Source organism: Amia ocellicauda, unplaced genomic scaffold, assembly GCF_036373705.1.
Source record: "Amia ocellicauda isolate fAmiCal2 unplaced genomic scaffold, fAmiCal2.hap1 HAP1_SCAFFOLD_78, whole genome shotgun sequence".
NCBI classification, from domain to species: domain Eukaryota; kingdom Metazoa; phylum Chordata; class Actinopteri; order Amiiformes; family Amiidae; genus Amia; species Amia ocellicauda.
Window position 1 is genome coordinate 234,552 of NW_027103005.1, and position 72,089 is coordinate 306,640.

The following is a 72,089-nucleotide window of genomic DNA, read 5'->3' on the forward strand; positions in this document are numbered from 1 at the left end:
AGTCCGAGGTGCTGAGTGCCGTGGCGCCGTGAGCCGATCACCGTGGTACAGCAGTCTGAAGTCAGTGTCGTCCGTCTCTCTCTCCGCAGAGCCGCACAGCAGCTGCTGCACCAGGGGCAGGTCACTGAGTGCTGAGAGACAGAGAGAGAGAGAGAGAGAGAGAGAGAGAGAGAGAGAGAGGACTCGCTGACACACTTGGAAATTGGAAATAACATGGCACAACTGTACAATGGCCATAAACTTTAAAACTAATAGCAGCCGAATACAGAAGGTTTTATTGGCCCTTCCAGTCTGTGCCAGTGCAGGACTCTAATTTAACAACAATTGAGTTGATTGTCTTACTTTATTCTATTATACTTAGAGTTACTTATTCCTGGTAGGGAAGCTCACATTAATAATGAAGGCTGAGTTGAAACAAATCTCTAAGTGCCAAAGGTTGTTGTAACAATCTCCTGGTACTTAGGGAGTATTGCCAGAGTTATAGAAAATAAGGCCACATGAAGCAGATAAGGTGATATCCCATAGTATATTGCCCCCCCAAGTACCTTACCACAAATGTATTTATATACATATGTACAAGCTACAGACCTTTAGATACATTAAGCATACACTAAGCACTGTAGAGAATATACAAAGAACATAAATTATATTTAAAAAACATAACAAGAGAGGTAAACGGTGGCTTAGGACAAAGTCTCTTCAAAAACAAAAACAGAGATTCACAAAGTGAATAAAATCCTTCAGTATTGGACTGGTCTCACCCCTGCACCAGGAACAGTCTCTTGTAAATGGTCCTCTGGAATCCGGATGGAAATCCGAACAAGAATAGTCCAATAGATGGAAGAGAAAAATCCTTCCAACAAAAAACCATAAAACAAAGTCCTTGCAAAAAAATGAAAGAGCACCAAACAGGACAAATCCAAGAATAAAAAACAAAGTTCAAGTTAAAGAATCACAGGCAGAAATAAAGACCTATGCATCAAAGAAGGAGTCTATTGTCAAAGTAGGGATATAGTGTAGTCAAAAACAGGCCATAACAAAAACCCACTTCACTCTCGCTCCGCGTCTCTCGAAAAACACAAAAAGGAGCCTGCCTAAAACAGTGTGCTACCTAGAGATCCTGAAGTCACCCCCGCAGGCTATAGAGCAACACTCAAAAGCACCTGTGTTGCTCCCAGAAAAAAAAGAGGAAAAACTGGAAAAACCAGTATACCAGTCAAGCAACTTAAGCTCAAGAAGGGAGGCAGCTTGACCAAGCCAGTTTAAGCTGACAAGTTACTGTGACTGCCTATATTGTTTTTCATTTGTTTGTTTTTTATGACATTGGAGTTACAAGGTTCTGCACTGAACACAAATCTACTAAGAAGTGTCTCCTTAAAACTCAACCATAAAAATAAAATAATAATAAAATAAAAAACTTCAGAAGGAATTATTTTCAACTGAGAGTTTGCTTGTACACTGTTACTTAACAAAAATATATTACACTGCACACAAATTATTTCTGACCAATCCAACATGGCCAAACGATATAAACAATGCACTTTTCTTGAACAAACCTGAACACAACTTTATACAGCAGGTCACACATCCTATGCATCATTATTTTCAGAGAAGATGCGTTTTGGAGGAATAGAAAATAAAACCTAAACAATAACAAAAGGCTTCCAGCAAATGTGTTGCTTGGCCCCATAATAAGTATTTGAACTGTTTCAAAGTGAAAGCTTCAGACCATTTTGTTGCGGTTTGCAAGTTAACAAGTTCTGCTGTCCAAACATGACACTATCCGTAAGTTAGCCACTGAAAGTGACTTAATCATACCCTGCAGAACATCCTTCGAAATTAAGCTTTTTCTATGATAGCCTGCAGTGGTTTTCAACCCTGATCCCGAAGGGCCTCCTCTGACTCCAGCAAGTCTGCAACAGCAGCCACACATTCCTCAGCCCAGTTAAAATGAGGCTCATTTTCACAAGTTAAACATGCATGTCTGTAGATTCTTGTATAGCAGCACTTTACACGCTTGTCCTGCTGCGTGGGGACATTTCTACACTTGTCAGGTTGACTGCAAAAGTATTGTATTTCATACTAATACAGTCATTCACATACCTTTTCTCTCCGGGACCAATTCATCTATCCGTAGCTAAAAGTGATTTCTTCATCAGGGAAAATGTCTCTTATCGCAAAGAGGCACAAATGTGGCTTCGGATCCACAAGAATTGGTTTCATTTTGCAGGTTGGATTTTTGTGCTCATCAGGAACTAGTCTACCCACAGAGCTGCCTTCCTTTGCAGCGTCAATGCTTTGTGCTAAAGAGAAGGACATATTCATCTTAGCCTGCATAGAGTCTACTTACTAACCTATTACCTAATTGTAACAGCCTTCTAGTCCAATATACATCAGTCAGTCAGCAGCTCTTAAGTCACAGAACTAGGGCATTTAGAGTCTACTGCCTAACTGGAACAGCCCTCTAGTCCATCACGTTTTGGATACAAGTAGCGAGCAGTTCTTAGGGTACAGAACAAAGGCAAAAAGAGACTACTCACCAAATGTATCCCGGACGAGCCCCCAAATTGTTAAGGTACAACCACTTCACCAGAAGTAAACCCTTCAGGTTCGCTGGGCTAGGAAAACCCCTGGACTAGGATAACCCAGCGCCGTCAGTGCAGGATGGTGGATCCTCCGCAGGAGACGAGCTCGGGAACAAAAAAGTCACCAACACAATGCCAGATCGTTTGTCTTCAGTTTATTTTTGCAACACCACACAGTTTTATACATGTCAGAAGTCAGAGTTGCGGGGCAGGACATATCATATACAGATCTAGTTGCTAGACAGACATGGAATGTGTCCAATATCATAACCCCTAACACACTCGACAGTTTCGGTTGACATATCTGCACGGTTTGCCTAGCGCTAGATGACGTGGGACTCTATCTTATTGCTGGTTTGTCTGAAGAGCAGCATGTATATTGTTTATGTTGTCAGCTCTGAGCTCTTTCTCAAAACATAATATAAATATAGGGAGTTTGTGGTTTGACATTTCCAAGATAGAGACGAGGGGACGGCCGTGGGTTCAAGTGTCTAGACTTTCACAGAAACACAGTTATGCGCGAGTATGTTATTTTTTCAATACTGACAAGTTTCAGCCCCCCGGCCACGGCAACATTTCCAGTGAGATATGTCAATGTCAAATCTGCAGCGTCTGGTCTAAACTAATCCTACAATAAGAATACAATACAATGAGTTACATGGTTACAGTAGGTTAAATAATCACTATGCCTACATAATATAGGTCATATAAAAATCCTTGTACTCTGTTCTCCCAACATGCAGAGTATTATACACTGGGTATATACAATACACAGGGGGCAATTTTACCCCAACAGTCTGTGTGTCTGTGTGCATCTCTCTGAGTATCTCTGCATCTCTCTCTCACCTCTGTTGGCGCACGGTTCGGTGGACAGAGCCAGGCTGCAGTAGAGGGAGTTGAGCGCAGGCTGCAGGGCCTCAGAGTGGGACGGCTTCAGCCTGACAGCCAGGTTAGCCACTGCACACAGAGCAGCACGCAGCTGTGAGACACCACTCTCCACAACACAACAACGACAGTACTAACAGCAGTCCGAGGTGCTGAGTGCCGTGGCGCCGTGAGCCGCTCACCGTGGTACAGCAGGCTGAAGTCAGTGTCGTCCGTCTCTCTCTCCGCAGAGCCGCTGCTCTGGACCACACACAGCAGCTGCTGCACCAGGGGCAGGGCACTGAGCGCTGAGAGAGAGAGAGAGAGAGAGAGAGAGAGAGAGAGAGAGAGGACTCGCTGACACACTTGGAAATTGGAAATAACATGGCACAACTGTACAATGGCCATAAACTTTAAAACTAATAGCAGCCGAATACAGAAGGTTTTATTGGCCCTTCCAGTCTGTGCCAGTGCAGGACTCTAATTTAACAACAATTGAGTTGATTGTCTTACTTTATTCTATTATACTTAGAGTTACTTATTCCTGGTAGGGAAGCTCACATTAATAATGAAGGCTGAGTTGAAACAAATCTCTAAGTGCCAAAGGTTGTTGTAACAATCTCCTGGTACTTAGGGAGTATTGCCAGAGTTATAGAAAATAAGGCCACATGAAGCAGATAAGGTGATATCCCATAGTATATTGCCCCCCCAAGTACCTTACCACAAATGTATTTATATACATATGTACAAGCTACAGACCTTTAGATACATTAAGCATACACTAAGCACTGTAGAGAATATACAAAGAACATAAAATATATTTAAAAAACATAACAAGAGAGGTAAACGGTGGCTTAGGACAAAGTCTCTTCAAAAACAAAAACAGAGATTCACAAAGTGAATAAAATCCTTCAGTATTGGACTGGTCTCACCCCTGCACCAGGAACAGTCTCTTGTAAATGGTCCTCTGGAATCCGGATGGAAATCCGAACAAGAATAGTCCAATAGATGGAAGAGAAAAATCCTTCCAACAAAAAACCATAAAACAAAGTCCTTGCAAAAAAATGAAAGAGCACCAAACAGGACAAATCCAAGAATAAAAAACAAAGTTCAAGTTAAAGATTCACAGGCAGAAATAAAGACCTATGCATCAAAGAAGGAGTCTATTGTCAAAGTAGGGATATAGTGTAGTCAAAAACAGGCCATAACAAAAACCCACTTCACTCTCGCTCCGCGTCTCTCGAAAAACACAAAAAGGAGCCTGCCTAAAACAGTGTGCTACCTAGAGATCCTGAAGTCACCCCCGCAACTCAAAAGCACCTGTGTTGCTCCCAGAAAAAAAGAGGAAAAACTGGAAAAACCAGTATACCAGTCAAGCAACTTAAGCTCAAGAAGGGAGGCAGCTTGACCAAGCCAGTTTAAGCTGACAAGTTACTGTGACTGCCTATATTGTTTTTCATTTGTTTGTTTTTTATGACATTGGAGTTACAAGGTTCTGCACTGAACACAAATCTACTAAGAAGTGTCTCCTTAAAACTCAACCATAAAAATAAAATAATAATAAAATAAAAAACTTCAGAAGGAATTATTTTCAACTGAGAGTTTGCTTGTACACTGTTACTTAACAAAAATATATTACACTGCACACAAATTATTTCTGACCAATCCAACATGGCCAAACGATATAAACAATGCACTTTTCTTGAACAAACCTGAACACAACTTTATACAGCAGGTCACACATCCTATGCATCATTATTTTCAGAGAAGATGCGTTTTGGAGGAATAGAAAATAAAACCTAAACAATAACAAAAGGCTTCCAGCAAATGTGTTGCTTGGCCCCATAATAAGTATTTGAACTGTTTCAAAGTGAAAGCTTCAGACCATTTTGTTGCGGTTTGCAAGTTAACAAGTTCTGCTGTCCAAACATGACACTATCCGTAAGTTAGCCACTCAAAGTGACTTAATCATACCCTGAAGAACATCCTTCGAAATTAAGCTTTTTCTATGATAGCCTGCAGTGGTTTTCAACCCTGATCCCGAAGGGCCTCCTCTGACTCCAGCAAGTCTGCAACAGCAGCCACACATTCCTCAGCCCAGTTAAAATGAGGCTCATTTTCACAAGTTAAACATGCATGTCTGTAGATTCTTGTATAGCAGGACTTTACACGCTTGTCCTGCTGCGTGGGGACATTTCTACACTTGTCAGGTTGACTGCAAAAGTATTGTATTTCATACTAATACAGTCATTCACATACCTTTTCTCTCCGGGGCCAATTCATCTCTCCATAGCTAAAAGTGATTTCTTCATCAGGGAAAATGTCTCTTATCGCAAAGAGGCACAAATGTGGCTTCGGATCCACAAGAATCGGTTTCATTTTGCAGGTTGGATTTTTGTGCTCATCAGGAACTAGTCTACCCACAGAGCTGCCTTCCTTTGCAGCGTCAATGCTTTGTGCTAAAGAGAAGGACACATTGATCTTAGCCTGAAGTAAGACATTATCGATCAAGTTTAGCCATGAAGTGCACATACCAACTGATCAGTGTGTCTGCCTTGAGCAAGCAGTGCTCGCATTGCTCTAAACCAGTGGGTTATTCTCCATTTGAAATGAACTCAGTTTCCTCCGGGACGAGCTGAGTGAAAAACAGCCCAGAGAAGTGCTCTGGGAAAGAGAGACTGCAGGACTGATCGCCAGTGCTTTGATGAAGCGCAATGAGCAGCAGCTTGTGATCAAACTAAAGACGGCACGGCTGTCATCGCAATAAAAAGGTAGTGCTATTTTCTCACTGCACACTACCGCCGGCATTTCGTACTGCATACAATCACCGCATAATGTGCGATGTGTGACGAAAATGAGAAACAGAGTTGGATAAAACTTCATAGTTTTTCATATGAGCATCACAGCCAACATTTTCAGGGCAGAAACACAGCATTTACATTGGAAATTGAACACTGTTTGAATTTCTTTTGTTTTTAAACGAGCTCATATACATAAACACGACTATACAAGCAAAATGCAGCCTACAAAACACGACTAAAATAAACTGTACGCAACAAAGTGTGTAAACGGGTGTATACATCGGTATGCACATATATTAGCAGACTTATGCAATCTTTCACAATTACGAGTTGTATTACAAAGCCGTACAAAACACAGCTCTGGTGGGTTTAGTGTTGATCAATAGCGGCGCATCTGATGTGTGATCAGTTTGGGGCTTCGAAATAACGTCATAATGAGCTAATAATGTTTACAACAGACCAATATTGCAAACAGAGTTCGCCATTATTACTTTTTATGCTAACGTTAATGACTTAAAGAGATTGAAATCTTTGTCAATGATCACATACCACCGTATGAAAGTCAAACAGGAAAGCCTCAGACAGACACAGACACACACACACACACACACACACACACACACACACACACACACACACACACATATTATGGAGCTTTGATGGGGCTCCCCCTGGTGGTCACTGTTGTGCGCTGCAACAGTCGCAGGGTGGGTAATGTCAGGGAGCCAATCATGGGCCCATAAATTTGCATACGGTGGCGCAAAGGATTCTAGGACAATGAAGCAAACACGTACGTTTCCAATGTCTACACATGAGATGAAAGAGACGGTATGACATGTTTCGTTCCTAGGATTCCTCGTGTGAATGTGAGGGGCAAGAGACCCAGAACCCAAGTGCACTTCTCTGGTGCAAATAGTTGCAAAGGAGTATGGGAAACGACACCCCACCCTTATTCCAATGACAAGCGGTATTACGTCACATAAATAGAAGCCCGTGTCGCTGTCCACTACTGGGGAGAGTAGTAGTGGAGGAGCTTGCTCTCTATACCATATAAGGCCAGCCAGCCCGGAAGGGGACCGGCCCATGCACTGCAAAAGGCTGGGCTGTTAGTGACCCTTCTGTTTTTGGAAAAATACATCACAGCTAACAACACTAGCAAACTCAATCACAACACACCCTATTCTCATGAGGGACGCTCTTGTGGCCGACACACAGCTTTATTTCTATGCACCATTCATACTTCATGCCTCAATACATGGATTAGGGAGCACACACTTCACTCATACTCTTTCACACTGTCTCCAACATGCTCATGGCAAATAACAAACACACCTCAAACTACCTTCTGGCCCGAGCCTTGGCTTCACCTTATCTTTCTTAAGTACACTTCTAGTAAGCCTTGACACACACCACTTTATACCTTCACTGACACAATACATATACACAGGGGACAGCAGCAGCACTATCAGAGCTATGTTACACAGCAGCATGGACACGGCTGGAGAGAGGGAGAGATTGTAGCTCATCTTATGACAAAAGGACACGTGTCTGTGTTAAGGTACAACCACTTCACCAGAAGTAAACCCTTCAGGTTCCCTGGACTAGGATAACCCAGCGCCGTCAGTGCAGGATGGTGGATCCTCCGCAGGAGACGAGCTCGGGAACAAAAAAGTCACCAACACAATGCCAGATCGTTTGTCTTCAGTTTATTTTTGCAACACCACACAGTTTTATACATGTCAGAAGTCAGAGTTGCGGGGCAGGACATATCATATACAGATCTAGTTGCTAGGCAGACATGGAATGTGTCCAATATCATAACCCCTAACACACTCGACAGTTTCGGTTGACATATCTGCACGGTTTGCCTAGCGCTAGATGACGTGGGACGCTATCTTATTGCTGGTTTGTCTGAAGAGCAGCATGTATATTGTTTATGTTGTCAGCTCTGAGCTGTTCCTCAAAACATAATATAAATATAGGGAGTTTGTGGTTTGACATTTCCAAGATAGAGACGAGGGGACGGCCGTGGGTTCAAGTCTCTAGACTTTCACAGAAACACAGTTATGCGCGAGTATGTTATTTTTTCAATACTGACAAGTTTCAGCCCCCCGGCCACGGCAACATTTCCAGTGAGATATGTCAATGTCAAATCTGCAGCGTCTGGTCTAAACTAATCCTACAATAAGAATACAATACAATGAGTTACATGGTTACAGTAGGTTAAATAATCACTATGCCTACATAATATAGGTCATATAAAAATCCTTGTACTCTGTTCTCCCAACATGCAGAGTATTATACACTGGGTATATACAATACACAGGGGGCAATTTTACCCCAACAGTCTGTGTGTCTGTGTGCATCTCTCTGAGTATCTCTGCATCTCTCTCTCACCTCTGTTGGCGCAGGGCTCGGGAGACAGAGCCAGGCTGCAGTACAGGGAGTTGAGCGCAGGCCGCAGGGCCTCAGAGTGGGACGGCTTCAGCCTGACAGCCAGGTTAGCCACTGCACACAGAGCAGCACGCAGCTGTGAGACACCACTCTCCACAACACAACAACGACAGTACTAACAGCAGTCCGAGGTGCTGAGTGCCGTGGCGCCGTGAGCCGCTCACCGTGGTACAGCAGTCTGAAGTCAGTGTCGTCCGTCTCTCTCTCCGCAGAGCCGCTGCTCTGGACCACACACAGCAGCTGCTGCACCAGGGGCAGGGCACTGAGCGCTGAGAGAGAGAGAGAGGACTCTCTGACACACTTGGAAATTGGAAATAACATGGCACAACTGTACAATGGCCATAAACTTTAAAACTAATAGCAGCCGAATACAGAAGGTTTTATTGGCCCTTCCAGTCTGTGCCAGTGCAGGACTCTAATTTAACAACAATTGAGTTTATTGTCTTACTTTATTCTATTATACTTAGAGTTACTTATTCCTGGTAGGGAAGCTCACATTAATAATGAAGGCTGAGTTGAAACAAATCTCTAAGTGCCAAAGGTTGTTGTAACAATCTCCTGGTACTTAGGGAGTATTGCCAGAGTTATAGAAAATAAGGCCAAATGAAGCAGATAAGGTGATATCCCATAGTATATTGCCCCCCCAAGTACCTTACCCCAAATGTATTTATATACATATGTACAAGCTACAGACCTTTAGATACATTAAGCATACACTAAGCACTGTAGAGAATATACAAAGAACATAAAATATATTTAAAAAACATAACAAGAGAGGTAAATGGTGGCTTAGGACAAAGTCTCTTCAAAAACAAAAACAGAGATTCACAAAGTGAATAAAATCCTTCAGTATTGGACTGGTCTCACCCCTGCACCAGGAACAGTCTCTGTAAATGGTCCTCTGGAATCCGGATGGAAATCCGAACAAGAATAGTCCAATAGATGGAAGAGAAAAATCCTTCCAACAAAAAACCATAAAACAAAGTCATTGCAAAAAAATGAAAGAGCACCAAACAGGACAAATCCAAGAATAAAAAACAAAGTTCAAGTTAAAGAATCACAGGCAGAAATAAAGACCTATGCATCAAAGAAGGAGTCTATTGTCAAAGTAGGGATATAGTGTAGTCAAAAACAGGCCATAACAAAAACCCACTTCACTCTCGCTCCGCGTCTCTCGAAAAACACAAAAAGGAGCCTGCCTAAAACAGTGTGCTACCTAGAGATCCTGAAGTCACCCCCGCAACTCAAAAGCACCTGTGTTGCTCCCAGAAAAAAAAGAGGAAAAACTGGAAAAACCAGTATACCAGTCAAGCAACTTAAGCTCAAGAAGGGAGGCAGCTTGACCAAGCCAGTTTAAGCTGACAAGTTACTGTGACTGCCTATATTGTTTTTCATTTGTTTGTTTTTTATGACATTGGAGTTACAAGGTTCTGCACTGAACACAAATCTACTAAGAAGTGTCTCCTTAAAACTCAACCATAAAAATAAAATAATAATAAAATAAAAAACTTCAGAAGGAATTATTTTCATCTGAGAGTTTGCTTGTACACTGTTACTTAACAAAAATATATTACACTGCACACAAATTATTTTTGACCAATCCAACATGGCCAAACGATATAAACAATGCACTTTTCTTGAACAAACCTGAACACAACTTTATACAGCAGGTAACACATCCTATGCATCATTATTTTCAGAGAAGATGCGTTTTGGAGGAATAGAAAATAAAATCTAAACAATAACAAAAGGCTTCCAGCAAATGTGTTGCTTGGCCCCATAATAAGTATTTGAACTGTTTCAAAGTGAAAGCTTCAGACCATTTTGTTGCGGTTTGCAAGTTAACAAGTTCTGCTGTCCAAACATGACACTATCCGTAAGTTAGCCACTCAAAGTGACTTAATCATACCCTGCAGAACATCCTTCGAAATAAAGCTTTTTCTATGATAGCCTGCAGTGGTTTTCAACCCTGATCCCGAAGGGCCTCCTCTGACTCCAGCAAGTCTGCAACAGCAGCCACACATTCCTCAGCCCAGTTAAAATGAGGCTCATTTTCACAAGTTAAACATGCATGTCTGTAGATTCTTGTATAGCAGGACTTTACACGCTTGTCCTGCTGCGTGGGGACATTTCTACACTTGTCAGGTTGACTGCAAAAGTATTGTATTTCATACTAATACAGTCATTCACATACCTTTTCTCTCCGGGGCCAATTCATCTCTCCATAGCTAAAAGTGATTTCTTCATCAGGGAAAATGTCTCTTATCGCAAAGAGGCACAGATGTGGCTTCGGATCCACAAGAATCGGTTTCATTTTGCAGGTTGGATTTTTGTGCTCATCAGGAACTAGTCTACCCACAGAGCTGCCTTCCATTGCAGCGTCAATGCTTTGTGCTAAAGAGAAGGACATATTCATCTTAGCCTGCATAGAGTCTACTTACTAACCTATTACCTAATTGTAACAGCCTTCTAGTCCAATATACATCAGTCAGTCAGCAGCTCTTAAGTCACAGAACTAGGGCATTTAGAGTCTACTGCCTAACTGGAACAGCCCTCTAGTCCATCACGTTTTGGATACAAGTAGCGAGCAGTTCTTAGGGTACAGAACAAAGGCAAAAAGAGACTACTCACCAAATGTAACCCGGACGAGCCCCCAAATTGCTAAGGTACAACCTCTTTACCAGAAGTAAACCCTTCAGGTTCGCTGGGCTAGGAAAACCCCTGGACTAGGATAACCCAGCGCCGTCAGTGCAGGATGGTGGATCCTCTGCAAGAGACGAGCTCGGGAACAAAAAAGTCACCAACACAATGCCAGATCGTTTGTCTTCAGTTTATTTTTGCAACACCACACAGTTTTATACATGTCAGAAGTCAGAGTTGCGGGGCAGGACATATCATATACAGTTCAAGTTGCTAGGCAGACATGGAATGTGTCCAATATCACAACCCCTAACACACTCGACAGTTTCGGTTGACATATCTGCACGGTTTGCCTAGCGCTAGATGACGTGGGACGCTATCTTATTGCTGGTTTGTCTGAAGAGCAGCATGTATATTGTTTATGTTGTCAGCTCTGAGCTGTTCCTAAAAACATAATATAAATATAGGGAGTTTGTGGTTTGACATTTCCAAGATAGAGACGAGGGGACGGCCGTGGGTTCAAGTCTCTAGACTTTCACAGAAACACAGTTATGCGCGAGTATGTTATTTTTTCAATACTGACAAGTTTCAGCCCCCCGGCCACGGCAACATTACCAGTGAGATATGTCAATGTCAAATCTGCAGCGTCTGGTCTAAACTAATCCTACAATAAGAATACAATACAATGAGTTACATGGTTACAGTAGGTTAAATAATCACTATGCCTACATAATATAGGTCATATAAAAATCCTTGTACTCTGTTCTCCCAACATGCAGAGTATTATACACTGGGTATATACAATACACAGGGGGCAATTTTACCCCAACAGTCTGTGTGTCTGTGTGCATCTCTCTGAGTATCTCTGCATCTCTCTCTCACCTCTGTTGGCGCAGGGCTCGGGGGACAGAGCCAGGCTGCAGTAGAGGGAGTTGAGCGCAGGCTGCAGGGCCTCAGAGTGGGACGGCTTCAGCCTGACAGCCAGGTTAGCCACTGCACACAGAGCAGCACGCAGCTGTGAGACACCACTCTCCACAACACAACAACGACAGTACTAACAGCAGTCCGAGGTGCTGAGTGCCGTGGCGCCGTGAGCCGCTCACCGTGGTACAGCAGTCTGAAGTCAGTGTCGTCCGTCTCTCTCTCCGCAGAGCCGCTGCTCTGGACCACACACAGCAGCTGCTGCACCAGGGGCAGGGCACTGAGCGCTGAGAGAGAGAGAGAGAGAGAGAGAGAGAGGACTCGCTGACACACTTGGAAATTGGAAATAACATGGCACAACTGTACAATGGCCATAAACTTTAAAACTAATAGCAGCCGAATACAGAAGGTTTTATTGGCCCTTCCAGTCTGTGCCAGTGCAGGACTCTAATTTAACAACAATTGAGTTGATTGTCTTACTTTATGCTATTATACTTAGAGTTACTTATTCCTGGTAGGGAAGCTCACATTAATAATGAAGGCTGAGTTGAAACAAATCTCTAAGTGCCAAAGGTTGTTGTAACAATCTCCTGGTACTTAGGGAGTATTGCCAGAGTTATAGAAAATAAGGCCAAATGAAGCAGATAAGGTGATATCCCATAGTATATTGCCCCCCCAAGTACCTTACCACAAATGTATTTATATACATATGTACAAGCTACAGACCTTTAGATACATTAAACATACACTGAAGCACTGTAGAGAATATACAAAGAACATAAAATATATTTAAAAAACATAACAAGAGAGGTAAACGGTGGCTTAGGACAAAGTCTCTTCAAAAACAAAAACAGAGATTCACAAAGTGAATAAAATCCTTCAGTATTGGACTGGTCTCACCCCTGCACCAGGAACAGTCTCTTGTAAATGGTCCTCTGGAATCCGGATGGAAATCCGAACAAGAATAGTCCAATAGATGGAAGAGAAAAATCCTTCCAACAAAAAACCATAAAACAAAGTCCTTGCAAAAAAATGAAAGAGCACCAAACAGGACAAATCCAAGAATAAAAAACAAAGTTCAAGTTAAAGAATCACAGGCAGAAATAAAGACCTATGCATCAAAGAAGGAGTCTATTGTCAAAGTAGGGATATAGTGTAGTCAAAAACAGGCCATAACAAAAACCCACTTCACTCTCGCTCCGCGTCTCTCGAAAAACACAAAAAGGAGCCTGCCTAAAACAGTGTGCTACCTAGAGATCCTGAAGTCACCCCCGCAACTCAAAAGCACCTGTGTTGCTCCCAGAAAAAAAAGAGGAAAAACTGGAAAAACCAGTATACCAGTCAAGCAACTTAAGCTCAAGAAGGGAGGCAGCTTGACCAAGCCAGTTTAAGCTGACAAGTTACTGTGACTGCCTATATTGTTTTTCATTTGTTTGTTTTTTATGACATTGGAGTTACAAGGTTCTGCACTGAACACAAATCTACTAAGAAGTGTCTCCTTAAAACTCAACCATAAAAATAAAATAATAATAAAATAAAAAACTTCAGAAGGAATTATTTTCAACTGAGAGTTTGCTTGTACACTGTTACTTAACAAAAATATATTACACTGCACACAAATTATTTCTGACCAATCCAACATGGCCAAACGATATAAACAATGCACTTTTCTTGAACAAACCTGAACACAACTTTATACAGCAGGTCACACATCCTATGCATCATTATTTTCAGAGAAGATGCGTTTTGGAGGAATAGAAAATAAAACCTAAACAATAACAAAAGGCTTCCAGCAAATGTGTTGCTTGGCCCCATAATAAGTATTTGAACTGTTTCAAAGTGAAAGCTTCAGAACATTTTGTTGCGGTTTGCAAGTTAACAAGTTCTGCTGTCCAAACATGACACTATCCGTAAGTTAGCCACTGAAAGTGACTTAATCATACCCTGAAGAACATCCTTCGAAATTAAGCTTTTTCTATGATAGCCTGCAGTGGTTTTCAACCCTGATCCCGAAGGGCCTCCTCTGACTCCAGCAAGTCTGCAACAGCAGCCATACATTCCTCAGCCCAGTTAAAATGAGGCTCATTTTCACAAGTTAAACATGCATGTCTGTAGATTCTTGTATAGCAGGACTTTACACGCTTGTCCTGCTGCGTGGGGACATTTCTACACTTGTCAGGTTGACTGCAAAAGTATTGTATTTCATACTAATACAGTCAATCACATACCTTTTCTCTCCGGGGCCAATTCATCTCTCCATAGCTAAAAGTGATTTCTTCATCAGGGAAAATGTCTCTTATCGCAAAGAGGCACAAATGTGGCTTCGGATCCACAAGAATTGGTTTCATTTTGCAGGTTGGATTTTTGTGCTCATCAGGAACTAGTCTACCCACAGAGCTGCCTTCCTTTGCAGCGTCAATGCTTTGTGCTAAAGAGAAGGACATATTCATCTTAGCCTGCATAGAGTCTACTTACTAACCTATTACCTAATTGTAACAGCCTTCTAGTCCAATATACATCAGTCAGTCAGCAGCTCTTAAGTCACAGAACTAGGGCATTTAGAGTCTACTGCCTAACTGGAACAGCCCTCTAGTCCATCACGTTTTGGATACAAGTAGCGAGCAGTTCTTAGGGTACAGAACAAAGGCAAAAAGAGACTACTCACCAAATGTATCCCGGACGAGCCCCCAAATTGTTAAGGTACAACCACTTCACCAGAAGTAAACCCTTCAGGTTCGCTGGGCTAGGAAAACCCCTGGACTAGGATAACCCAGCGCCGTCAGTGCAGGATGGTGGATCCTCCGCAGGAGACGAGCTCGGGAACAAAAAAGTCACCAACACAATGCCAGATCGTTTGTCTTCAGTTTATTTTTGCAACACCACACAGTTTTATACATGTCAGAAGTCAGAGTTGCGGGGCAGGACATATCATATACAGATCAAGTTGCTAGGCAGACATGGAATGTGTCCAATATCATGACCCCTAACACACTCGACAGTTTCGGTTGACATATCTGCACGGTTTGCCTAGCGCTAGATGACGTGGGTCGCTATCTTATTGCTGGTTTGTCTGAAGAGCAGCATGTATATTGTTTATGTTGTCAGCTCTGAGCTGTTCCTCAAAACATAATATAAATATAGGGAGTTTGTGGTTTGACATTTCCAAGATAGAGACGAGGGGACAGCCGTGGGTTCAAGTGTCTAGACTTTCACAGAAACACAGTTATGCGCGAGTATGTTATTTTTTCAATACTGACAAGTTTCAGCCCCCCGGCCACGGCAACATTTCCAGTGAGATATGTCAATGTCAAATCTGCAGCGTCTGGTCTAAACTAATCCTACAATAAGAATACAATACAATGAGTTACATGGTTACAGTAGGTTAAATAATCACTATGCCTACATAATATAGGTCATATAAAAATCCTTGTACTCTGTTCTCCCAACATGCAGAGTATTATACACTGGGTATATACAATACACAGGGGGCAATTTTACCCCAACAGTCTGTGTGTCTGTGTGCATCTCTCTGAGTATCTCTGCATCTCTCTCTCACCTCTGTTGGCGCAGGGCTCGGGGGACAGAGCCAGGCTGCAGTACAGGGAGTTGAGCGCAGGCCGCAGGGCCTCAGAGTGGGACGGCTTCAGCCTGACAGCCAGGTTAGCCACTGCACACAGAGCAGCACGCAGCTGTGAGACACCACTCTCCACAACACAACAACGACAGTACTAACAGCAGTCCGAGGTGCTGAGTGCCGTGGCGCCGTGAGCCGATCACCGTGGTACAGCAGTCTGAAGTCAGTGTCGTCCGTCTCTCTCTCCGCAGAGCCGCTGCTCTGGACCACACACAGCAGCTGCTGCACCAGGGGCAGGGCACTGAGCGCTGAGAGAGAGAGAGAGGACTCGCTGACACACTTGGAAATTGGAAATAACATGGCACAACTGTACAATGGCCATAAACTTTAAAACTAATAGCAGCCGAATACAGAAGGTTTTATTGGCCCTTCCAGTCTGTGCCAGTGCAGGACTCTAATTTAACAACAATTGAGTTGATTGTCTTACTTTATTCTATTATACTTAGAGTTACTTATTCCTGGTAGGGAAGCTCACATTAATAATGAAGGCTGAGTTGAAACAAATCTCTAAGTGCCAAAGGTTGTTGTAACAATCTCCTGGTACTTAGGGAGTATTGCCAGAGTTATAGAAAATAAGGCCACATGAAGCAGATAAGGTGATATCCCATAGTATATTGCCCCCCCAAGTACCTTACCACAAATGTATTTATATACATATGTACAAGCTACAGACCTTTAGATACATTAAGCATACACTAAGCACTGTAGAGAATATACAAAGAACATAAAATATATTTAAAAAACATAACAAGAGAGGTAAACGGTGGCTTAGGACAAAGTCTCTTCAAAAACAAAAACAGAGATTCACAAAGTGAATAAAATCCTTCAGTATTGGACTGGTCTCACCCCTGCACCAGGAACAGTCTCTTGTAAATGGTCCTCTGGAATCCGGATGGAAATCCGAACAAGAATAGTCCAATAGATGGAAGAGAAAAATCCTTCCAACAAAAAACCATAAAACAAAGTCCTTGCAAAAAAATGAAAGAGCACCAAACAGGACAAATCCAAGAATAAAAAACAAAGTTCAAGTTAAAGAATCACAGGCAGAAATAAAGACCTATGCATCAAAGAAGGAGTCTATTGTCAAAGTAGGGATATAGTGTAGTCAAAAACAGGCCATAACAAAAACCCACTTCACTCTCGCTCCGCGTCTCTCGAAAAACACAAAAAGGAGCCTGCCTAAAACAGTGTGCTACCTAGAGATCCTGAAGTCACCCCCGCAACTCAAAAGCACCTGTGTTGCTCCCAGAAAAAAAAGAGGAAAAACTGGAAAAACCAGTATACCAGTCAAGCAACTTAAGCTCAAGAAGGGAGGCAGCTTGACCAAGCCAGTTTAAGCTGACAAGTTACTGTGACTGCCTATATTGTTTTTCATTTGTTTGTTTTTTAAGAAATTGGAGTTACAAGGTTCTGCACTGAACACAAATCTACTAAGAAGTGTCTCCTTAAAACTCAACCATAAAAATAAAATAATAATAAAATAAAAAACTTCAGAAGGAATTATTTTCAACTGAGAGTTTGCTTGTACACTGTTACTTAACAAAAATATATTACACTGCACACAAATTATTTCTGACCAATCCAACATGGCCAAACGATATAAACAATGCACTTTTCTTGAACAAACCTGAACACAACTTTATACAGCAGGTCACACATCCTATGCATCATTATTTTCAGAGAAGATGCGTTTTGGAGGAATAGAAAATAAAACCTAAACAATAACAAAAGGCTTCCAGCAAATGTGTTGCTTGGCCCCATAATAAGTATTTGAACTGTTTCAAAGTGAAAGCTTCAGACCATTTTGTTGCGGTTTGCAAGTTAACAAGTTCTGCTGTCCAAACATGACACTATCCGTAAGTTAGCCACTCAAAGTGACTTAATCATACCCTGAAGAACATCCTTCGAAATTAAGCTTTTTCTATGATAGCCTGCAGTGGTTTTCAACCCTGATCCCGAAGGGCCTCCTCTGACTCCAGCAAGTCTGCAACAGCAGCCACACATTCCTCAGCCCAGTTAAAATGAGGCTCATTTTCACAAGTTAAACATGCATGTCTGTAGATTCTTGTATAGCAGGACTTTACACGCTTGTCCTGCTGCGTGGGGACATTTCTACACTTGTCAGGTTGACTGCAAAAGTATTGTATTTCATACTAATACAGTCATTCACATACCTTTTCTCTCCGGGGCCAATTCATCTCTCCATAGCTAAAAGTGATTTCTTCATCAGGGAAAATGTCTCTTATCGCAAAGAGGCACAAATGTGGCTTCGGATCCACAAGAATCGGTTTCATTTTGCAGGTTGGATTTTTGTGCTCATCAGGAACTAGTCTACCCACAGAGCTGCCTTCCTTTGCAGCGTCAATGCTTTGTGCTAAAGAGAAGGACACATTGATCTTAGCCTGAAGTAAGACATTATCGATCAAGTTTAGCCATGAAGTGCACATACCAACTGATCAGTGTGTCTGCCTTGAGCAAGCAGTGCTCGCATTGCTCTAAACCAGTGGGTTATCCTCCATTTGAAATGAACTCAGTTTCCTCCGGGACGAGCTGAGTGAAAAACAGCCCAGAGAAGTGCTCTGGGAAAGAGAGACTGCAGGACTGATCGCCAGTGCTTTGATGAAGCGCAATGAGCAGCAGCTTGTGATCAAACTAAAGACGGCACGGCTGTCATCGCAATAAAAAGGTAGTGCTATTTTCTCACTGCACACTACCGCCGGCATTTCGTACTGCATACAATCACCGCATAATGTGCGATGTGTGACGAAAATGAGAAACAGAGTTGGATAAAACTTCATAGTTTTTCATATGAGCATCACAGCCAACATTTTCAGGGCAGAAACACAGCATTTACATTGGAAATTGAACACTGTTTGAATTTATTTTGTTTTTAAACGAGCTCATATACATAAACACGACTATACAAGCAAAATGCAGCCTACAAAACACGACTAAAATAAACTGTACGCAACAAAGTGTGTAAACGGGTGTATACATCGGTATGCACATATATTAGCAGACTTATGCAATCTTTCACAATTACGAGTTGTATTACAAAGCCGTACAAAACACAGCTCTGGTGGGTTTAGTGTTGATCAATAGCGGCGCATCTGATGTGTGATCAGTTTGGGGCTTCGAAATAACGTCATAATGAGCTAATAATGTTTACAACAGACCAATATTGCAAACAGAGTTCGCCATTATTACTTTTTATGCTAACGTTAATGACTTAAAGAGATTGAAATCTTTGTCAATGATCACATACCACCGTATGAAAGTCAAACAGGAAAGCCTCAGACACACACACACACACACACACACACACACACACACACACACACACACACACACACACACACACACACACATATTATGGAGCTTTGATGGGGCTCCCCCTGGTGGTCACTTTTGTGCGCTGCAACAGTCGCAGGGTGGGTAATGTCAGGGAGCCAATCATGGGCCCATAAATTTGCATACGGTGGCGCAAAGGATTCTAGGACAATGAAGCAAACACGTACGTTTCCAATGTCTACACATGAGATGAAAGAGACGGTATGACATGTTTCGTTCCTAGGATTCCTCGTGTGAATGTGAGGGGCAAGAGACCCAGAACCCAAGTGCACTTCTCTGGTGCAAATAGTTGCAAAGGAGTATGGGAAACGACACCCCACCCTTATTCTAATGACAAGCGGTATTACGTCACATAAATAGAAGCCCGTGTCGCTGTCCACTACTGGGGAGAGTAGTAGTGGAGGAGCTTGCTCTCTATACCATATAAGGCCAGCCAGCCCGGAAGGGGACCGGCCCATGCACTGCAAAAGGCTGGGCTGTTAGTGACCCTTCTGTTTTTGGAAAAATACATCACAGCTAACAACACTAGCAAACTCAATCACAACACACCCTATTCTCATGAGGGACGCTCTTGTGGCCGACACACAGCTTTATTTCTATGCACCATTCATACTTCATGCCTCAATACATGGATTAGGGAGCACACACTTCACTCATACTCTTTCACACTGTCTCCAACATGCTCATGGCAAATAACAAACACACCTCAAACTACCTTCTGGCCCGAGCCTTGGCTTCACCTTATCTTTCTTAAGTACACTTCTAGTAAGCCTTGACACACACCACTTTATACCTTCACTGACACAATACATATACACAGGGGACAGCAGCAGCACTATCAGAGCTATGTTACACAGCAGCATGGACACGGCTGGAGAGAGGGAGAGATTGTAGCTCATCTTATGACAAAAGGACACGTGTCTGTGTTAAGGTACAACCACTTCACCAGAAGTAAACCCTTCAGGTTCCCTGGACTAGGATAACCCAGCGCCGTCAGTGCAGGATGGTGGATCCTCCGCAGGAGACGAGCTCGGGAACAAAAAAGTCACCAACACAATGCCAGATCGTTTGTCTTCAGTTTATTTTTGCAACACCACACAGTTTTATACATGTCAGAAGTCAGAGTTGCGGGGCAGGACATATCATATACAGATCAAGTTGCTAGGCAGACATGGAATGTGTCCAATATCATAACCCCTAACACACTCGACAGTTTCGGTTGACATATCTGCACGGTTTGCCTAGCGCTAGATGACGTGGGACGCTATCTTATTGCTGGTTTGTCTGAAGAGCAGCATGTATATTGTTTATGTTGTCAGCTCTGAGCTGTTCCTCAAAACATAATATAAATATAGGGAGTTTGTGGTTTGACATTTCCAAGATAGAGACGAGGGGACGGCCGTGGGTTCAAGTCTCTAGACTTTCACAGAAACACAGTTATGCGCGAGTATGTTATTTTTTCAATACTGACAAGTTTCAGCCCCCCGGCCACGGCAACATTTCCAGTGAGATATGTCAATGTCAAATCTGCAGCGTCTGGTCTAAACTAATCCTACAATAAGAATACAATACAATGAGTTACATGGTTACAGTAGGTTAAATAATCACTATGCCTACATAATATAGGTCATATAAAAATCCTTGTACTCTGTTCTCCCAACATGCAGAGTATTATACACTGGGTATATACAATACACAGGGGGCAATTTTACCCCAACAGTCTGTGTGTCTGTGTGCATCTCTCTGAGTATCTCTGCATCTCTCTCTCACCTCTGTTGGCGCAGGGCTCGGGGGACAGAGCCAGGCTGCAGTACAGGGAGTTGAGCGCAGGCCGCAGGGCCTCAGAGTGGGACGGCTTCAGCCTGACAGCCAGGTTAGCCACTGCACACAGAGCAGCACGCAGCTGTGAGACACCACTCTCCACAACACAACAACGACAGTACTAACAGCAGTCCGAGGTGCTGAGTGCCGTGGCGCCGTGAGCCGATCACCGTGGTACAGCAGTCTAAAGTCAGTGTCGTCCGTCTCTCTCTCCGCAGAGCCGCACAGCAGCTGCTGCACCAGGGGCAGGTCACTGAGTGCTGAGAGACAGAGAGAGAGAGAGAGAGAGAGAGAGAGAGAGAGAGAGAGAGAGGACTCGCTGACACACTTGGAAATTGGAAATAACATGGCACAACTGTACAATGGCCATAAACTTTAAAACTAATAGCAGCCGAATACAGAAGGTTTTATTGGCCCTTCCAGTCTGTGCCAGTGCAGGACTCTAATTTAACAACAATTGAGTTGATTGTCTTACTTTATTCTATTATACTTAGAGTTACTTATTCCTGGTAGGGAAGCTCACATTAATAATGAAGGCTGAGTTGAAACAAATCTCTAAGTGCCAAAGGTTGTTGTAACAATCTCCTGGTACTTAGGGAGTATTGCCAGAGTTATAGAAAATAAGGCCACATGAAGCAGATAAGGTGATATCCCATAGTATATTGCCCCCCCCAAGTACCTTACCACAAATGTATTTATATACATATGTACAAGCTACAGACCTTTAGATACATTAAGCATACACTAAGCACTGTAGAGAATATACAAAGAACATAAATTATATTTAAAAAACATAACAAGAGAGGTAAACGGTGGCTTAGGACAAAGTCTCTTCAAAAACAAAAACAGAGATTCACAAAGTGAATAAAATCCTTCAGTATTGGACTGGTCTCACCCCTGCACCAGGAACAGTCTCTTGTAAATGGTCCTCTGGAATCCGGATGGAAATCCGAACAAGAATAGTCCAATAGATGGAAGAGAAAAATCCTTCCAACAAAAAACCATAAAACAAAGTCCTTGCAAAAAAATGAAAGAGCACCAAACAGGACAAATCCAAGAATAAAAAACAAAGTTCAAGTTAAAGAATCACAGGCAGAAATAAAGACCTATGCATCAAAGAAGGAGTCTATTGTCAAAGTAGGGATATAGTGTAGTCAAAAACAGGCCATAACAAAAACCCACTTCACTCTCGCTCCGCGTCTCTCGAAAAACACAAAAAGGAGCCTGCCTAAAACAGTGTGCTACCTAGAGATCCTGAAGTCACCCCCGCAGGCTATAGAGCAACACTCAAAAGCACCTGTGTTGCTCCCAGAAAAAAAAGAGGAAAAACTGGAAAAACCAGTATACCAGTCAAGCAACTTAAGCTCAAGAAGGGAGGCAGCTTGACCAAGCCAGTTTAAGCTGACAAGTTACTGTGACTGCCTATATTGTTTTTCATTTGTTTGTTTTTTATGACATTGGAGTTACAAGGTTCTGCACTGAACACAAATCTACTAAGAAGTGTCTCCTTAAAACTCAACCATAAAAATAAAATAATAATAAAATAAAAAACTTCAGAAGGAATTATTTTCAACTGAGAGTTTGCTTGTACACTGTTACTTAACAAAAATATATTACACTGCACACAAATTATTTCTGACCAATCCAACATGGCCAAACGATATAAACAATGCACTTTTCTTGAACAAACCTGAACACAACTTTATACAGCAGGTCACACATCCTATGCATCATTATTTTCAGAGAAGATGCGTTTTGAAGGAATAGAAAATAAAACCTAAACAATAACAAAAGGCTTCCAGCAAATGTGTTGCTTGGCCCCATAATAAGTATTTGAACTGTTTCAAAGTGAAAGCTTCAGACCATTTTGTTGCGGTTTGCAAGTTAACAAGTTCTGCTGTCCAAACATGACACTATCCGTAAGTTAGCCACTGAAAGTGACTTAATCATACCCTGCAGAACATCCTTCGAAATTAAGCTTTTTCTATGATAGCCTGCAGTGGTTTTCAACCCTGATCCCGAAGGGCCTCCTCTGACTCCAGCAAGTCTGCAACAGCAGCCACACATTCCTCAGCCCAGTTAAAATGAGGCTCATTTTCACAAGTTAAACATGCATGTCTGTAGATTCTTGTATAGCAGCACTTTACACGCTTGTCCTGCTGCGTGGGGACATTTCTACACTTGTCAGGTTGACTGCAAAAGTATTGTATTTCATACTAATACAGTCATTCACATACCTTTTCTCTCCGGGACCAATTCATCTATCCGTAGCTAAAAGTGATTTCTTCATCAGGGAAAATGTCTCTTATCGCAAAGAGGCACAAATGTGGCTTCGGATCCACAAGAATTGGTTTCATTTTGCAGGTTGGATTTTTGTGCTCATCAGGAACTAGTCTACCCACAGAGCTGCCTTCCTTTGCAGCGTCAATGCTTTGTGCTAAAGAGAAGGACATATTCATCTTAGCCTGCATAGAGTCTACTTACTAACCTATTACCTAATTGTAACAGCCTTCTAGTCCAATATACATCAGTCAGTCAGCAGCTCTTAAGTCACAGAACTAGGGCATTTAGAGTCTACTGCCTAACTGGAACAGCCCTCTAGTCCATCACGTTTTGGATACAAGTAGCGAGCAGTTCTTAGGGTACAGAACAAAGGCAAAAAGAGACTACTCACCAAATGTATCCCGGACGAGCCCCCAAATTGTTAAGGTACAACCACTTCACCAGAAGTAAACCCTTCAGGTTCGCTGGGCTAGGAAAACCCCTGGACTAGGATAACCCAGCGCCGTCAGTGCAGGATGGTGGATCCTCCGCAGGAGACGAGCTCGGGAACAAAAAAGTCACCAACACAATGCCAGATCGTTTGTCTTCAGTTTATTTTTGCAACACCACACAGTTTTATACATGTCAGAAGTCAGAGTTGCGGGGCAGGACATATCATATACAGATCAAGTTGCTAGGCAGACATGGAATGTGTCCAATATCATAACCCCTAACACACTCGACAGTTTCGGTTGACATATCTGCACGGTTTGCCTAGCGCTAGATGACGTGGGACGCTATCTTATTGCTGGTTTGTCTGAAGAGCAGCATGTATATTGTTTATGTTGTCAGCTCTGAGCTGTTCCTCAAAACATAATATAAATATAGGGAGTTTGTGGTTTGACATTTCCAAGATAGAGACGAGGGGACGGCCGTGGGTTCAAGTCTCTAGACTTTCACAGAAACACAGTTATGCGCGAGTATGTTATTTTTTCAATACTGACAAGTTTCAGCCCCCCGGCCACGGCAACATTTCCAGTGAGATATGTCAATGTCAAATCTGCAGCGTCTGGTCTAAACTAATCCTACAATAAGAATACAATACAATGAGTTACATGGTTACAGTAGGTTAAATAATCACTATGCCTACATAATATAGGTCATATAAAAATCCTTGTACTCTGTTCTCCCAACATGCAGAGTATTATACACTGGGTATATACAATACACAGGGGGCAATTTTACCCCAACAGTCTGTGTGTCTGTGTGCATCTCTCTGAGTATCTCTGCATCTCTCTCTCACCTCTGTTGGCGCAGGGCTCGGGGGACAGAGCCAGGCTGCAGTACAGGGAGTTGAGCGCAGGCCGCAGGGCCTCAGAGTGGGACGGCTTCAGCCTGACAGCCAGGTTAGCCACTGCACACAGAGCAGCACGCAGCTGTGAGACACCACTCTCCACAACACAACAACGACAGTACTAACAGCAGTCCGAGGTGCTGAGTGCCGTGGCGCCGTGAGCCGATCACCGTGGTACAGCAGTCTGAAGTCAGTGTCGTCCGTCTCTCTCTCCGCAGAGCCGCACAGCAGCTGCTGCACCAGGGGCAGGTCACTGAGTGCTGAGAGACAGAGAGAGAGAGAGAGAGAGAGAGAGAGAGAGAGAGAGAGAGAGGACTCGCTGACACACTTGGAAATTGGAAATAACATGGCACAACTGTACAATGGCCATAAACTTTAAAACTAATAGCAGCCGAATACAGAAGGTTTTATTGGCCCTTCCAGTCTGTGCCAGTGCAGGACTCTAATTTAACAACAATTGAGTTGATTGTCTTACTTTATTCTATTATACTTAGAGTTACTTATTCCTGGTAGGGAAGCTCACATTAATAATGAAGGCTGAGTTGAAACAAATCTCTAAGTGCCAAAGGTTGTTGTAACAATCTCCTGGTACTTAGGGAGTATTGCCAGAGTTATAGAAAATAAGGCCACATGAAGCAGATAAGGTGATATCCCATAGTATATTGCCCCCCCAAGTACCTTACCACAAATGTATTTATATACATATGTACAAGCTACAGACCTTTAGATACATTAAGCATACACTAAGCACTGTAGAGAATATACAAAGAACATAAATTATATTTAAAAAACATAACAAGAGAGGTAAACGGTGGCTTAGGACAAAGTCTCTTCAAAAACAAAAACAGAGATTCACAAAGTGAATAAAATCCTTCAGTATTGGACTGGTCTCACCCCTGCACCAGGAACAGTCTCTTGTAAATGGTCCTCTGGAATCCGGATGGAAATCCGAACAAGAATAGTCCAATAGATGGAAGAGAAAAATCCTTCCAACAAAAAACCATAAAACAAAGTCCTTGCAAAAAAATGAAAGAGCACCAAACAGGACAAATCCAAGAATAAAAAACAAAGTTCAAGTTAAAGAATCACAGGCAGAAATAAAGACCTATGCATCAAAGAAGGAGTCTATTGTCAAAGTAGGGATATAGTGTAGTCAAAAACAGGCCATAACAAAAACCCACTTCACTCTCGCTCCGCGTCTCTCGAAAAACACAAAAAGGAGCCTGCCTAAAACAGTGTGGTACCTAGAGATCCTGAAGTCACCCCCGCAGGCTATAGAGCAACACTCAAAAGCACCTGTGTTGCTCCCAGAAAAAAAAGAGGAAAAACTGGAAAAACCAGTATACCAGTCAAGCAACTTAAGCTCAAGAAGGGAGGCAGCTTGACCAAGCCAGTTTAAGCTGACAAGTTACTGTGACTGCCTATATTGTTTTTCATTTGTTTGTTTTTTATGACATTGGAGTTACAAGGTTCTGCACTGAACACAAATCTACTAAGAAGTGTCTCCTTAAAACTCAACCATAAAAATAAAATAATAATAAAATAAAAAACTTCAGAAGGAATTATTTTCAACTGAGAGTTTGCTTGTACACTGTTACTTAACAAAAATATATTACACTGCACACAAATTATTTCTGACCAATCCAACATGGCCAAACGATATAAACAATGCACTTTTCTTGAACAAACCTGAACACAACTTTATACAGCAGGTCACACATCCTATGCATCATTATTTTCAGAGAAGATGCGTTTTGGAGGAATAGAAAATAAAACCTAAACAATAACAAAAGGCTTCCAGCAAATGTGTTGCTTGGCCCCATAATAAGTATTTGAACTGTTTCAAAGTGAAAGCTTCAGACCATTTTGTTGCGGTTTGCAAGTTAACAAGTTCTGCTGTCCAAACATGACACTATCCGTAAGTTAGCCACTGAAAGTGACTTAATCATACCCTGCAGAACATCCTTCGAAATTAAGCTTTTTCTATGATAGCCTGCAGTGGTTTTCAACCCTGATCCCGAAGGGCCTCCTCTGACTCCAGCAAGTCTGCAACAGCAGCCACACATTCCTCAGCCCAGTTAAAATGAGGCTCATTTTCACAAGTTAAACATGCATGTCTGTAGATTCTTGTATAGCAGCACTTTACACGCTTGTCCTGCTGCGTGGGGACATTTCTACACTTGTCAGGTTGACTGCAAAAGTATTGTATTTCATACTAATACAGTCATTCACATACCTTTTCTCTCCGGGACCAATTCATCTATCCGTAGCTAAAAGTGATTTCTTCATCAGGGAAAATGTCTCTTATCGCAAAGAGGCACAAATGTGGCTTCGGATCCACAAGAATTGGTTTCATTTTGCAGGTTGGATTTTTGTGCTCATCAGGAACTAGTCTACCCACAGAGCTGCCTTCCTTTGCAGCGTCAATGCTTTGTGCTAAAGAGAAGGACATATTCATCTTAGCCTGCATAGAGTCTACTTACTAACCTATTACCTAATTGTAACAGCCTTCTAGTCCAATATACATCAGTCAGTCAGCAGCTCTTAAGTCACAGAACTAGGGCATTTAGAGTCTACTGCCTAACTGGAACAGCCCTCTAGTCCATCACGTTTTGGATACAAGTAGCGAGCAGTTCTTAGGGTACAGAACAAAGGCAAAAAGAGACTACTCACCAAATGTATCCCGGACGAGCCCCCAAATTGTTAAGGTACAACCACTTCACCAGAAGTAAACCCTTCAGGTTCGCTGGGCTAGGAAAACCCCTGGACTAGGATAACCCAGCGCCGTCAGTGCAGGATGGTGGATCCTCCGCAGGAGACGAGCTCGGGAACAAAAAAGTCACCAACACAATGCCAGATCGTTTGTCTTCAGTTTATTTTTGCAACACCACACAGTTTTATACATGTCAGAAGTCAGAGTTGCGGGGCAGGACATATCATATACAGATCTAGTTGCTAGACAGACATGGAATGTGTCCAATATCATAACCCCTAACACACTCGACAGTTTCGGTTGACATATCTGCACGGTTTGCCTAGCGCTAGATGACGTGGGACTCTATCTTATTGCTGGTTTGTCTGAAGAGCAGCATGTATATTGTTTATGTTGTCAGCTCTGAGCTCTTTCTCAAAACATAATATAAATATAGGGAGTTTGTGGTTTGACATTTCCAAGATAGAGACGAGGGGACGGCCGTGGGTTCAAGTGTCTAGACTTTCACAGAAACACAGTTATGCGCGAGTATGTTATTTTTTCAATACTGACAAGTTTCAGCCCCCCGGCCACGGCAACATTTCCAGTGAGATAAGTCAATGTCAAATCTGCAGCGTCTGGTCTAAACTAATCCTACAATAAGAATACAATACAATGAGTTACATGGTTACAGTAGGTTAAATAATCACTATGCCTACATAATATAGGTCATATAAAAATCCTTGTACTCTGTTCTCCGAACATGCAGAATATTATACACTGGGTATATAAAATACACAGGGGGCAATTTTACCCCAACAGTCTGTGTGTCTGTGTGCATCTCTCTGAGTATCTCTGCATCTCTCTCTCACCTCTGTTGGCGCACGGTTCGGTGGACAGAGCCAGGCTGCAGTAGAGGGAGTTGAGCGCAGGCTGCAGGGCCTCAGAGTGGGACGGCTTCAGCCTGACAGCCAGGTTAGCCACTGCACACAGAGCAGCACGCAGCTGTGAGACACCACTCTCCACAACACAACAACGACAGTACTAACAGCAGTCCGAGGTGCTGAGTGCCGTGGCGCCGTGAGCCGCTCACCGTGGTACAGCAGGCTGAAGTCAGTGTCGTCCGTCTCTCTCTCCGCAGAGCCGCTGCTCTGGACCACACACAGCAGCTGCTGCACCAGGGGCAGGGCACTGAGCGCTGAGAGAGAGAGAGAGAGAGAGAGAGAGAGAGAGAGAGAGAGAGAGAGAGAGAGGACTCGCTGACACACTTGGAAATTGGAAATAACATGGCACAACTGTACAATGGCCATAAACTTTAAAACTAATAGCAGCCGAATACAGAAGGTTTTATTGGCCCTTCCAGTCTGTGCCAGTGCAGGACTCTAATTTAACAACAATTGAGTTGATTGTCTTACTTTATTCTATTATACTTAGAGTTACTTATTCCTGGTAGGGAAGCTCACATTAATAATGAAGGCTGAGTTGAAACAAATCTCTAAGTGCCAAAGGTTGTTGTAACAATCTCCTGGTACTTAGGGAGTATTGCCAGAGTTATAGAAAATAAGGCCACATGAAGCAGATAAGGTGATATCCCATAGTATATTGCCCCCCCCAAGTACCTTACCACAAATGTATTTATATACATATGTACAAGCTACAGACCTTTAGATACATTAAGCATACACTAAGCACTGTAGAGAATATACAAAGAACATAAATTATATTTAAAAAACATAACAAGAGAGGTAAACGGTGGCTTAGGACAAAGTCTCTTCAAAAACAAAAACAGAGATTCACAAAGTGAATAAAATCCTTCAGTATTGGACTGGTCTCACCCCTGCACCAGGAACAGTCTCTTGTAAATGGTCCTCTGGAATCCGGATGGAAATCCGAACAAGAATAGTCCAATAGATGGAAGAGAAAAATCCTTCCAACAAAAAACCATAAAACAAAGTCCTTGCAAAAAAATGAAAGAGCACCAAACAGGACAAATCCAAGAATAAAAAACAAAGTTCAAGTTAAAGAATCACAGGCAGAAATAAAGACCTATGCATCAAAGAAGGAGTCTATTGTCAAAGTAGGGATATAGTGTAGTCAAAAACAGGCCATAACAAAAACCCACTTCACTCTCGCTCCGCGTCTCTCGAAAAACACAAAAAGGAGCCTGCCTAAAACAGTGTGCTACCTAGAGATCCTGAAGTCACCCCCGCAGGCTATAGAGCAACACTCAAAAGCACCTGTGTTGCTCCCAGAAAAAAAAGAGGAAAAACTGGAAAAACCATTATACCAGTCAAGCAACTTAAGCTCAAGAAGGGAGGCAGCTTGACCAAGCCAGTTTAAGCTGACAAGTTACTGTGACTGCCTATATTGTTTTTCATTTGTTTGTTTTTTATGACATTGGAGTTACAAGGTTCTGCACTGAACACAAATCTACTAAGAAGTGTCTCCTTAAAACTCAACCATAAAAATAAAATAATAATAAAATAAAAAACTTCAGAAGGAATTATTTTCAACTGAGAGTTTGCTTGTACACTGTTACTTAACAAAAATATATTACACTGCACACAAATTATTTTTGACCAATCCAACATGGCCAAACGATATAAACAATGCACTTTTCTTGAACAAACCTGAACACAACTTTATACAGCAGGTCACACATCCTATGCATCATTATTTTCAGAGAAGATGCGTTTTGGAGGAATAGAAAATAAAATCTAAACAATAACAAAAGGCTTCCAGCAAATGTGTTGCTTGGCCCCATAATAAGTATTTGAACTGTTTCAAAGTGAAAGCTTCAGACCATTTTGTTGCGGTTTGCAAGTTAACAAGTTCTGCTGTCCAAACATGACACTATCCGTAAGTTAGCCACTCAAAGTGACTTAATCATACCCTGCAGAACATCCTTCGAAATTAAGCTTTTTCTATGATAGCCTGCAGTGGTTTTCAACCCTGATCCCGAAGGGCCTCCTCTGACTCCAGCAAGTCTGCAACAGCAGCCACACATTCCTCAGCCCAGTTAAAATGAGGCTCATTTTCACAAGTTAAACATGCATGTCTGTAGATTCTTGTATAGCAGGACTTTACACGCTTGTCCTGCTGCGTGGGGACATTTCTACACTTGTCAGGTTGACTGCAAAAGTATTGTATTTCATACTAATACAGTCATTCACATACCTTTTCTCTCCGGGGCCAATTCATCTCTCCATAGCTAAAAGTGATTTCTTCATCAGGGAAAATGTCTCTTATCGCAAAGAGGCACAAATGTGGCTTCGGATCCACAAGAATCGGTTTCATTTTGCAGGTTGGATTTTTGTGCTCATCAGGAACTAGTCTACCCACAGAGCTGCCTTCCTTTGCAGCGTCAATGCTTTGTGCTAAAGAGAAGGACACATTGATCTTAGCCTGAAGTAAGACATTATCGATCAAGTTTAGCCATGAAGTGCACATACCAACTGATCAGTGTGTCTGCCTTGAGCAAGCAGTGCTCGCATTGCTCTAAACCAGTGGGTTATTCTCCATTTGAAATGAACTCAGTTTCCTCCGGGACGAGCTGAGTGAAAAACAGCCCAGAGAAGTGCTCTGGGAAAGAGAGACTGCAGGACTGATCGCCAGTGCTTTGATGAAGCGCAATGAGCAGCAGCTTGTGATCAAACTAAAGACGGCACGGCTGTCATCGCAATAAAAAGGTAGTGCTATTTTCTCACTGCACACTACCGCCGGCATTTCGTACTGCATACAATCACCGCATAATGTGCGATGTGTGACGAAAATGAGAAACAGAGTTGGATAAAACTTCATAGTTTTTCATATGAGCATCACAGCCAACATTTTCAGGGCAGAAACACAGCATTTACATTGGAAATTGAACACTGTTTGAATTTATTTTGTTTTTAAACGAGCTCATATACATAAACACGACTATACAAGCAAAATGCAGCCTACAAAACACGACTAAAATAAACTGTACGCAACAAAGTGTTTAAACGGGTGTATACATCGGTATGCACATATATTAGCAGACTTATGCAATCTTTCACAATTACGAGTTGTATTACAAAGCCGTACAAAACACAGCTCTGGTGGGTTTAGTGTTGATCAATAGCGGCGCATCTGATGTGTGATCAGTTTGGGGCTTCGAAATAACGTCATAATGAGCTAATAATGTTTACAACAGACCAATATTGCAAACAGAGTTCGCCATTATTACTTTTTATGCTAACGTTAATGACTTAAAGAGATTGAAATCTTTGTCAATGATCACATACCACCGTATGAAAGTCAAACAGGAAAGCCTCAGACAGACACAGACACAGACAGACACACACACACACACACACACACACACACACACACACACACACACACACACACACACATTATGGAGCTTTGATGGGGCTCCCCCTGGTGGTCACTGTTGTGCGCTGCAACAGTCGCGGGGTGGGTAATGTCAGGGAGCCAATCATGGGCCCATAAATTTGCATACTGTGGCGCAAAGGATTCTAGGACAATGAAGCAAACACGTACGTTTCCAATGTCTACACATGAGATGAAAGAGACGGTATGACATGTTTCGTTCCTAGGTTTCCTCGTGTGAATGTGAGGGGCAAGAGAACCAGAACCCAAGTGCGCTTCTCTGGTGCAAATAGTTGCAAAGGAGTATGGGAAACGACACCCCACCCTTATTCCAATGACAAGCGGTATTACGTCACATAAATAGAAGCCCGTGTCGCTGTCCACTACTGGGGAGAGTAGTAGTGGAGGAGCTTGCTCTCTATACCATTTAAGGCCAGCCAGCCCGGAAGGGGACCGGCCCATGCACTGCAAAAGGCTGGGCTGTTAGTGACCCTTCTGTTTTTGGAAAAATACATCACAGCTAACAACACTAGCAAACTCAATCACAACACACCCTATTCTCATGAGGGACGCTCTTGTGGCCGACACACAGCTTTATTTCTATGCACCATTCATACTTCATGCCTCAATACATGGATTAGGGAGCACACACTTCACTCATACTCTTTCACACTGTCTCCAACATGCTCATGGCAAATAACAAACACACCTCAAACTACCTTCTGGCCCGAGCCTTGGCTTCACCTTATCTTTCTTAAGTACACTTCTAGTAAGCCTTGACACACACCACTTTATACCTTCACTGACACAATACATATACACAGGGGACAACAGCAGCACTATCAGAGCTATGTTACACAGCAGCATGGACACGGCTGGAGAGAGGTAGAGATTGTAGCTCATCTTATGACAAAAGGACACGTGTCTGTGTTAAGGTACAACCACTTCACCAGAAGTAAACCCTTCAGGTTCCCTGGACTAGGATAACCCAGCACCGTCAGTGCAGGATGGTGGATCCTCCGCAGGAGACGAGCTCGGGAACAAAAAAGTCACCAACACAATGCCAGATCGTTTGTCTTCAGTTTATTTTTGCAACACCACACAGTTTTATACATGTCAGAAGTCAGAGTTGCGGGGCAGGACATATCATATACAGATCTAGTTGCTAGGCAGACATGGAATGTGTCCAATATCATAACCCCTAACACACTCGACAGTTTCGGTTGACATATCTGCACGGTTTGCCTAGCGCTAGATGACGTGGGACGCTATCTTATTGCTGGTTTGTCTGAAGAGCAGCATGTATATTGTTTATGTTGTCAGCTCTGAGCTGTTCCTCAAAACATAATATAAATATAGGGAGTTTGTGGTTTGACATTTCCAAGATAGAGACGAGGGGACGGCCGTGGGTTCAAGTGTCTAGACTTTCACAGAAACACAGTTATGCGCGAGTATGTTATTTTTTCAATACTGACAAGTTTCAGCCCCCCGGCCACGGCAACATTTCCAGTGAGATATGTCAATGTCAAATCTGCAGCGTCTGGTCTAAACTAATCCTACAATAAGAATACAATACAATGAGTTACATGGTTACAGTAGGTTAAATAATCACTATGCCTACATAATATAGGTCATATAAAAATCCTTGTACTCTGTTCTCCCAACATGCAGAGTATTATACACTGGGTATATACAATACACAGGGGGCAATTTTACCCCAACAGTCTGTGTGTCTGTGTGCATCTCTCTGAGTATCTCTGCATCTCTCTCTCACCTCTGTTGGCGCAGGGCTCGGGGGTCAGAGCCAGGCTGCAGTACAGGGAGTTGAGCGCAGGCCGCAGGGCCTCAGAGTGGGACGGCTTCAGCCTGACAGCCAGGTTAGCCACTGCACACAGAGCAGCACGCAGCTGTGAGACACCACTCTCCACAACACAACAACGACAGTACTAACAGCAGTCCGAGGTGCTGAGTGCCGTGGCGCCGTGAGCCGCTCACCGTGGTACAGCAGTCTGAAGTCAGTGTCGTCCGTCTCTCTCTCCGCAGAGCCGCACAGCAGCTGCTGCACCAGGGGCAGGTCACTGAGCGCTGAGAGAGAGAGAGAGAGGACTCGCTGACACACTTGGAAATTGGAAATAACATGGCACAACTGTACAATGGCCATAAACTTTAAAACTAATAGCAGCCGAATACAGAAGGTTTTATTGGCCCTTCCAGTCTGTGCCAGTGCAGGACTCTAATTTAACAACAATTGAGTTGATTGTCTTACTTTATTCTATTATACTTAGAGTTACTTATTCCTGGTAGGGAAGCTCACATTAATAATGAAGGCTGAGTTGAAACAAATCTCTAAGTGCCAAAGGTTGTTGTAACAATCTCCTGGTACTTAGGGAGTATTGCCAGAGTTATAGAAAATAAGGCCAAATGAAGCAGATAAGGTGATATCCCATAGTATATTGCCCCCCCAAGTACCTTACCACAAATGTATTTATATACATATGTACAAGCTACAGACCTTTAGACACATTAAGCATACACTAAGCACTGTAGAGAATATACAAAGAACATAAAATATATTTAAAAAACATAACAAGAGAGGTAAACGGTGGCTTAGGACAAAGTCTCTTCAAAAACAAAAACAGAGATTCACAAAGTGAATAAAATCCTTCAGTATTGGACTGGTCTCACCCCTGCACCAGGAACAGTCTCTTGTAAATGGTCCTCTGGAATCCGGATGGAAATCCGAACAAGAATAGTCCAATAGATGGAAGAGAAAAATCCTTCCAACAAAAAACCATAAAACAAAGTCCTTGCAAAAAAATGAAAGAGCACCAAACAGGACAAATCCAAGAATAAAAAACAAAGTTCAAGTTAAAGAATCACAGGCAGAAATAAAGACCTATGCATCAAAGAAGGAGTCTATTGTCAAAGTAGGGATATAGTGTAGTCAAAAACAGGCCATAACAAAAACCCACTTCACTCTCGCTCCGCGTCTCTCGAAAAACACAAAAAGGAGCCTGCCTAAAACAGTGTGCTACCTAGAGATCCTGAAGTCACCCCCGCAGGCTATAGAGCAACACTCAAAAGCACCTGTGTTGCTCCCAGAAAAAAAAGAGGAAAAACTGGAAAAACCAGTATACCAGTCAAGCAACTTAAGCTCAAGAAGGGAGGCAGCTTGACCAAGCCAGTTTAAGCTGACAAGTTACTGTGACTGCCTATATTGTTTTTCATTTGTTTGTTTTTTATGACATTGGAGTTACAAGGTTCTGCACTGAACACAAATCTACTAAGAAGTGTCTCCTTAAAACTCAACCATAAAAATAAAATAATAATAAAATAAAAAACTTCAGAAGGAATTATTTTCAACTGAGAGTTTGCTTGTACACTGTTACTTAACAAAAATATATTACACTGCACACAAATTATTTTTGACCAATCCAACATGTCCAAACGATATAAACAATGCACTTTTCTTGAACAAACCTGAACACAACTTTATACAGCAGGTCACACATCCTATGCATCATTATTTTCAGAGAAGATGCGTTTTGGAGGAATAGAAAATAAAATCTAAACAATAACAAAAGGCTTCCAGCAAATGTGTTGCTTGGCCCCATAATAAGTATTTGAACTGTTTCAAAGTGAAAGCTTCAGACCATTTTGTTGCGGTTTGCAAGTTAACAAGTTCTGCTGTCCAAACATGACACTATCCGTAAGTTAGCCACTCAAAGTGACTTAATCATACCCTGCAGAACATCCTTCGAAATTAAGCTTTTTCTATGATAGCCTGCAGTGGTTCTCAACCCTGATCCCGAAGGGCCTCCTCTGACTCCAGCAAGTCTGCAACAGCAGCCACACATTCCTCAGCCCAGTTAAAATGAGGCTCATTTTCACAAGTTAAACATGCATGTCTGTAGATTCTTGTATAGCAGGACTTTACACGCTTGTCCTGCTACGTGGGGACATTTCTACACTTGTCAGGTTGACTGCAAAAGTATTGTATTTCATACTAATACAGTCATTCACATACCTTTTCTCTCCGGGGCCAATTCATCTCTCCATAGCTAAAAGTGATTTCTTCATCAGGGAAAATGTCTCTTATCGCAAAGAGGCACAGATGTGGCTTCGGATCCACAAGAATCGGTTTCATTTTGCAGGTTGGATTTTTGTGCTCATCAGGAACTAGTCTACCCACAGAGCTGCCTTCCATTGCAGCGTCAATGCTTTGTGCTAAAGAGAAGGACATATTCATCTTAGCCTGCATAGAGTCTACTTACTAACCTATTACCTAATTGTAACAGCCTTCTAGTCCAATATACATCAGTCAGTCAGCAGCTCTTAAGTCACAGAACTAGGGCATTTAGAGTCTACTGCCTAACTGGAACAGCCCTCTAGTCCATCACGTTTTGGATACAAGTAGCGAGCAGTTCTTAGGGTACAGAACAAAGGCAAAAAGAGACTACTCACCAAATGTATCCCGGACGAGCCCCCAAATTGTTAAGGTACAACCACTTCACCAGAAGTAAACCCTTCAGGTTCGCTGGGCTAGGAAAACCCCTGGACTAGGATAACCCAGCGCCGTCAGTGCAGGATGGTGGATCCTCCGCAGGAGACGAGCTCGGGAACAAAAAAGTCACCAACACAATGCCAGATCGTTTGTCTTCAGTTTATTTTTGCAACACCACACAGTTTTATACATGTCAGAAGTCAGAGTTGCGGGGCAGGACATATCATATACAGATCTAGTTGCTAGGCAGACATGGAATGTGTCCAATATCATAACCCCTAACACACTCGACAGTTTCGGTTGACATATCTGCACGGTTTGCCTAGCGCTAGATGACGTGGGACGCTATCTTATTGCTGGTTTGTCTGAAGAGCAGCATGTATATTGTTTATGTTGTCAGCTCTGAGCTGTTCCTCAAAACATAATATAAATATAGGGAGTTTGTGGTTTGACATTTCCAAGATAGAGACGAGGGGACGGCCGTGGGTTCAAGTCTCTAGACTTTCACAGAAACACAGTTATGCGCGAGTATGTTATTTTTGCAATAATGACAAGTTTCAGCCCCCCGGCCACGGCAACATTTCCAGTGAGATATGTCAATGTCAAATCTGCAGCGTCTGGTCTAAACTAATCCTACAATAAGAATACAATACAATGAGTTACATGGTTACAGTAGGTTAAATAATCACTATGCCTACATAATATAGGTCATATAAAAATCCTTGTACTCTGTTCTCCCAACATGCAGAGTATTATACACTGGGTATATACAATACACAGGGGGCAATTTTACCCCAACAGTCTGTGTGTCTGTGTGCATCTCTCTGAGTATCTCTGCATCTCTCTCTCACCTCTGTTGGCGCAGGGCTCGGGGGACAGAGCCAGGCTGCAGTACAGGGAGTTGAGCGCAGGCCGCAGGGCCTCAGAGTGGGACGGCTTCAGCCTGACAGCCAGGTTAGCCACTGCACACAGAGCAGCACGCAGCTGTGAGACACCACTCTCCACAACACAACAACGACAGTACTAACAGCAGTCCGAGGTGCTGAGTGCCGTGGCGCCGTGAGCCGATCACCGTGGTACAGCAGTCTGAAGTCAGTGTCGTCCGTCTCTCTCTCCGCAGAGCTGCTGCTCTGGACCACACACAGCAGCTGCTGCACCAGGGGCAGGGCACTGAGCGCTGAGAGAGAGAGAGAGAGGACTCGCTGACACACTTGGAAATTGGAAATAACATGGCACAACTGTACAATGGCCATAAACTTTAAAACTAATAGCAGCCGAATACAGAAGGTTTTATTGGCCCTTCCAGTCTGTGCCAGTGCAGGACTCTAATTTAACAACAATTGAGTTGATTGTCTTACTTTATTCTATTATACTTAGAGTTACTTATTCCTGGTAGGGAAGCTCACATTAATAATGAAGGCTGAGTTGAAACAAATCTCTAAGTGCCAAAGGTTGTTGTAACAATCTCCTGGTACTTAGGGAGTATTGCCAGAGTTATAGAAAATAAGGCCACATGAAGCAGATAAGGTGATATCCCATAGTATATTGCCCCCCCAAGTACCTTACCACAAATTTATTTATATACATATGTACAAGCTACAGACCTTTAGACACATTAAGCATACACTAAGCACTGTAGAGAATATACAAAGAACATAAAATATATTTAAAAAACATAACAAGAGAGGTAAACGGTGGCTTAGGACAAAGTCTCTTCAAAAACAAAAACAGAGATTCACAAAGTGAATAAAATCCTTCAGTATTGGACTGGTCTCACCCCTGCACCAGGAACAGTCTCTTGTAAATGGTCCTCTGGAATCCGGATGGAAATCCGAACAAGAATAGTCCAATAGATGGAAGAGAAAAATCCTTCCAACAAAAAACCATAAATCAAAGTCCTTGCAAAAAAATGAAAGAGCACCAAACAGGACAAATCCAAGAATAAAAAACAAAGTTCAAGTTAAAGAATCACAGGCAGAAATAAAGACCTATGCATCAAAGAAGGAGTCTATTGTCAAAGTAGGGATATAGTGTAGTCAAAAACAGGCCATAACAAAAACCCACTTCACTCTCGCTCCGCGTCTCTCGAAAAACACAAAAAGGAGCCTGCCTAAAACAGTGTGCTACCTAGAGATCCTGAAGTCACCCCCGCAGGCTATAGAGCAACACTCAAAAGCACCTGTGTTGCTCCCAGAAAAAAAAGAGGAAAAACTGGAAAAACCAGTATACCAGTCAAGCAACTTAAGCTCAAGAAGGGAGGCAGCTTGACCAAGCCAGTTTAAGCTGACAAGTTACTGTGACTGCCTATATTGTTTTTCATTTGTTTGTTTTTTATGACATTGGAGTTACAAGGTTCTGCACTGAACACAAATCTACTAAGAAGTGTCTCCTTAAAACTCAACCATAAAAATAAAATAATAATAAAATAAAAAACTTCAGAAGGAATTATTTTCAACTGAGAGTTTGCTTGTACACTGTTACTTAACAAAAATATATTACACTGCACACAAATTATTTTTGACCAATCCAACATGTCCAAACGATATAAACAATGCACTTTTCTTGAACAAACCTGAACACAACTTTATACAGCAGGTCACACATCCTATGCATCATTATTTTCAGAGAAGATGCGTTTTGGAGGAATAGAAAATAAAATCTAAACAATAACAAAAGGCTTCCAGCAAATGTGTTGCTTGGCCCCATAATAAGTATTTGAACTGTTTCAAAGTGAAAGCTTCAGACCATTTTGTTGCGGTTTGCAAGTTAACAAGTTCTGCTGTCCAAACATGACACTATCCGTAAGTTAGCCACTCAAAGTGACTTAATCATACCCTGCAGAACATCCTTCGAAATTAAGCTTTTTCTATGATAGCCTGCAGTGGTTCTCAACCCTGATCCCGAAGGGCCTCCTCTGACTCCAGCAAGTCTGCAACAGCAGCCACACATTCCTCAGCCCAGTTAAAATGAGGCTCATTTTCACAAGTTAAACATGCATGTCTGTAGATTCTTGTATAGCAGGACTTTACACGCTTGTCCTGCTACGTGGGGACATTTCTACACTTGTCAGGTTGACTGCAAAAGTATTGTATTTCATACTAATACAGTCATTCACATACCTTTTCTCTCCGGGGCCAATTCATCTCTCCATAGCTAAAAGTGATTTCTTCATCAGGGAAAATGTCTCTTATCGCAAAGAGGCACAAATGTGGCTTGGGATCCACAAGAATTGGTTTCACTTTGCAGGTTGGATTTTTGTGCTCATCAGGAACTAGTCTACCCACAGAGCTGCCTTCCTTTGCAGCGTCAATGCTTTGTGCTAAAGAGAAGGACATATTCATCTTAGCCTGCATAGAGTCTACTTACTAACCTATTACCTAATTGTAACAGCCTTCTAGTCCAATATACATCAGTCAGTCAGCAGCTCTTAAGTCACAGAACTAGGGCATTTAGAGTCTACTGCCTAACTGGAACAGCCCTCTAGTCCATCACGTTTTGGATACAAGTAGCGAGCAGTTCTTAGGGTACAGAACAAAGGCAAAAAGAGACTACTCACCAAATGTATCCCGGACGAGCCCCCAAATTGTTAAGGTACAACCACTTCACCAGAAGTAAACCCTTCAGGTTCGCTGGGCTAGGAAAACCCCTGGACTAGGATAACCCAGCGCCGTCAGTGCAGGATGGTGGATCCTCTGCAAGAGACGAGCTCGGGAACAAAAAAGTCACCAACACAATGCCAGATCGTTTGTCTTCAGTTTATTTTTGCAACACCACACAGTTTTATACATGTCAGAAGTCAGAGTTGCGGGGCAGGACATATCATATACAGATCTAGTTGCTAGGCAGACATGGAATGTGTCCAATATCATAACCCCTAACACACTCGACAGTTTCGGTTGACATATCTGCACGGTTTGCCTAGCGCTAGATGACGTGGGACGCTATCTTATTGCTGGTTTGTCTGAAGAGCAGCATGTATATTGTTTATGTTGTCAGCTCTGAGCTGTTCCTCAAAACATAATATAAATATAGGGAGTTTGTGGTTTGACATTTCCAAGATAGAGACGAGGGGACGGCCGTGGGTTCAAGTCTCTAGACTTTCACAGAAACACAGTTATGCGCGAGTATGTTATTTTTTCAATACTGACAAGTTTCAGCCCCCCGGCCACGGCAACATTTCCAGTGAGATATGTCAATGTCAAATCTGCAGCGTCTGGTCTAAACTAATCCTACAATAAGAATACAATACAATGAGTTACATGGTTACAGTAGGTTAAATAATCACTATGCCTACATAATATAGGTCATATAAAAATCCTTGTACTCTGTTCTCCCAACATGCAGAGTATTATACACTGGGTATATACAATACACAGGGGGCAATTTTACCCCAACAGTCTGTGTGTCTGTGTGCATCTCTCTGAGTATCTCTGCATCTCTCTCTCACCTCTGTTGGCGCAGGGCTCGGGGGTCAGAGCCAGGCTGCAGTACAGGGAGTTGAGCGCAGGCCGCAGGGCCTCAGAGTGGGACGGCTTCAGCCTGACAGCCAGGTTAGCCACTGCACACAGAGCAGCACGCAGCTGTGAGACACCACTCTCCACAACACAACAACGACAGTACTAACAGCAGTCCGAGGTGCTGAGTGCCGTGGCGCCGTGAGCCGCTCACCGTGGTACAGCAGTCTGAAGTCAGTGTCGTCCGTCTCTCTCTCCGCAGAGCCGCACAGCAGCTGCTGCACCAGGGGCAGGTCACTGAGCGCTGAGAGAGAGAGAGAGAGGACTCGCTGACACACTTGGAAATTCGAAATAACATGGCACAACTGTACAATGGCCATAAACTTTAAAACTAATAGCAGCCGAATACAGAAGGTTTTATTGGCCCTTCCAGTCTGTGCCAGTGCAGGACTCTAATTTAACAACAATTGAGTTGATTGTCTTACTTTATTCTATTATACTTAGAGTTACTTATTCCTGGTAGGGAAGCTCACATTAATAATGAAGGCTGAGTTGAAACAAATCTCTAAGTGCCAACGGTTGTTGTAACAATCTCCTGGTACTTAGGGAGTATTGCCAGAGTTATAGAAAATAAGGCCAAATGAAGCAGATATGGTGATATCCCATAGTATATTGCCCCCCCAAGTACCTTACCACAAATGTATTTATATACATATGTACAAGCTACAGACCTTTAGATACATTAAGCATACACTAAGCACTGTAGAGAATATACAAAGAACATAAAATATATTTAAAAAACATAACAAGAGAGGTAAACGGTGGCTTAGGACAAAGTCTCTTCAAAAACAAAAACAGAGATTCACAAAGTGAATAAAATCCTTCAGTATTGGACTGGTCTCACCCCTGCACCAGGAACAGTCTCTTGTAAATGGTCCTCTGGAATCCGGATGGAAATCCGAACAAGAATAGTCCAATAGATGGAAGAGAAAAATCCTTCCAACAAAAAACCATAAAACAAAGTCCTTGCAAAAAAATGAAAGAGCACCAAACAGGACAAATCCAAGAATAAAAAACAAAGTTCAAGTTAAAGAATCACAGGCAGAAATAAAGACCTATGCATCAAAGAAGGAGTCTATTGTCAAAGTAGGGATATAGTGTAGTCAAAAACAGGCCATAACAAAAACCCACTTCACTCTCGCTCTGCGTCTCTCGAAAAACACAAAAAGGAGCCTGCCTAAAACAGTGTGCTACCTAGAGATCCTGAAGTCACCCCCGCAAGTCAAAAGCACCTGTGTTGCTCCCAGAAAAAAAAGAGGAAAAACTGGAAAAACCAGTATACCAGTCAAGCAACTTAAGCTCAAGAAGGGAGGCAGCTTGACCAAGCCAGTTTAAGCTGACAAGTTACTGTGACTGCCTATATTGTTTTTCATTTGTTTGTTTTTTACGACATTGGAGTTACAAGGTTCTGCACTGAACACAAATCTACTAAGAAGTGTCTCCTTAAAACTCAACCATAAAAATAAAATAATAATAAAATAAAAAACTTCAGAAGGAATTATTTTCAACTGAGAGTTTGCTTGTACACTGTTACTTAACAAAAATATATTACACTGCACACAAATTATTTCTGACCAATCCAACATGGCCAAACGATATAAACAATGCACTTTTCTTGAACAAACCTGAACACAACTTTATACAGCAGGTCACACATCCTATGCATCATTATTTTCAGAGAAGATGCGTTTTGGAGGAATAGAAAATAAAACCTAAACAATAACAAAAGGCTTCCAGCAAATGTGTTGCTTGGCCCCATAATAAGTATTTGAACTGTTTCAAAGTGAAAGCTTCAGACCATTTTGTTGCGGTTTGCAAGTTAACAAGTTCTGCTGTCCAAACATGACACTATCCGTAAATTAGCCACTGAAAGTGACTTAATCATACCCTGAAGAACATCCTTCGAAATTAAGCTTTTTCTATGATAGCCTGCAGTGGTTTTCAACCCTGATCCCGAAGGGCCTCCTCTGACTCCAGCAAGTCTGCAACAGCAGCCACACATTCCTCAGCCCAGTTAAAATGAGGCTCATTTTCACAAGTTAAACATGCATGTCTGTAGATTCTTGTATAGCAGGACTTTACACGCTTGTCCTGCTGCGTGGGGACATTTCTACACTTGTCAGGTTGACTGCAAAAGTATTGTATTTCATACTAATACAGTCATTCACATACCTTTTCTCTCCGGGGCCAATTCATCTCTCCATAGCTAAAAGTGATTTCTTCATCAGGGAAAATGTCTCTTATCGCAAAGAGGCACAAATGTGGCTTCGGATCCACAAGAATCGGTTTCATTTTGCAGGTTGGATTTTTGTGCTCATCAGGAACTAGTCTACCCACAGAGCTGCCTTCCTTTGCAGCGTCAATGCTTTGTGCTAAAGAGAAGGACACATTGATCTTAGCCTGAAGTAAGACATTATCGATCAAGTTTAGCCATGAAGTGCACATACCAACTGATCAGTGTGTCTGCCTTGAGCAAGCAGTGCTCGCATTGCTCTAAACCAGTGGGTTATTCTCCATTTGAAATGAACTCAGTTTCCTCCGGGACGAGCTGAGTGAAAAACAGCCCAGAGAAGTGCTCTGGGAAAGAGAGACTGCAGGACTGATCGCCAGTGCTTTGATGAAGCGCAATGAGCAGCAGCTTGTGATCAAACTAAAGACGGCACGGCTGTCATCGCAATAAAAAGGTAGTGCTATTTTCTCACTGCACATTACCGCCGGCATTTCGTACTGCATACAATCACCGCATAATGTGCGATGTGTGACGAAAATGAGAAACAGAGTTGGATAAAACTTCATAGTTTTTCATATGAGCATCACAGCCAACATTTTCAGGGCAGAAACACAGCATTTACATTGGAAATTGAACACTGTTTGAATTTCTTTTGTTTTTAAACGAGCTCATATACATAAACACGACTATACAAGCAAAATGCAGCCTACAAAACACGACTAAAATAAACTGTACGCAACAAAGTGTGTAAACGGGTGTATACATCGGTATGCACATATATTAGCAGACTTATGCAATCTTTCACAATTACGAGTTGTATTACAAAGCCGTACAAAACAGAGCTCTGGTGGGTTTAGTGTTGATCAATAGCGGCGCATCTGATGTGTGATCAGTTTGGGGCTTCGAAATAACGTCATAATGAGCTAATAATGTTTACAACAGACCAATATTGCAAACAGAGTTCGCCATTATTACTTTTTATGCTAACGTTAATGACTTAAAGAGATTGAAATCTTTGTCAATGATCACATACCACCGTATGAAAGTCAAACAGGAAAGCCTCAGACACACACAGACACACACACACACACACACACACACACACACACACACACACACACACACACACACACATTATGGAGCTTTGATGGGGCTCCCCCTGGTGGTCACTGTTGTGCGCTGCAACAGTCGCGGGGTGGGTAATGTCAGGGAGCCAATCATGGGCCCATAAATTTGCATACGGTGGCGCAAAGGATTCTAGGACAATGAAGCAAACACGTACGTTTCCAATGTCTACACATGAGATGAAAGAGACGGTATGACATGTTTCGTTCCTAGGATTCCTCGTGTGAATGTGTGGGTCAAGAGAACCAGAACCCAAGTGCGCTTCTCTGGTGCAAATAGTTGCAAAGGAGTATGGGAAACGACACCCCACCCTTATTCCAATGACAAGCGGTATTACGTCACATAAATAGAAGCCCGTGTCGCTGTCCACTACTGGGGAGAGTAGTAGTGGAGGAGCTTGCTCTCTATACCATATAAGGCCAGCCAGCCCGGAAGGGGACCGGCCCATGCACTGCAAAAGGCTGGGCTGTTAGTGACCCTTCTGTTTTTGGAAAAATACATCACAGCTAACAACACTAGCAAACTCAATCACAACACACCCTATTCTCATGAGGGACGCTCTTGTGGCCGACATGCAGCTTTATTCTTATGCACCATTCATACTTCATGCCTCAATACATGGATTAGGGAGCACACACTTCACTCATACTCTTTCACACTGTCTCCAACATGCTCATGGCAAATAACAAACACACCTCAAACTACCTTCTGGCCCGAGCCTTGGCTTCACCTTATCTTTCTTAAGTACACTTCTAGTAAGCCTTGACACACACCACTTTATACCTTCACTGACACAATACATATACACAGGGGACAGCAGCAGCACTATCAGAGCTATGTTACACAGCAGCATGGACACGGCTGGAGAGAGGTAGAGATTGTAGCTCATCTTATGACAAAAGGACACGTGTCTGTGTTAAGGTACAACCACTTCACCAGAAGTAAACCCTTCAGGTTCCCTGGACTAGGATAACCCAGCGCCGTCAGTGCAGGATGGTGGATCCTCCGCAGGAGACGAGCTCGGGAACAAAAAAGTCACCAACACAATGCCAGATCGTTTGTCTTCAGTTTATTTTTGCAACACCACACAGTTTTATACATGTCAGAAGTCAGAGTTGCGGGGCAGGACATATCATATACAGATCTAGTTGCTAGGCAGACATGGAATGTGTCCAATATCATAACCCCTAACACACTCGACAGTTTCGGTTGACATATCTGCACGGTTTGCCTAGCGCTAGATGACGTGGGACGCTATCTTATTGCTGGTTTGTCTGAAGAGCAGCATGTATATTGTTTATGTTGTCAGCTCTGAGCTGTTCCTCAAAACATAATATAAATATAGGGAGTTTGTGGTTTGACATTTCCAAGATAGAGACGAGGGGACGGCCGTGGGTTCAAGTGTCTAGACTTTCACAGAAACACAGTTATGCGCGAGTATGTTATTTTTTCAATACTGACAAGTTTCAGCCCCCCGGCCACGGCAACATTTCCAGTGAGATATGTCAATGTCAAATCTGCAGCGTCTGGTCTAAACTAATCCTACAATAAGAATACAATACAATGAGTTACATGGTTACAGTAGGTTAAATAATCACTATGCCTACATAATATAGGTCATATAAAAATCCTTGTACTCTGTTCTCCCAACATGCAGAGTATTATACACTGGGTATATACAATACACAGGGGGCAATTTTACCCCAACAGTCTGTGTGTCTGTGTGCATCTCTCCGAGTATCTCTGCATCTCTCTCTCACCTCTGTTGGCGCAGGGCTCGGGGGTCAGAGCCAGGCTGCAGTACAGGGAGTTGAGCGCAGGCCGCAGGGCCTCAGAGTGGGACGGCTTCAGCCTGACAGCCAGGTTAGCCACTGCACACAGAGCAGCACGCAGCTGTGAGACACCACTCTCCACAACACAACAACGACAGTACTAACAGCAGTCCGAGGTGCTGAGTGCCGTGGCGCCGTGAGCCGCTCACCGTGGTACAGCAGTCTGAAGTCAGTGTCGTCCGTCTCTCTCTCCGCAGAGCCGCACAGCAGCTGCTGCACCAGGGGCAGGTCACTGAGCGCTGAGAGAGAGAGAGAGAGGACTCGCTGACACACTTGGAAATTGGAAATAACATGGCACAACTGTACAATGGCCATAAACTTTAAAACTAATAGCAGCCGAATACAGAAGGTTTTATTGGCCCTTCCAGTCTGTGCCAGTGCAGGACTCTAATTTAACAACAATTGAGTTGATTGTCTTACTTTATTCTATTATACTTAGAGTTACTTATTCCTGGTAGGGAAGCTCACATTAATAATGAAGGCTGAGTTGAAACAAATCTCTAAGTGCCAAAGGTTGTTGTAACAATCTCCTGGTACTTAGGGAGTATTGCCAGAGTTATAGAAAATAAGGCCAAATGAAGCAGATAAGGTGATATCCCATAGTATATTGCCCCCCCAAGTACCTTACCACAAATGTATTTATATACATATGTACAAGCTACAGACCTTTAGATACATTAAGCATACACTAAGCACTGTAGAGAATATACAAAGAACATAAAATATATTTAAAAAACATAACAAGAGAGGTAAACGGTGGCTTAGGACAAAGTCTCTTCAAAAACAAAAACAGAGATTCACAAAGTGAATAAAATCCTTCAGTATTGGACTGGTCTCACCCCTGCACCAGGAACAGTCTCTTGTAAATGGTCCTCTGGAATCCGGATGGAAATCCGAACAAGAATAGTCCAATAGATGGAAGAGAAAAATCCTTCCAACAAAAAACCATAAAACAAAGTCCTTGCAAAAAAATGAAAGAGCACCAAACAGGACAAATCCAAGAATAAAAAACAAAGTTCAAGTTAAAGAATCACAGGCAGAAATAAAGACCTATGCATCAAAGAAGGAGTCTATTGTCAAAGTAGGGATATAGTGTAGTCAAAAACAGGCCATAACAAAAACCCACTTCACTCTCGCTCTGCGTCTCTCGAAAAACACAAAAAGGAGCCTGCCTAAAACAGTGTGCTACCTAGAGATCCTGAAGTCACCCCCGCAAGTCAAAAGCACCTGTGTTGCTCCCAGAAAAAAAAGAGGAAAAACTGGAAAAACCAGTATACCAGTCAAGCAACTTAAGCTCAAGAAGGGAGGCAGCTTGACCAAGCCAGTTTAAGCTGACAAGTTACTGTGACTGCCTATATTGTTTTTCATTTGTTTGTTTTTTACGACATTGGAGTTACAAGGTTCTGCACTGAACACAAATCTACTAAGAAGTGTCTCCTTAAAACTCAACCATAAAAATAAAATAATAATAAAATAAAAAACTTCAGAAGGAATTATTTTCAACTGAGAGTTTGCTTGTACACTGTCACTTAACAAAAATATATTACACTGCACACAAATTATTTCTGACCAATCCAACATGGCCAAACGATATAAACAATGCACTTTTCTTGAACAAACCTGAACACAACTTTATACAGCAGGTCACACATCCTATGCATCATTATTTTCAGAGAAGATGCATTTTGGAGGAATAGAAAATAAAACCTAAACAATAACAAAAGGCTTCCAGCAAATGTGTTGCTTGGCCCCATAATAAGTATTTGAACTGTTTCAAAGTGAAAGCTTCAGACCATTTTGTTGCGGTTTGCAAGTTAACAAGTTCTGCTGTCCAAACATGACACTATCCGTAAGTTAGCCACTGAAAGTGACTTAATCATACCCTGCAGAACATCCTTCGAAATTAAGCTTTTTCTATGATAGCCTGCAGTGGTTTTCAACCCTGATCCCGAAGGGCCTCCTCTGACTCCAGCAAGTCTGCAACAGCAGCCACACATTCCTCAGCCCAGTTAAAATGAGGCTCATTTTCACAAGTTAAACATGCATGTCTGTAGATTCTTGTATAGCAGGACTTTACACGCTTGTCCTGCTGCGTGGGGACATTTCTACACTTGTCAGGTTGACTGCAAAAGTATTGTATTTCATACTAATACAGTCATTCACATACCTTTTCTCTCCGGGGCCAATTCATCTCTCCATAGCTAAAAGTGATTTCTTCATCAGGGAAAATGTCTCTTATCGCAAAGAGGCACAAATGTGGCTTCGGATCCACAAGAATTGGTTTCATTTTGCAGGTTGGATTTTTGTGCTCATCAGGAACTAGTCTACCCACAGAGCTGCCTTCCTTTGCAGCGTCAATGCTTTGTGCTAAAGAGAAGGACATATTGATCTTAGCCTGCATAGAGTCTACTTACTAACCTATTACCTAATTGTAACAGCCTTCTAGTCCAATATACATCAGTCAGTCAGCAGCTCTTAAGTCACAGAACTAGGGCATTTAGAGTCTACTGCCTAACTGGAACAGCCCTCTAGTCCATCACGTTTTGGATACAAGTAGCGAGCAGTTCTTAGGGTACAGAACAAAGGCAAAAAGAGACTACTCACCAAATGTATCCCGGACGAGCCCCCAAATTGTTAAGGTACAACCACTTCACCAGAAGTAAACCCTTCAGGTTCGCTGGGCTAGGAAAACCCCTGGACTAGGATAACCCAGCGCCGTCAGTGCAGGATGGTGGATCCTCCGAAGGAGACGAGCTCGGGAACAAAAAAGTCACCAACACAATGCCAGATCGTTTGTCTTCAGTTTATTTTTGCAACACCACACAGTTTTATACATGTCAGAAGTCAGAGTTGCGGGGCAGGACATATCATATACAGATCTAGTTGCTAGGCAGACATGGAATGTGTCCAATATCATAACCCCTAACACACTCGACAGTTTCGGTTGACATATCTGCACGGTTTGCCTAGCGCTAGATGACGTGGGACGCTATCTTATTGCTGGTTTGTCTGAAGAGCAGCATGTATATTGTTTATGTTGTCAGCTCTGAGCTGTTCCTCAAAACATAATATAAATATAGGGAGTTTGTGGTTTGACATTTCCAAGATAGAGACGAGGGGACGGCCGTGGGTTCAAGTGTCTAGACTTTCACAGAAACACAGTTATGCGCGAGTATGTTATTTTTTCAATACTGACAAGTTTCAGCCCCCCGGCCACGGCAACATTTCCAGTGAGATATGTCAATGTCAAATCTGCAGCGTCTGGTCTAAACTAATCCTACAATAAGAATACAATACAATGAGTTACATGGTTACAGTAGGTTAAATAATCACTATGCCTACATAATATAGGTCATATAAAAATCCTTGTACTCTGTTCTCCCAACATGCAGAGTATTATACACTGGGTATATACAATACACAGGGGGCAATTTTACCCCAACAGTCTGTGTGTCTGTGTGCATCTCTCTGAGTATCTCTGCATCTCTCTCTCACCTCTGTTGGCGCAGGGCTCGGGGGACAGAGCCAGGCTGCAGTAGAGGGAGTTGAGCGCAGGCTGCAGGGCCTCAGAGTGGGACGGCTTCAGCCTGACAGCCAGGTTAGCCACTGCACACAGAGCAGCACGCAGCTGTGAGACACCACTCTCCACAACACAACAACGACAGTACTAACAGCAGTCCGAGGTGCTGAGTGCCGTGGTGCCGTGAGCCGCTCACCGTGGTACAGCAGGCTGAAGTCAGTGTCGTCCGTCTCTCTCTCCGCAGAGCTGCTGCTCTGGACCACACACAGCAGCTGCTGCACCAGGGGCAGGGCACTGAGCGCTGAGAGAGAGAGAGAGAGAGAGAGAGAGAGAGGACTCGCTGACACACTTGGAAATTGGAAATAACATGGCACAACTGTACAATGGCCATAAACTTTAAAACTAATAGCAGCCGAATACAGAAGGTTTTATTGGCCCTTCCAGTCTGTGCCAGTGCAGGACTCTAATTTAACAACAATTGAGTTGATTGTCTTACTTTATTCTATTATACTTAGAGTTACTTATTCCTGGTAGGGAAGCTCACATTAATAATGAAGGCTGAGTTGAAACAAATCTCTAAGTGCCAAAGGTTGTTGTAACAATCTCCTGGTACTTAGGGAGTATTGCCAGAGTTATAGAAAATAAGGCCACATGAAGCAGATAAGGTGATATCCCATAGTATATTGCCCCCCCAAGTACCTTACCACAAATGTATTTATATACATATGTACAAGCTACAGACCTTTAGATACATTAAGCATACACTAAGCACTGTAGAGAATATACAAAGAACATAAATTATATTTAAAAAACATAACAAGAGAGGTAAACGGTGGCTTAGGACAAAGTCTCTTCAAAAACAAAAACAGAGATTCACAAAGTGAATAAAATCCTTCAGTATTGGACTGGTCTCACCCCTGCACCAGGAACAGTCTGTGTAAATGGTCCTCTGGAATCCGGATGGAAATCCGAACAAGAATAGTCCAATAGATGGAAGAGAAAAATCCTTCCAACAAAAAACCATAAAACAAAGTCCTTGCAAAAAAATGAAAGAGCACCAAACAGGACAAATCCAAGAATAAAAAACAAAGTTCAAGTTAAAGAATCACAGGCAGAAATAAAGACCTATGCATCAAAGAAGGAGTCTATTGTCAAAGTAGGGATATAGTGTAGTCAAAAACAGGCCATAACAAAAACCCACTTCACTCTCGCTCTGCGTCTCTCGAAAAACACAAAAAGGAGCCTGCCTAAAACAGTGTGCTACCTAGAGATCCTGAAGTCACCCCCGCAAGTCAAAAGCACCTGTGTTGCTCCCAGAAAAAAAAGAGGAAAAACTGGAAAAACCAGTATACCAGTCAAGCAACTTAAGCTCAAGAAGGGAGGCAGCTTGACCAAGCCAGTTTAAGCTGACAAGTTACTGTGACTGCCTATATTGTTTTTCATTTGTTTGTTTTTTACGACATTGGAGTTACAAGGTTCTGCACTGAACACAAATCTACTAAGAAGTGTCTCCTTAAAACTCAACCATAAAAATAAAATAATAATAAAATAAAAAACTTCAGAAGGAATTATTTTCAACTGAGAGTTTGCTTGTACACTGTTACTTAACAAAAATATATTACACTGCACACAAATTATTTCTGACCAATCCAACATGGCCAAACGATATAAACAATGCACTTTTCTTGAACAAACCTGAACACAACTTTATACAGCAGGTCACACATCCTATGCATCATTATTTTCAGAGAAGATGCGTTTTGGAGGAATAGAAAATAAAACCTAAACAATAACAAAAGGCTTCCAGCAAATGTGTTGCTTGGCCCCATAATAAGTATTTGAACTGTTTCAAAGTGAAAGCTTCAGACCATTTTGTTGCGGTTTGCAAGTTAACAAGTTCTGCTGTCCAAACATGACACTATCCGTAAGTTAGCCACTGAAAGTGACTTAATCATACCCTGCAGAACATCCTTCGAAATTAAGCTTTTTCTATGATAGCCTGCAGTGGTTTTCAACCCTGATCCCGAAGGGCCTCCTCTGACTCCAGCAAGTCTGCAACAGCAGCCACACATTCCTCAGCCCAGTTAAAATGAGGCTCATTTTCACAAGTTAAACATGCATGTCTGTAGATTCTTGTATAGCAGGACTTTACACGCTTGTCCTGCTGCGTGGGGACATTTCTACACTTGTCAGGTTGACTGCAAAAGTATTGTATTTCATACTAATACAGTCATTCACATACCTTTTCTCTCCGGGGCCAATTCATCTCTCCATAGCTAAAAGTGATTTCTTCATCAGGGAAAATGTCTCTTATCGCAAAGAGGCACAAATGTGGCTTCGGATCCACAAGAATTGGTTTCATTTTGCAGGTTGGATTTTTGTGCTCATCAGGAACTAGTCTACCCACAGAGCTGCCTTCCTTTGCAGCGTCAATGCTTTGTGCTAAAGAGAAGGACACATTGATCTTAGCCTGAAGTAAGACATTATCGATCAAGTTTAGCCATGAAGTGCACATACCAACTGATCAGTGTGTCTGCCTTGAGCAAGCAGTGCTCGCATTGCTCTAAACCAGTGGGTTATTCTCCATTTGAAATGAACTCAGTTTCCTCCGGGACGAGCTGAGTGAAAAACAGCCCAGAGAAGTGCTCTGGGAAAGAGAGACTGCAGGACTGATCGCCAGTGCTTTGATGAAGCGCAATGAGCAGCAGCTTGTGATCAAACTAAAGACGGCACGGCTGTCATCGCAATAAAAAGGTAGTGCTATTTTCTCACTGCACACTACCGCCGGCATTTCGTACTGCATACAATCACCGCATAATGTGCGATGTGTGACGAAAATGAGAAACAGAGTTGGATAAAACTTCATAGTTTTTCATATGAGCATCACAGCCAACATTTTCAGGGCAGAAACACAGCATTTACATTGGAAATTGAACACTGTTTGAATTTATTTTGTTTTTAAACGAGCTCATATACATAAACACGACTATACAAGCAAAATGCAGCCTACAAAACACGACTAAAATAAACTGTACGCAACAAAGTGTGTAAACGGGTGTATACATCGGTATGCACATATATTAGCAGACTTATGCAATCTTTCACAATTACGAGTTGTATTACAAAGCCGTACAAAACACAGCTCTGGTGGGTTTAGTGTTGATCAATAGCGGCGCATCTGATGTGTGATCAGTTTGGGGCTTCGAAATAACGTCATAATGAGCTAATAATGTTTACAACAGACCAATATTGCAAACAGAGTTCGCCATTATTACTTTTTATGCTAACGTTAATGACTTAAAGAGATTGAAATCTTTGTCAATGATCACATACCACCGTATGAAAGTCAAACAGGAAAGCCTCAGACAGACAGACAGACAGACAGACAGACAGACACACACACACACACACACACACACACACACACACACACACACACACACACATTATGGAGCTTTGATGGGGCTCCCCCTGGTGGTCACTGTTGTGCGCTGCAACAGTCGCGGGGTGGGTAATGTCAGGGAGCCAATCATGGGCCCATAAATTTGCATACGGTGGCGCAAAGGATTCTAGGACAATGAAGCAAACACGTACGTTTCCAATGTCTACACATGAGATGAAAGAGACGGTATGACATGTTTCGTTCCTAGGATTCCTCGTGTGAATGTGAGGGGCAAGAGACCCAGAACCCAAGTGCGCTTCTCTGGTGCAAATAGTTGCAAAGGAGTATGGGAAACGACACCCCACCCTTATTCCAATGACAAGCGGTATTACGTCACATAAATAGAAGCCCGTGTCGCTGTCCACTACTGGGGAGAGTAGTAGTGGAGGAGCTTGCTCTCTATACCATATAAGGCCAGCCAGCCCGGAAGGGGACCGGCCCATGCACTGCAAAAGGCTGGGCTGTTAGTGACCCTTCTGTTTTTGGAAAAATACATCACAGCTAACAACACTAGCAAACTCAATCACAACACACCCTATTCTCATGAGGGACGCTCTTGTGGCCGACATGCAGCTTTATTCTTATGCACCATTCATACTTCATGCCTCAATACATGGATTAGGGAGCACACACTTCACTCATACTCTTTCACACTGTCTCCAACATGCTCATGGCAAATAACAAACACACCTCAATCTACCTTCTGGCCCGAGCCTTGGCTTCACCTTATCTTTCTTAAGTACACTTCTAGTAAGCCTTGACACACACCACTTTATACCTTCACTGACACAATACATATACACAGGGGACAGCAGCAGCACTATCAGAGCTATGTTACACAGCAGCATGGACACGGCTGGAGAGAGGTAGAGATTGTAGCTCATCTTATGACAAAAGGACACGTGTCTGTGTTAAGGTACAACCACTTCACCAGAAGTAAACCCTTCAGGTTCCCTGGACTAGGATAACCCAGCGCCGTCAGTGCAGGATGGTGGATCCTCCGCAGGAGACGAGCTCGGGAACAAAAAAGTCACCAACACAATGCCAGATCGTTTGTCTTCAGTTTATTTTTGCAACACCACACAGTTTTATACATGTCAGAAGTCAGAGTTGCGGGGCAGGACATATCATATACAGATCTAGTTGCTAGGCAGACATGGAATGTGTCCAATATCATAACCCCTAACACACTCGACAGTTTCGGTTGACATATCTGCACGGTTTGCCTAGCGCTAGATGACGTGGGACGCTATCTTATTGCTGGTTTGTCTGAAGAGCAGCATGTATATTGTTTATGTTGTCAGCTCTGAGCTGTTCCTCAAAACATAATATAAATATAGGGAGTTTGTGGTTTGACATTTCCAAGATAGAGACGAGGGGACGGCCGTGGGTTCAAGTCTCTAGACTTTCACAGAAACACAGTTATGCGCGAGTATGTTATTTTTTCAATACTGACAAGTTTCAGCCCCCCGGCCACGGCAACATTTCCAGTGAGATATGTCAATGTCAAATCTGCAGCGTCTGGTCTAAACTAATCCTACAATAAGAATACAATACAATGAGTTACATGGTTACAGTAGGTTAAATAATCACTATGCCTACATAATATAGGTCATATAAAAATCCTTGTACTCTGTTCTCCCAACATGCAGAGTATTATACACTGGGTATATACAATACACAGGGGGCAATTTTACCCCAACAGTCTGTGTGTCTGTGTGCATCTCTCTGAGTATCTCTGCATCTCTCTCTCACCTCTGTTGGCGCAGGGCTCGGGGGACAGAGCCAGGCTGCAGTACAGGGAGTTGAGCGCAGGCCGCAGGGCCTCAGAGTGGGACGGCTTCAGCCTGACAGCCAGGTTAGCCACTGCACACAGAGCAGCACGCAGCTGTGAGACACCACTCTCCACAACACAACAACGACAGTACTAACAGCAGTCCGAGGTGCTGAGTGCCGTGGCGCCGTGAGCCGATCACCGTGGTACAGCAGTCTGAAGTCAGTGTCGTCCGTCTCTCTCTCCGCAGAGCCGCACAGCAGCTGCTGCACCAGGGGCAGGTCACTGAGCGCTGAGAGAGAGAGAGAGAGGACTCGCTGACACACTTGGAAATTGGAAATAACATGGCACAACTGTACAATGGCCATAAACTTTAAAACTAATAGCAGCCGAATACAGAAGGTTTTATTGGCCCTTCCAGTCTGTGCCAGTGCAGGACTCTAATTTAACAACAATTGAGTTGATTGTCTTACTTTATTCTATTATACTTAGAGTTACTTATTCCTGGTAGGGAAGCTCACATTAATAATGAAGGCTGAGTTGAAACAAATCTCTAAGTGCCAAAGGTTGTTGTAACAATCTCCTGGTACTTAGGGAGTATTGCCAGAGTTATAGAAAATAAGGCCACATGAAGCAGATAAGGTGATATCCCATAGTATATTGCCCCCCGAAGTACCTTACCACAAATGTATTTATATACATATGTACAAGCTACAGACCTTTAGATACATTAAGCATACACTAAGCACTGTAGAGAATATACAAAGAACATAAAATATATTTAAAAAACATAACAAGAGAGGTAAACGGTGGCTTAGGACAAAGTCTCTTCAAAAACAAAAACAGAGATTCACAAAGTGAATAAAATCCTTCAGTATTGGACTGGTCTCACCCCTGCACCAGGAACAGTCTCTTGTAAATGGTCCTCTGGAATCCGGATGGAAATCCGAACAAGAATAGTCCAATAGATGGAAGAGAAAAATCCTTCCAACAAAAAACCATAAAACAAAGTCCTTGCAAAAAAATGAAAGAGCACCAAACAGGACAAATCCAAGAATAAAAAACAAAGTTCAAGTTAAAGAATCACAGGCAGAAATAAAGACCTATGCATCAAAGAAGGAGTCTATTGTCAAAGTAGGGATATAGTGTAGTCAAAAACAGGCCATAACAAAAACCCACTTCACTCTCGCTCTGCGTCTCTCTAAAAACACAAAAAGGAGCCTGCCTAAAACAGTGTGCTACCTAGAGATCCTGAAGTCACCCCCGCAACTCAAAAGCACCTGTGTTGCTCCCAGAAAAAAAAGAGGAAAAACTGGAAAAACCAGTATACCAGTCAAGCAACTTAAGCTCAAGAAGGGAGGCAGCTTGACCAAGCCAGTTTAAGCTGACAAGTTACTGTGACTGCCTATATTGTTTTTCATTTGTTTGTTTTTTATGACATTGGAGTTACAAGATTCTGCACTGAACACAAATCTACTAAGAAGTGTCTCCTTAAAACTCAACCATAAAAATAAAATAATAATAAAATAAAAAACTTCAGAAGGAATTATTTTCAACTGAGAGTTTGCTTGTACACTGTTACTTAACAAAAATATATTACACTGCACACAAATTATTTCTGACCAATCCAACATGGCCAAACGATATAAACAATGCACTTTTCTTGAACAAACCTGAACACAACTTTATACAGCAGGTAACACATCCTATGCATCATTATTTTCAGAGAAGATGCGTTTTGGAGGAATAGAAAATAAAATCTAAACAATAACAAAAGGCTTCCAGCAAATGTGTTGCTTGGCCCCATAATAAGTATTTGAACTGTTTCAAAGTGAAAGCTTCAGACCATTTTGTTGCGGTTTGCAAGTTAACAAGTTCTGCTGTCCAAACATGACACTATCCGTAAGTTAGCCACTGAAAGTGACTTAATCATATCCTTCGAAATTAAGCTTTTTCTATGATAGCCTGCAGTGGTTTTCAACCCTGATCCCGAAGGGCCTCCTCTGACTCCAGCAAGTCTGCAACAGCAGCCACACATTCCTCAGCCCAGTTAAAATGAGGCTCATTTTCACAAGTTAAACATGCATGTCTGTAGATTCTTGTATAGCAGGACTTTACACGCTTGTCCTGCTGCGTGGGGACATTTCTACACTTGTCAGGTTGACTGCAAAAGTATTGTATTTCATACTAATACAGTCATTCACATACCTTTTCTCTCCGGGGCCAATTCATCTCTCCATAGCTAAAAGTGATTTCTTCATCAGGGAAAATGAGGCACAAATGTGGCTTCGGATCCACAAGAATTGGTTTCATTTTGCAGGTTGGATTTTTGTGCTCATCAGGAACTAGTCTACCCACAGAGCTGCCTTCCTTTGCAGCGTCAATGCTTTGTGCTAAAGAGAAGGACACATTGATCTTAGCCTGAAGTAAGACATTATCGATCAAGTTTAGCCATGAAGTGCACATACCAACTGATCAGTGTGTCGGCCTTGAGCAAGCAGTGCTCGCATTGCTCTAAACCAGTGGGTTATTCTCCATTTGAAATGAACTCAGTTTCCTCCGGGACGAGCTGAGTGAAAAACAGCCCAGAGAAGTGCTCTGGGAAAGAGAGACTGCAGGACTGATCGCCAGTGCTTTGATGAAGCGCAATGAGCAGCAGCTTGTGATCAAACTAAAGACGGCACGGCTGTCATCGCAATAAAAAGGTAGTGCTATTTTCTCACTGCACACTACCGCCGGCATTTCGTACTGCATACAATCACCGCATAATGTGCGATGTGTGACGAAAATGAGAAACAGAGTTGGATAAAACTTCATAGTTTTTCATATGAGCATCACAGCCAACATTTTCAGGGCAGAAACACAGCATTTACATTGGAAATTGAACACTGTTTGAATTTATTTTGTTTTTAAACGAGCTCATATACATAAACACGACTATACAAGCAAAATGCAGCCTACAAAACACGACTAAAATAAACTGTACGCAACAAAGTGTTTAAACGGGTGTATACATCGGTATGCACATATATTAGCAGACTTATGCAATCTTTCACAATTACGAGTTGTATTACAAAGCCGTACAAAACAGCTCTGGTGGGTTTAGTGTTGATCAATAGCGGCGCATCTGATGTGTGATCAGTTTGGGGCTTCGAAATAACGTCATAATGAGCTAATAATGTTTACAACAGACCAATATTGCAAACAGAGTTCGCCATTATTACTTTTTATGCTAACGTTAATGACTTAAAGAGATTGAAATCTTTGTCAATGATCACATACCACCGTATGAAAGTCAAACAGGAAAGCCTCAGACAGACACAGACACACACACACACACAGACAGACACACACACACACACACACACACACACACACACACACACACACACACACACACACACACACACACACACACACACACATTATGGAGCTTTGATGGGGCTCCCCCTGGCGGTCACTGTTGTGCGCTGCAACAGTCGCGGGGTGGGTAATGTCAGGGAGCCAATCATGGGCCCATAAATTTGCATACGGTGGCGCAAAGGATTCTAGGACAATGAAGCAAACACGTACGTTTCCAATGTCTACACATGAGATGAAAGAGACGGTATGACATGTTTCGTTCCTAGGATTCCTCGTGTGAATGTGAGGGGCAAGAGACCCAGAACCCAAGTGCGCTTCTCTGGTGCAAATAGTTGCAAAGGAGTATGGGAAACGACACCCCACCCTTATTCCAATGACAAGCGGTATTACGTCACATAAATAGAAGCCCGTGTCGCTGTCCACTACTGGGGAGAGTAGTAGTGGAGGAGCTTGCTCTCTATACCATATAAGGCCAGCCAGCCCGGAAGGGGACCGGCCCATGCACTGCAAAAGGCTGGGCTGTTAGTGACCCTTCTGTTTTTGGAAAAATACATCACAGCTAACAACACTAGCAAACTCAATCACAACACACCCTATTCTCATGAGGGACGCTCTTGTGGCCGACATGCAGCGTTATTCTTATGCACCATTCATACTTCATGCCTCAATACATGGATTAGGGAGCACACACTTCACTCATACTCTTTCACACTGTCTCCAACATGCTCATGGCAAATAACAAACACACCTCAAACTACCTTCTGGCCCGAGCCTTGGCTTCACCTTATCTTTCTTAAGTACACTTCTCGTAAGCCTTGACACACACCACTTTATACCTTCACTGACACAATACATATACACAGGGGACAGCAGCAGCACTATCAGAGCTATGTTACACAGCAGCATGGACACGGCTGGAGAGAGGTAGAGATTGTAGCTCATCTTATGACAAAAGGACACGTGTCTGTGTTAAGGTACAACCACTTCACCAGAAGTAAACCCTTCAGGTTCCCTGGACTAGGATAACCCAGCGCCGTCAGTGCAGGATGGTGGATCCTCCGCAGGAGACGAGCTCGGGAACAAAAAAGTCACCAACACAATGCCAGATCGTTTGTCTTCAGTTTATTTTTGCAACACCACACAGTTTTATACATGTCAGAAGTCAGAGTTGCGGGGCAGGACATATCATATACAGATCTAGTTGCTAGGCAGACATGGAATGTGTCCAATATCATAACCCCTAACACACTCGACAGTTTCGGTTGACATATCTGCACGGTTTGCCTAGCGCTAGATGACGTGGGACGCTATCTTATTGCTGGTTTGTCTGAAGAGCAGCATGTATATTGTTTATGTTGTCAGCTCTGAGCTGTTCCTCAAAACATAATATAAATATAGGGAGTTTGTGGTTTGACATTTCCAAGATAGAGACGAGGGGACGGCCGTGGGTTCAAGTGTCTAGACTTTCACAGAAACACAGTTATGCGCGAGTATGTTATTTTTTCAATACTGACAAGTTTCAGCCCCCCGGCCACGGCAACATTTCCAGTGAGATATGTCAATGTCAAATCTGCAGCGTCTGGTCTAAACTAATCCTACAATAAGAATACAATACAATGAGTTACATGGTTACAGTAGGTTAAATAATCACTATGCCTACATAATATAGGTCATATAAAAATCCTTGTACTCTGTTCTCCCAACATGCAGAGTATTATACACTGGGTATATACAATACACAGGGGGCAATTTTACCCCAACAGTCTGTGTGTCTGTGTGCATCTCTCTGAGTATCTCTGCATCTCTCTCTCACCTCTGTTGGCGCAGGGCTCGGGGGTCAGAGCCAGGCTGCAGTACAGGGAGTTGAGCGCAGGCTGCAGGGCCTCAGAGTGGGACGGCTTCAGCCTGACAGCCAGGTTAGCCACTGCACACAGAGCAGCACGCAGCTGTGAGACACCACTCTCCATAACACAACAACGACAGTACTAACAGCAGTCCGAGGTGCTGAGTGCCGTGGCGCCGTGAGCCGCTCACCGTGGTACAGCAGTCTGAAGTCAGTGTCGTCCGTCTCTCTCTCCGCAGAGCCGCTGCTCTGGACCACACACAGCAGCTGCTGCACCAGGGGCAGGGCACTGAGCGCTGAGAGAGAGAGAGAGAGGACTCGCTGACACACTTGGAAATTGGAAATAACATGGCACAACTGTACAATGGCCATAAACTTTAAAACTAATAGCAGCCGAATACAGAAGGTTTTATTGGCCCTTCCAGTCTGTGCCAGTGCAGGACTCTAATTTAACAACAATTGAGTTGATTGTCTTACTTTATTCTATTATACTTAGAGTTACTTATTCCTGGTAGGGAAGCTCACATTAATAATGAAGGCTGAGTTGAAACAAATCTCTAAGTGCCAAAGGTTGTTGTAACAATCTCCTGGTACTTAGGGAGTATTGCCAGAGTTATAGAAAATAAGGCCAAATGAAGCAGATAAGGTGATATCCCATAGTATATTGCCCCCCCAAGTACCTTACCACAAATGTATTTATATACATATGTACAAGCTACAGACCTTTAGATACATTAAGCATACACTAAGCACTGTAGAGAATATACAAAGAACATAAAATATATTTAAAAAACATAACAAGAGAGGTAAACGGTGGCTTAGGACAAAGTCTCTTCAAAAACAAAAACAGAGATTCACAAAGTGAATAAAATCCTTCAGTATTGGACTGGTCTCACCCCTGCACCAGGAACAGTCTCTTGTAAATGGTCCTCTGGAATCCGGATGGAAATCCGAACAAGAATAGTCCAATAGATGGAAGAGAAAAATCCTTCCAACAAAAAACCATAAAACAAAGTCCTTGCAAAAAAATGAAAGAGCACCAAACAGGACAAATCCAAGAATAAAAAACAAAGTTCAAGTTAAAGAATCACAGGCAGAAATAAAGACCTATGCATCAAAGAAGGAGTCTATTGTCAAAGTAGGGATATAGTGTAGTCAAAAACAGGCCATAACAAAAACCCACTTCACTCTCGCTCTGCGTCTCTCGAAAAACACAAAAAGGAGCCTGCCTAAAACAGTGTGCTACCTAGAGATCCTGAAGTCACCCCCGCAAGTCAAAAGCACCTGTGTTGCTCCCAGAAAAAAAAGAGGAAAAACTGGAAAAACCAGTATACCAGTCAAGCAACTTAAGCTCAAGAAGGGAGGCAGCTTGACCAAGCCAGTTTAAGCTGACAAGTTACTGTGACTGCCTATATTGTTTTTCATTTGTTTGTTTTTTACGACATTGGAGTTACAAGGTTCTGCACTGAACACAAATCTACTAAGAAGTGTCTCCTTAAAACTCAACCATAAAAATAAATAATAATAAAATAAAAAACTTCAGAAGGAATTATTTTCAACTGAGAGTTTGCTTGTACACTGTTACTTAACAAAAATATATTACACTGCACACAAATTATTTCTGACCAATCCAACATGGCCAAACGATATAAACAATGCACTTTTCTTGAACAAACCTGAACACAACTTTATACAGCAGGTCACACATCCTATGCATCATTATTTTCAGAGAAGATGCGTTTTGGAGGAATAGAAAATAAAACCTAAACAATAACAAAAGGCTTCCAGCAAATGTGTTGCTTGGCCCCATAATAAGTATTTGAACTGTTTCAAAGTGAAAGCTTCAGACCATTTTGTTGCGGTTTGCAAGTTAACAAGTTCTGCTGTCCAAACATGACACTATCCGTAAGTTAGCCACTGAAAGTGACTTAATCATACCCTGAAGAACATCCTTCGAAATTAAGCTTTTTCTATGATAGCCTGCAGTGGTTTTCAACCCTGATCCCGAAGGGCCTCCTCTGACTCCAGCAAGTCTGCAACAGCAGCCACACATTCCTCAGCCCAGTTAAAATGAGGCTCATTTTCACAAGTTAAACATGCATGTCTGTAGATTCTTGTATAGCAGGACTTTACACGCTTGTCCTGCTGCGTGGGGACATTTCTACACTTGTCAGGTTGACTGCAAAAGTATTGTATTTCATACTAATACAGTCATTCACATACCTTTTCTCTCCGGGGCCAATTCATCTCTCCATAGCTAAAAGTGATTTCTTCATCAGGGAAAATGTCTCTTATCGCAAAGAGGCACAAATGTGGCTTCGGATCCACAAGAATCGGTTTCATTTTGCAGGTTGGATTTTTGTGCTCATCAGGAACTAGTCTACCCACAGAGCTGCCTTCCTTTGCAGCGTCAATGCTTTGTGCTAAAGAGAAGGACACATTGATCTTAGCCTGCATAGAGTCTACTTACTAACCTATTACCTAATTGTAACAGCCTTCTAGTCCAATATACATCAGTCAGTCAGCAGCTCTTAAGTCACAGAACTAGGGCATTTAGAGTCTACTGCCTAACTGGAACAGCCCTCTAGTCCATCACGTTTTGGATACAAGTAGCGAGCAGTTCTTAGGGTACAGAACAAAGGCAAAAAGAGACTACTCACCAAATGTATCCCGGACGAGCCCCCAAATTGTTAAGGTACAACCACTTCACCAGAAGTAAACCCTTCAGGTTCGCTGGGCTAGGAAAACCCCTGGACTAGGATAACCCAGCGCCGTCAGTGCAGGATGGTGGATCCTCCGCAGGAGACGAGCTCGGGAACAAAAAAGTCACCAACACAATGCCAGATCGTTTGTCTTCAGTTTATTTTTGCAACACCACACAGTTTTATACATGTCAGAAGTCAGAGTTGCGGGGCAGGACATATCATATACAGATCAAGTTGCTAGGCAGACATGGAATGTGTCCAATATCATAACCCCTAACACACTCGACAGTTTCGGTTGACATATCTGCACGGTTTGCCTAGCGCTAGATGACGTGGGACGCTATCTTATTGCTGGTTTGTCTGAAGAGCAGCATGTATATTGTTTATGTTGTCAGCTCTGAGCTGTTCCTCAAAACATAATATAAATATAGGGAGTTTGTGGTTTGACATTTCCAAGATAGAGACGAGGGGACGGCCGTGGGTTCAAGTCTCTAGACTTTCACAGAAACACAGTTATGCGCGAGTATGTTATTTTTTCAATACTGACAAGTTTCAGCCCCCCGGCCACGGCAACATTTCCAGTGAGATATGTCAATGTCAAATCTGCAGCGTCTGGTCTAAACTAATCCTACAATAAGAATACAATACAATGAGTTACATGGTTACAGTAGGTTAAATAATCACTATGCCTACATAATATAGGTCATATAAAAATCCTTGTACTCTGTTCTCCCAACATGCAGAGTATTATACACTGGGTATATACAATACACAGGGGGCAATTTTACCCCAACAGTCTGTGTGTCTGTGTGCATCTCTCTGAGTATCTCTGCATCTCTCTCTCACCTCTGTTGGCGCAGGGCTCGGGGGACAGAGCCAGGCTGCAGTACAGGGAGTTGAGCGCAGGCCGCAGGGCCTCAGAGTGGGACGGCTTCAGCCTGACAGCCAGGTTAGCCACTGCACACAGAGCAGCACGCAGCTGTGAGACACCACTCTCCACAACACAACAACGACAGTACTAACAGCAGTCCGAGGTGCTGAGTGCCGTGGCGCCGTGAGCCGATCACCGTGGTACAGCAGTCTGAAGTCAGTGTCGTCCGTCTCTCTCTCCGCAGAGCCGCACAGCAGCTGCTGCACCAGGGGCAGGTCACTGAGCGCTGAGAGAGAGAGAGAGAGGACTCGCTGACACACTTGGAAATTGGAAATAACATGGCACAACTGTACAATGGCCATAAACTTTAAAACTAATAGCAGCCGAATACAGAAGGTTTTATTGGCCCTTCCAGTCTGTGCCAGTGCAGGACTCTAATTTAACAACAATTGAGTTGATTGTCTTACTTTATTCTATTATACTTAGAGTTACTTATTCCTGGTAGGGAAGCTCACATTAATAATGAAGGCTGAGTTGAAACAAATCTCTAAGTGCCAAAGGTTGTTGTAACAATCTCCTGGTACTTAGGGAGTATTGCCAGAGTTATAGAAAATAAGGCCACATGAAGCAGATAAGGTGATATCCCATAGTATATTGCCCCCCGAAGTACCTTACCACAAATGTATTTATATACATATGTACAAGCTACAGACCTTTAGATACATTAAGCATACACTAAGCACTGTAGAGAATATACAAAGAACATAAAATATATTTAAAAAACATAACAAGAGAGGTAAACGGTGGCTTAGGACAAAGTCTCTTCAAAAACAAAAACAGAGATTCACAAAGTGAATAAAATCCTTCAGTATTGGACTGGTCTCACCCCTGCACCAGGAACAGTCTCTTGTAAATGGTCCTCTGGAATCCGGATGGAAATCCGAACAAGAATAGTCCAATAGATGGAAGAGAAAAATCCTTCCAACAAAAAACCATAAAACAAAGTCCTTGCAAAAAAATGAAAGAGCACCAAACAGGACAAATCCAAGAATAAAAAACAAAGTTCAAGTTAAAGAATCACAGGCAGAAATAAAGACCTATGCATCAAAGAAGGAGTCTATTGTCAAAGTAGGGATATAGTGTAGTCAAAAACAGGCCATAACAAAAACCCACTTCACTCTCGCTCTGCGTCTCTCTAAAAACACAAAAAGGAGCCTGCCTAAAACAGTGTGCTACCTAGAGATCCTGAAGTCACCCCCGCAACTCAAAAGCACCTGTGTTGCTCCCAGAAAAAAAAGAGGAAAAACTGGAAAAACCAGTATACCAGTCAAGTAACTTAAGCTCAAGAAGGGAGGCAGCTTGACCAAGCCAGTTTAAGCTGACAAGTTACTGTGACTGCCTATATTGTTTTTCATTTGTTTGTTTTTTATGACATTGGAGTTACAAGATTCTGCACTGAACACAAATCTACTAAGAAGTGTCTCCTTAAAACTCAACCATAAAAATAAAATAATAATAAAATAAAAAACTTCAGAAGGAATTATTTTCAACTGAGAGTTTGCTTGTACACTGTTACTTAACAAAAATATATTACACTGCACACAAATTATTTCTGACCAATCCAACATGGCCAAACGATATAAACAATGCACTTTTCTTGAACAAACCTGAACACAACTTTATACAGCAGGTCACACATCCTATGCATCATTATTTTCAGAGAAGATGCGTTTTGGAGGAATAGAAAATTAAACCTAAACAATAACAAAGGGCTTCCAGCAAATGTGTTGCTTGGCCCCATAATAAGTATTTGAACTGTTTCAAAGTGAAAGCTTCAGACCATTTTGTTGCAGTTTGCAAGTTAACAAGTTCTGCTGTCCAAACATGACACTATCCGTAAGTTAGCCACTGAAAGTGACTTAATCATATCCTTCGAAATTAAGCTTTTTCTATGATAGCCTGCAGTGGTTTTCAACCCTGATCCCGAAGGGCCTCCTCTGACTCCAGCAAGTCTGCAACAGCAGCCACACATTCCTCAGCCCAGTTAAAATGAGGCTCATTTTCACAAGTTAAACATGCATGTCTGTAGATTCTTGTATAGCAGGACTTTACACGCTTGTCCTGCTGCGTGGGGACATTTCTACACTTGTCAGGTTGACTGCAAAAGTATTGTATTTCATACTAATACAGTCATTCACATACCTTTTCTCTCCGGGGCCAATTCATCTCTCCATAGCTAAAAGTGATTTCTTCATCAGGGAAAATGAGGCACAAATGTGGCTTCGGATCCACAAGAATTGGTTTCATTTTGCAGGTTGGATTTTTGTGCTCATCAGGAACTAGTCTACCCACAGAGCTGCCTTCCTTTGCAGCGTCAATGCTTTGTGCTAAAGAGAAGGACACATTGATCTTAGCCTGAAGTAAGACATTATCGATCAAGTTTAGCCATGAAGTGCACATACCAACTGATCAGTGTGTCGGCCTTGAGCAAGCAGTGCTCGCATTGCTCTAAACCAGTGGGTTATTCTCCATTTGAAATGAACTCAGTTTCCTCCGGGACGAGCTGAGTGAAAAACAGCCCAGAGAAGTGCTCTGGGAAAGAGAGACTGCAGGACTGATCGCCAGTGCTTTGATGAAGCGCAATGAGCAGCAGCTTGTGATCAAACTAAAGACGGCACGGCTGTCATCGCAATAAAAAGGTAGTGCTATTTTCTCACTGCACACTACCGCCGGCATTTCGTACTGCATACAATCACCGCATAATGTGCGATGTGTGACGAAAATGAGAAACAGAGTTGGATAAAACTTCATAGTTTTTCATATGAGCATCACAGCCAACATTTTCAGGGCAGAAACACAGCATTTACATTGGAAATTGAACACTGTTTGAATTTATTTTGTTTTTAAACGAGCTCATATACATAAACACGACTATACAAGCAAAATGCAGCCTACAAAACACGACTAAAATAAACTGTACGCAACAAAGTGTTTAAACGGGTGTATACATCGGTATGCACATATATTAGCAGACTTATGCAATCTTTCACAATTACGAGTTGTATTACAAAGCCGTACAAAACAGCTCTGGTGGGTTTAGTGTTGATCAATAGCGGCGCATCTGATGTGTGATCAGTTTGGGGCTTCGAAATAACGTCATAATGAGCTAATAATGTTTACAACAGACCAATATTGCAAACAGAGTTCGCCATTATTACTTTTTATGCTAACGTTAATGACTTAAAGAGATTGAAATCTTTGTCAATGATCACATACCACCGTATGAAAGTCAAACAGGAAAGCCTCAGACACACACACACACACACACACACACACACATTATGGAGCTTTGATGGGGCTCCCCCTGGTGGTCACTGTTGTGCGCTGCAACAGTCGCGGGGTGGGTAATGTCAGGGAGCCAATCATGGGCCCATAAATTTGCATACGGTGGCGCAAAGGATTCTAGGACAATGAAGCAAACACGTACGTTTCCAATGTCTACACATGAGATGAAAGAGACGGTATGACATGTTTCGTTCCTAGGATTCCTCTTGTGAATGTGAGGGGCAAGAGACCCAGAACCCAAGTGCGCTTCTCTGGTGCAAATAGTTGCAAAGGAGTATGGGAAACGACACCCCACCCTTATTCCAATGACAAGCGGTATTACGTCACATAAATAGAAGCCCGTGTCGCTGTCCACTACTGGGGAGAGTAGTAGTGGAGGAGCTTGCTCTCTATACCATATAAGGCCAGCCAGCCCGGAAGGGGACCGGCCCATGCACTGCAAAAGGCTGGGCTGTTAGTGACCCTTCTGTTTTTGGAAAAATACATCACAGCTAACAACACTAGCAAACTCAATCACAACACACCCTATTCTCATGAGGGACGCTCTTGTGGCCGACATGCAGCTTTATTCTTATGCACCATTCATACTTCATGCCTCAATACATGGATTAGGGAGCACACACTTCACTCATACTCTTTCACACTGTCTCCAACATGCTCATGGCAAATAACAAACACACCTCAAACTACCTTCTGGCCCGAGCCTTGGCTTCACCTTATCTTTCTTAAGTACACTTCTCGTAAGCCTTGACACACACCACTTTATACCTTCACTGACACAATACATATACACAGGGGACAGCAGCAGCACTATCAGAGCTATGTTACACAGCAGCATGGACACGGCTGGAGAGAGGTAGAGATTGTAGCTCATCTTATGACAAAAGGACACGTGTCTGTGTTAAGGTACAACCACTTCACCAGAAGTAAACCCTTCAGGTTCCCTGGACTAGGATAACCCAGCGCCGTCAGTGCAGGATGGTGGATCCTCCGCAGGAGACGAGCTCGGGAACAAAAAAGTCACCAACACAATGCCAGATCGTTTGTCTTCAGTTTATTTTTGCAACACCACACAGTTTTATACATGTCAGAAGTCAGAGTTGCGGGGCAGGACATATCATATACAGATCTAGTTGCTAGGCAGACATGGAATGTGTCCAATATCATAACCCCTAACACACTCGACAGTTTCGGTTGACATATCTGCACGGTTTGCCTAGCGCTAGATGACGTGGGACGCTATCTTATTGCTGGTTTGTCTGAAGAGCAGCATGTATATTGTTTATGTTGTCAGCTCTGAGCTGTTCCTCAAAACATAATATAAATATAGGGAGTTTGTGGTTTGACATTTCCAAGATAGAGACGAGGGGACGGCCGTGGGTTCAAGTGTCTAGACTTTCACAGAAACACAGTTATGCGCGAGTATGTTATTTTTTCAATACTGACAAGTTTCAGCCCCCCGGCCACGGCAACATTTCCAGTGAGATATGTCAATGTCAAATCTGCAGCGTCTGGTCTAAACTAATCCTACAATAAGAATACAATACAATGAGTTACATGGTTACAGTAGGTTAAATAATCACTATGCCTACATAATATAGGTCATATAAAAATCCTTGTACTCTGTTCTCCCAACATGCAGAGTATTATACACTGGGTATATACAATACACAGGGGGCAATTTTACCCCAACAGTCTGTGTGTCTGTGTGCATCTCTCTGAGTATCTCTGCATCTCTCTCTCACCTCTGTTGGCGCAGGGCTCGGGGGTCAGAGCCAGGCTGCAGTACAGGGAGTTGAGCGCAGGCTGCAGGGCCTCAGAGTGGGACGGCTTCAGCCTGACAGCCAGGTTAGCCACTGCACACAGAGCAGCACGCAGCTGTGAGACACCACTCTCCATAACACAACAACGACAGTACTAACAGCAGTCCGAGGTGCTGAGTGCCGTGGCGCCGTGAGCCGCTCACCGTGGTACAGCAGTCTGAAGTCAGTGTCGTCCGTCTCTCTCTCCGCAGAGCCGCTGCTCTGGACCACACACAGCAGCTGCTGCACCAGGGGCAGGGCACTGAGCGCTGAGAGAGAGAGAGAGAGGACTCGCTGACACACTTGGAAATTGGAAATAACATGGCACAACTGTACAATGGCCATAAACTTTAAAACTAATAGCAGCCGAATACAGAAGGTTTTATTGGCCCTTCCAGTCTGTGCCAGTGCAGGACTCTAATTTAACAACAATTGAGTTGATTGTCTTACTTTATTCTATTATACTTAGAGTTACTTATTCCTGGTAGGGAAGCTCACATTAATAATGAAGGCTGAGTTGAAACAAATCTCTAAGTGCCAAAGGTTGTTGTAACAATCTCCTGGTACTTAGGGAGTATTGCCAGAGTTATAGAAAATAAGGCCAAATGAAGCAGATAAGGTGATATCCCATAGTATATTGCCCCCCCAAGTACCTTACCACAAATGTATTTATATACATATGTACAAGCTACAGACCTTTAGATACATTAAGCATACACTAAGCACTGTAGAGAATATACAAAGAACATAAAATATATTTAAAAAACATAACAAGAGAGGTAAACGGTGGCTTAGGACAAAGTCTCTTCAAAAACAAAAACAGAGATTCACAAAGTGAATAAAATCCTTCAGTATTGGACTGGTCTCACCCCTGCACCAGGAACAGTCTCTTGTAAATGGTCCTCTGGAATCCGGATGGAAATCCGAACAAGAATAGTCCAATAGATGGAAGAGAAAAATCCTTCCAACAAAAAACCATAAAACAAAGTCCTTGCAAAAAAATGAAAGAGCACCAAACAGGACAAATCCAAGAATAAAAAACAAAGTTCAAGTTAAAGAATCACAGGCAGAAATAAAGACCTATGCATCAAAGAAGGAGTCTATTGTCAAAGTAGGGATATAGTGTAGTCAAAAACAGGCCATAACAAAAACCCACTTCACTCTCGCTCTGCGTCTCTCGAAAAACACAAAAAGGAGCCTGCCTAAAACAGTGTGCTACCTAGAGATCCTGAAGTCACCCCCGCAAGTCAAAAGCACCTGTGTTGCTCCCAGAAAAAAAAGAGGAAAAACTGGAAAAACCAGTATACCAGTCAAGCAACTTAAGCTCAAGAAGGGAGGCAGCTTGACCAAGCCAGTTTAAGCTGACAAGTTACTGTGACTGCCTATATTGTTTTTCATTTGTTTGTTTTTTACGACATTGGAGTTACAAGGTTCTGCACTGAACACAAATCTACTAAGAAGTGTCTCCTTAAAACTCAACCATAAAAATAAATAATAATAAAATAAAAAACTTCAGAAGGAATTATTTTCAACTGAGAGTTTGCTTGTACACTGTTACTTAACAAAAATATATTACACTGCACACAAATTATTTCTGACCAATCCAACATGGCCAAACGATATAAACAATGCACTTTTCTTGAACAAACCTGAACACAACTTTATACAGCAGGTCACACATCCTATGCATCATTATTTTCAGAGAAGATGCGTTTTGGAGGAATAGAAAATAAAACCTAAACAATAACAAAAGGCTTCCAGCAAATGTGTTGCTTGGCCCCATAATAAGTATTTGAACTGTTTCAAAGTGAAAGCTTCAGACCATTTTGTTGCGGTTTGCAAGTTAACAAGTTCTGCTGTCCAAACATGACACTATCCGTAAGTTAGCCACTGAAAGTGACTTAATCATACCCTGAAGAACATCCTTCGAAATTAAGCTTTTTCTATGATAGCCTGCAGTGGTTTTCAACCCTGATCCCGAAGGGCCTCCTCTGACTCCAGCAAGTCTGCAACAGCAGCCACACATTCCTCAGCCCAGTTAAAATGAGGCTCATTTTCACAAGTTAAACATGCATGTCTGTAGATTCTTGTATAGCAGGACTTTACACGCTTGTCCTGCTACGTGGGGACATTTCTACACTTGTCAGGTTGACTGCAAAAGTATTGTATTTCATACTAATACAGTCATTCACATACCTTTTCTCTCCGGGGCCAATTCATCTCTCCATAGCTAAAAGTGATTTCTTCATCAGGGAAAATGTCTCTTATCGCAAAGAGGCACAAATGTGGCTTCGGATCCACAAGAATCGGTTTCATTTTGCAGGTTGGATTTTTGTGCTCATCAGGAACTAGTCTACCCACAGAGCTGCCTTCCTTTGCAGCGTCAATGCTTTGTGCTAAAGAGAAGGACACATTGATCTTAGCCTGCATAGAGTCTACTTACTAACCTATTACCTAATTGTAACAGCCTTCTAGTCCAATATACATCAGTCAGTCAGCAGCTCTTAAGTCACAGAACTAGGGCATTTAGAGTCTACTGCCTAACTGGAACAGCCCTCTAGTCCATCACGTTTTGGATACAAGTAGCGAGCAGTTCTTAGGGTACAGAACAAAGGCAAAAAGAGACTACTCACCAAATGTATCCCGGACGAGCCCCCAAATTGTTAAGGTACAACCACTTCACCAGAAGTAAACCCTTCAGGTTCGCTGGGCTAGGAAAACCCCTGGACTAGGATAACCCAGCGCCGTCAGTGCAGGATGGTGGATCCTCCGCAGGAGACGAGCTCGGGAACAAAAAAGTCACCAACACAATGCCAGATCGTTTGTCTTCAGTTTATTTTTGCAACACCACACAGTTTTATACATGTCAGAAGTCAGAGTTGCGGGGCAGGACATATCATATACAGATCAAGTTGCTAGGCAGACATGGAATGTGTCCAATATCATAACCCCTAACACACTCGACAGTTTCGGTTGACATATCTGCACGGTTTGCCTAGCGCTAGATGACGTGGGACGCTATCTTATTGCTGGTTTGTCTGAAGAGCAGCATGTATATTGTTTATGTTGTCAGCTCTGAGCTGTTCCTCAAAACATAATATAAATATAGGGAGTTTGTGGTTTGACATTTCCAAGATAGAGACGAGGGGACGGCCGTGGGTTCAAGTCTCTAGACTTTCACAGAAACACAGTTATGCGCGAGTATGTTATTTTTTCAATACTGACAAGTTTCAGCCCCCCGGCCACGGCAACATTTCCAGTGAGATATGTCAATGTCAAATCTGCAGCGTCTGGTCTAAACTAATCCTACAATAAGAATACAATACAATGAGTTACATGGTTACAGTAGGTTAAATAATCACTATGCCTACATAATATAGGTCATATAAAAATCCTTGTACTCTGTTCTCCCAACATGCAGAGTATTATACACTGGGTATATACAATACACAGGGGGCAATTTTACCCCAACAGTCTGTGTGTC